At 36.8% G+C, this 72,089-nt stretch overlaps 1 protein-coding gene and 1 non-coding gene across 7 annotated transcripts; one reads left to right on the forward strand and one right to left on the reverse strand.

Moving 5' to 3' along the window:
- Positions 1-1,776: 1,776 nt before the first annotated feature.
- Positions 1,777-1,883, forward strand: LOC136228272 (small nucleolar RNA R71). The gene has a single exon (XR_010688600.1). It is a non-coding gene; the product is annotated as a small nucleolar RNA R71 (small nucleolar RNA).
- A 23,915-nt stretch (positions 1,884-25,798) lies between these two features.
- LOC136225748 (F-box/LRR-repeat protein At5g02910-like) lies at positions 25,799-35,712 on the reverse strand. Of its 6 annotated transcripts, XM_066013852.1 has the most exons (9): positions 35,470-35,712; positions 34,946-35,024; positions 34,375-34,588; positions 33,959-34,052; positions 33,079-33,399; positions 32,230-32,288; positions 26,931-29,166; positions 26,685-26,852; positions 25,800-26,520 (listed from the first exon to the last, which is right to left on the reverse strand). In XM_066013852.1, exons 7-9 carry the CDS (start codon positions 27,807-27,809, stop codon positions 26,143-26,145), a joined length of 1,425 nt encoding a protein of 474 aa, XP_065869924.1. In that variant the 5' UTR covers positions 27,810-29,166; positions 32,230-32,288; positions 33,079-33,399; positions 33,959-34,052; positions 34,375-34,588; positions 34,946-35,024; positions 35,470-35,712; the 3' UTR covers positions 25,800-26,142. The 6 variants fall into 6 exon arrangements, with proteins under 6 accessions (XP_065869925.1, XP_065869924.1, XP_065869923.1 ...); XM_066013853.1 differs by having other exon boundaries at positions 25,799-26,520; positions 26,931-27,816; positions 29,071-33,399; XM_066013851.1 differs by having other exon boundaries at positions 26,931-32,288.
- Positions 35,713-72,089: the final 36,377 nt, after the last annotated feature.

The following is a 72,089-nucleotide window of genomic DNA, read 5'->3' on the forward strand; positions in this document are numbered from 1 at the left end:
CTTTGTCTATCCACTTTAGGTGGCTTATCTTCTTCTAAGTGAATTTTGTGCATTACGATGCTCGGATTAATACCTTTTAAGTCTGAAATTTGCCAACCCATACTCCCTATCCTATTTCTAACAACTTCTTTCAATTTCTCTTCTTGGACTTGTGTTAATTTGTTAGAGATAATAATAGGTAGAGAATCGCCTTCGCCTAAGAAAGCGTACCTCAAATGACTTGGTAATTCTTTAAGTTCTAATTTAGGTGGAACTATAGTTGAAGGCGGAACTGGTCCATCTTCTCGAATCAAAGGTTCTGGGTCCTTATCTTCTAGTTCCTCAATCATTATATGTTCTATTATTTCTTCTTTTTGAACAATGTCATTTACACATTCTTCAATTAAATCAAGTTTCATACAAGCGAAATCCTGCATAGGATATTTCATCGCTTGATTCATATCAAACTCAATCTTATCATCGCCTATTCTTAAAACTACTTTCCCTTCCGACACATCAACTAGAGCACGTCCCGTGTTCATGAATGGTCTACCGAAGATTAGCGGACAATTTACGTCATAAGCAAAATCTAAAATAACGAAATCGGTAGGAAAAATAAATTTGTCAACTTTAACTAAAACATCCTCAATTATACCGTATGGTCTTTTAGTGGTTTGATCCGCTAATTGCAAAACCATATTGGTACGTTTGATGTCTTCTTCTAAGCCTAACTTATTAAAAATAGATAATGGCATCAAGTTAATGCTTGCTCCTAAATCACAGAGACAACTGGGAAATTCAATATCTCCCAATTTACACGGAATGGTAAAACATCCGGGATCCTTGAGTTTTGTGGGCAAATTACTTGACACAATCGAACTGCAATCTTTAGTTAGCGAAATGGATGAAATTCCTTCCCAACTGATTTTCTTTGAAATTAAATCTTTGAGGAATTTACCATAATTGGGAATTTGTGTAATCGCATCCATAAATGTTAAATTAATATGCAAATTCTTAAGTTTGTCTAAAAATGTTAAAAGTTGTTTGTCATAGTCCTTATTGCGGACTTTGTGTGGAAAAGGTGGTTTGGGTACAAAAGTTTTTGTACTAGAGTCAATTGGTGCATCTTTTTGTTTTAATGTATCTTCTTTGGGCTTTGATAAATCAGTTCCAGGCAAAGTTGAATTTCCGGGCATTTCCGGGCCTGAGTAATTTTTCCCTGAACGAAGAGTGATACCCTTAACATGCCCTTTCGGATTTTCTTCCGTATGGCTTGGAAGACTTCCCTCTTTGCGGGATGGAATTGATTTAGCGAGTTGTCCAATTTGAATCTCCAAATTATGGATGCTAGATGATTGGTTTTTAATAAGCTGATCGAATTTATTCTCGATCCGTTTAAAACCATCGTCGTGATTACTTATTTTTCCGCTCATAGCATCAATAAATTTGTCGATTTTAGAAGATAAAGTGCTAATCGTATCTCTGGATTGATTTTGATAATTAGTAGTACGATTTTGATTAGCATTAGCATTATTATTATCTCTCCAGTTAAAGTTAGGATGATTTCTCCATCCAGGATTATATGTATTGGAATAAGGGTTATTATTTTGGTTTTGCCCTTGGTACGTGTCCACGTTCCGCGGGCCACATACTGCTGTTGATTGCCATTTCCTCCAAAAGTTCTCTTGCTTGGGCAGATGTTTTCTTCATGAATAACCCTCCAGACATAGCGTCCAATGAACCTCTAGTTGTAGATTTAGTCCATTATAAAATGTTTGCATTAAAAGTTCAGCGGGCAATTGGTGGTGTGGGCATAAACGTTGAAGTTCTTTAAAACGTTCACAGACCTCATAAAGAGTTTCATTATCATTTTGAGAAAAAGATGTTAACTCTTTAATGACTCTTGCGGTTTTTGCTAAACGAAATTTTTTTTGATAAAAATGCTTGGGCTAATTGCTCCCAAGTTTCAATTGATGCGGCTGGCATAGAAGTTAACCATTCTTTGGCTCGATCTTTCAAAGTAAAAGGAAAAAGGCGAAGTTTGATTGCTTCTGCAGTTACATCAGTAATTTTAAAAGTGTCACAAATTTCTAAAAAATTTGTCAAATGGGTATTAGGATTTTCGTTAGGTAACCCGTAAAATGTTACATTATTTTGCAACATATTAAGCAACGCAGGCTTAATTTCAAAATGATGTGCATTAATTTGGGGTCTAACTATACTGTTTGTTACACCGGCCACTCCTGGCCTAGCGTAATCCATAAGTGTGGCCATAACTTCTGGCTCAGTAATTTTAGTTTTTATTGGGGTTTTGTTTTTCTTTTTCTTTTCTTTCTTGTTCTTTTTAAGAGTTCTTTCAATTTCTGGGTCAATAGGATCTGGTGACGTGCCCGAACTTCGAGAACTGCACATGAACTTGAAATTTCGCACGAACCGAAACTACCTACAAAAAAGAATTTGAAAAATAAATATGTTAGTAATTGAAAATAATTAAAAATATAAAAGTTTGAATAAGTAGGAATAAACCTAGATTCGTAATAAAACACGAAAAATTTAAAATTTTGTCAAAATTTTGGCGTTCCCCGACAACGGCGCCAAAAACTTGTTGAGCGATTTCTGCAAGTGCACGGTATACGCTTGTAGTAATAAAAGATATCGATCCCACAGGGAACGTTTTTCGAACAAAACTTATTTATAATCGGTTAAATTTACTTTAAGGTTTATAATATGGAAAAATCGTTTAATCGGTTTTGGTTTTGAAATTGCTAGAATGAGAATTAGGTTAGATTATGAAAATGTTAGAAAATATTCTGATTTAAGAATGAATTTGCAAGATAGGAACTTTTAGTACTTTTTAGAAAAGTAAACGAATGTATTCGTTTGCATTAAGCAAAGAAAACAACTTTAAACTTTGTACGAATTATAAAGATGAAATAAATGACGGAACCTCTAATTAATTGGCTTTGAACATGACAAAACCCTTTCGGGATAGTTGCCCTTAATCAAATTAAAACTCTTTCGAGATAATAATTTGCCTAAGTGTTCAACAAAGTTTCCTTGTAAAGATTTTGGATTAAATACGTTTTAATGAAAACACCAGCAGTCACTTTAGTGGATTGGTTACCATAAGCGCTGCATAAAAATCTATCGAATAGAACGGACTTTATTAGATGAAATATAAATTGATACAAGTTTACAGAGAACATGGAGCATGGAAACATTCGACGGCTTGCAAGTGAACGGGTTGATCAATCCTTTCCTTGGGTTTCGTTAGAGTTTGTCAGGCTCAGGGGCGGATCCTCTACTCAATCTTCTCGTTGAATCTTCGTAATAGAGACTGGGTCGGTCTACTACCAAAATGAAAACTAAACTGGAACAATGACTAAACGTTACTAAACTTGTTATTATTGAATAAACAATGTGTGTACATCATATTGCTTTTTACAGAATCGAAATCTAACTTCTGAATCACTTGATTCGGAATTTCTGCATAAATTCTATACTAATCTCTTTTTTCTACATATCTTCAACTCTCCATCAACTCTTTATTTATAGATGTTGATGAGTCTTGATTGAAGTGTCGTGTCCGTTGTGAAAGATCGTGTCCATTGCGAAAGGACGTCTTTATCCACCCGAACGATCGTGTTTCATCGAAAACGAAAGTGTGTAACTAGGCTTCTAAAATCTCCTGCTCGTACCGAGAATCTTAAATTCTCTACCGAGAATGGGGGAGCATCAATTGGTCTTCAAACGAAGGAAAGAGAAGCTGGGGAACGCGTGTCGCGACCGTGAATTTGGGGGTCGTGGTCGCGGCACGGAACGTTTTTTGGTTTTTCAGCTTTCGTTCGCGTCCTCGATTTGGCGTTATTAATTTCTGTCGTCTTCGACTCCTTTTGTAGGGTTTTTCTTCTGTTTTCGAGCTCTTTTCGTTCCTATTTGGATTTTACCAAATATTTATGTACCTTACAAGAAAGAAACATACGTGTTTGTACTTATTTTTGCATGTGTTTGTACTTACTTTTGCATGTACTTATTTTTGCATGTGTTTGTACTTACTTTTGCAAGAAAGAAACATATTTATGTACCTTTTCGTTCCTATTTGGACTTTGTATGTTTTGGTGTATATTGTTCAATTTGGGTCCTTACTAATATGTGTTTGTACTTATTTTTGCATGTGTTACAGCTTGTAAATGCATTTTTGTGGTTGTTGAACGGAAAAAACGTCCATCAGAGTCAGGATTGGACTGCCATCGACTCAAATTTCTTTGGATTTATGGAGCTTGCAAATATGACCAAGAATTATGACAAACCCGGAAAATGGGATCAAGCCAAGTTGTTTGTGCAACGAATCAATGGGATGGAAGAGTTTCAAACTCGGCCTTGGTATGAGGTTAAACATGTGCTAATATCCATGAACTATAAAGGAGAACACTGGTTACTCGGGGTGTTCTACGTGGAAGAAATGAGGATGGAGTTCTACGATAGTCTAGAGTCAAATGCATCCAACGAATCAATAGACAAATGGCTAGAACCCCGGTTTCGTATTATGACAAGAGCAATAGAAGAGGCCGATTATTGGAATAAAAGTGGGAGTCCTGATAACGGTAACCGATTAATAAAGTGGGAGAGGGCTCGCGGGTGCCCACAACAGCTGCGCAAATCCAATGATTGTGGTGTCTTCCTATGCTTGTTTGCTCAGCTTTATGTTGAAAAAGGGCCATTATGTACGGATTATGGATTCTCCGGGTCTGATGGATGTTTCTATCGGTTGCGGGTGTGCTTGGAACTCTTCAACCAACGATTGTTCAACCAGAATGATCCAATTACAAGGCCTAATTTGCTTGGATTGTAAACTTTTGTAAAATGTAAACGTATGTTGGTAAATTATTAATGTAAATTGTTATTGTGAGACGTTTGTTGGTAAATTATTAATGTAAATTGTTATTGTTGTACGTTTGTTGGTAATAGGACATATGGGACCATATCAGCGTCTATATAGTCAATATGGGACCATATCGGCGTGGATATAGGACATATGGGACCATATCGGCGTGTTAATAAGACATATGGGACCATATCGGCGTGGATGTAGGACATATGAGACCATATCGGCGTCTATATAGTCGATATGGGACCTTATCGGCGTGGATATAGGACATATGGGACCAAATCGCCGTGTTAATAGGACATATGGGACCATATCGGCATCTATATAGTCGATATGGGACCTTATCGACGTGGATATAAGACATATGGGACCATATCGGCGTGTTAATAGGACATATGGGACCATATCGGCGTCTACATATCATGCGTCTTCAACCCACCATCCCCCGAAGATTCTGTAGTTTTCATCAAAATGTCTCCATCCTCTGGTACTTATGGAACAAACCGAAATGGATCCGTTCTCCATCTCATTCCTGCTTCATCATCAATCTCATTCAAACTTGGTTGAACATTATCAATCGATGGTTCTGAAACGGATCTTTGGCGATCATCGTTATGATATACGTGATCATCATTGTCATATCCATTGTAGTCGTTATCATATCCATGGTCATCGTTATCACATCCATTACCATATCATTGATCATCCCCGTGCACTACATTATCATTCCTATAATTGTGATCCAATGTAATATCGTCTAGCCCAAGAGGAGATTGGGTATATGGATTCATGACATGTTTTGCCAGACCACGAGTCTCAATTGCTATGTTCGGTACACAAGAACTTATTCTGGTTGCCTCTACTTCAGCAACATTTTGTGGCCATAATTCAGCATCAATTGGTCGTCTTACTTCGGCAACAATTGGTCGTCTTACTTCGGTAACAATTGGTCGTCTTACTTCCGCAACACTTGGTCGCCGTACTTCAGCAACCATTGGTCGCCTTACTTCCACAACACTTGTTCGAGAAGTCATAGTCACATATAATGGCATCACATCGGGTTTATTCCATCTACAAAACTCAACGAAACCAGCAATATCACTGTCATCCACTATGTGTGCTAATCTTCCAAAAAGTTTATTTGGACCGTATGTTGTGTGCATTGCCATTTGTATGTCAAAACAGGTTGCATCAACATTCAAGGAAGCGTGAATTCTATCTCTCAAAGTTTGATAATCAGTTGGCGTTGAAAAATGGAGCACCTTCGATTGACCACCAACGTATATCATAGTGTCCATGGGCCCCTCTTTTTTCCATTCTCCATCCCACGAAAGCATACACAGCCAAGTATTCGGGGTGGACATATTTCTGCATTATCATAAACACCGAAGTAAATTATATATTATTTGTAACTTAACAAAGAAAGCTAACGAAAAATATATAATATTGGTATACACATTTCAAACTATAAAATATGTCGATATATGTCGACATATGTCGATACAACTTAAATATAGACACCTATCGGCACATATCTATACATAAGACTGGCTACTCCGCCGATATTTGACATATATGTACGATGCATTCTCGTGATAGATGTCGATAGTGATCATGTATCGACTACTTTCGATGAAAGATCAAACGACGTTTTTCTAGAATGATCTGTTAATGAGCGTTAAATGCATGTAATGATCACTTTGACTTTCACTCTAAGCATTAAATACGAGGCTTGTCTGTTGAGATTCTCCATGAACAATACAGTTCTTTCTCCTATAAATAGACGCTTTGTCTGTTCATAGTATACTCATTCTAGTAAACTCTCAAAAAACTCTCAAACACTCTAGTTTATCCAAAAATGGAAGCACCACCACGACCACCTCCTCTTCCTGAGTTCGAAGCTTTAATAGCTACGTTCGGCGAATCCTTCCGTGATGGTGACACGGACGAGATAGTCCGATTCATGAGGGGCATGGCGCGCACCATGTCTTTCGTTGCTGAGTCCATGGCTGACCATCTGGAGTCAGTTAGGGAAACAAACAGGCGGCTCAGGAAGACAATTAGGCGCCTCAAAAGGCAGTTGGAGAAGTCCAAGATGGACTACGCTGATCCCCTTTTGGGTCCTAGGTACCTGAATGTTTAGTTTATGTATTTTTTGTCTTTCATGTTTATGTACTTTTGTTGTTTTGTGTGTTTGTTTCTGTTTTCTGTATGTGTTTTGTGTTTTATTGTGTTTTTTTTCCGTTTTTCCCGTTTTGTGTATTTTTTCTTTATTTTAATATAAAAATATTGTTGTTGTCTATGTTTTATGTGTTTTGTGTTTGAATATTATAATTTAGAATGGAAAAAATACGTCGATATACGTCGATATTCATCATCTAACGACGCTGATATGTCTGTCGTTATGAATAAGATATCGACGGCTATCGACCTTTTTGGTAAAAAATCGCTGATGAGTGAAGTTCAAAACGAAATGCATCTTCCTACAACAATGTCTCTGTTTTTAGGGATTCGCACGAACAGGAATAACATGAAAATGCAACAGCAACAATATACATTGGGTTTTAGAGAAACAAAATGCTACATCTTAACCATGAATATGACGAAGCTTTAAATATTGTAAATAAATGAAAGACTTACATGATTGTGTATAAAATCTTGAAGCACAAACTGTGGGTTGGATTGATTGTTGTTCGTTGTCTGTAAATCGATTTGTTCTTTAGAGAGAGAGAGAGAGCGAGAGCGAGGGCGCGAGAAAAAAGAGGAAAATGGGGGGAAAGAAAACGTTATAAAAGATGAGGGCAATATTGGAATTTAGTTAATGAAATGTGTTAGTTTTGGTGAGTTTTTCAAAATGAGTTAGAAAAGAAAACTAGCCCTTTAAAAGGTGCTAGTTTTGTAATTATCCCTAAATTATATGGAAACAAATTTAATCACATTATAATTTGACTGATTAATATCAAATTTAAACTAATTGTTTTACTCTAATGGGAATCAAATTGGTTAATAAAAGTTAACCTAAAGGAAATGCATGACATTGACTAATGAAAATTATACCAAATAAAACAAATTAACATAACCTAAAACATCCTAATTAACCCAATTGATTGAAGAAATGGAGCAGAGCTTAGTTGGCCCATCCAGAGGAAGAAAAAAGTTGGGAAAATTACACAGAAATTCATGTTTTAACAACTATTTACAACTATGTCAAGTTATAATTTTGGGTTATGTCAAACTAGTAAAATTAGTATTTTTAATATATTTTAAGGATTAGAATTTATAAATTAGAAGTCTACAATATTTTTTTTTTGTTTATGATTTATGAATTGGAGTCTAGAATTTTTAAATTATAGTATAAAATCATAATATATAAAGAATAATGATATATTTTTGGTGATATGATATTTTTTACTTAATTATGATATTCATGTATTTGATCCGAAGAAGTTTGTGCCGTAGGCCTAGTGTGCATAACATGTTGAAAATGGTTATTCGAAAAGAAGAAACTGGTTCTCATTAAGGAACAAAAATGTTGATAGAAACTATTTATACTATGGAAGAAAATAAAACCACGTACTAACACCCTTTAAATGCCTAATAACACAAAAACTCCACAAACTATTTAATGTATTCTACATCCCCTCCTCAATATGAAATACATTGTAATTTCATCTTGATCTTTGAGACTTGGATGGACCCCAAACTTGAACTTGTAATGGTTGAATTTTTCGGAGATTAATATAAGATATATGATTGGGCCTTAACTAAAAGCTCGAACTTATAGTTAAGGCCCAATCATATATCTTATATTAATCTCCGACGCACCCCCACACGCAAATGCCCTTTGGGCTTGCAGCGTGCACAACACAGGCCCATCCTGCCATGTGTTTTTAATTCCACAAATTAATGAGGTTGACGGGAATCGAACCCTCGACCGTTTGGTCCAAAACGTCTCTGATATTATCACAGTATACAAGGGCAGATTTCTGAATAGGGCAGCCAAGTTCAAGTAGAAGATTCCGATGGATGATTTCTCGGTGTTGGTGCTCATGGTTTAGTGATTCGGGTTTTAGTGTTTCAGAAGAGGAGGAGGTGCGCCGGTAGTGGTGGCGGCAGCCGTAGGTCAGAAGCAAGGGGAAGGGGGAGGTGGTTCGAAGGATAGGAAGAGGGAGAGAAATTAGGTTTAGGTTTATGGCTCTAGATACCATGTAACAATTTGAATTGTTCAGTGATTGTTATTGATGTATCAAATGATATATATACTGTTTACAGTTTGTATTTGTGTGAATGACTAATGCTATACTGTATACTGGAAATAGGGAACTAACTATTTTACAAAGAGATAAAGGACTAAATAGTAATTATGTCTAATACACCCCCGTAGTTGAAAGGTTCGGAGGCCGAACATTGAGACTATGCCGGAAGTCTTCGAAAAGAGGTGTTGGTAGTCCTTTGGTGAAGATGTCACCGACTTGGTATCGAGAAGGAACGTGCAGGACGCGAACCTCTCCTTTCGCAACCCACGAACAAAGTGAATGTCCATCTCGACGTGCTTCGTACGATGATGGTGAACGGGATTACCAGTGAGGTAAATGGCGCTGATAATCTCCACATATGATGCTTCGAACTTATAGTTAAGGCCCAATCATATATCTTATATTAATCTCCGACAGAATTAGCATCTAGAACATTGTCTAAGCAAGCTACAATTTCATACGATGAAAATATGAGGTTCAAATAAGCAAGCTTCCATGTATTGCCTTATAAGATGACAATAAGTTTATATGTGTTTCATATTTTCATGCAAAACTGGGTTGGTTGCAATGTAAATGGCTGCTTTAATAAGAAAATCTGCAAACAAATAAGATAGCCACTTCAATTTACAAGTTGTGATGGACATTGCTCTGCATTCTGCTTCTGCAGAACTCTTACTAACTAGCCTTACTTTTTAGATATCCAAGATACCAAACATTCACAAATAAAAACAAAAAATCATGTCATGTATCTTCTAGTTACCTTACATCTCCCCCAATCCGAGCCACAAAATCCCTTGATCATCTTTAAGTAAGAATTTGCAGGATAGAATAAACACATGTTCATTATGTGATGATGCAAGAAGTGTTGCAGGAATACAAATTGTTCTAATGATAAATCGTAAATTATGGGAAGATTGTTGTTTGTTTTAGCAGAAATTGTAGGGCTGATAAAGGAAATTATGTTTATTTCATGTTAAGGGTTTTAGAGACTACGAATCAAGGTTGCTATTAGGGTATTCCTTTGTTGTTCCGTAGAAGTCGTAAAGTTGTTTGTCATTTAATTAAAGGTAGAGCATGAAAGCGTATTCAATCACTGCATTCCAAGTTTTTATCTCGGGAGTAAGGAGATATTTGTAATTTATATGTTTAAAAATATGTCAACACCAACATTTCAACAACAATATCATTGAAACAACTCCAAGAAATAAAATGTAATGTTCACAAGTAATAAAGTTCACTAAAGCTATGAAACAATGTCCTTAAGGTCTTAAACTGTATCATGAAAACAACTATAAAACATAATTAAACCAAATAATAAATAAAATTCACGAGTAACCATACGAAAACATTCAAAAGTGAATTATAATAAAGCAAAATATTAACGCCCTATTTGGCCTATATCATATGCAAAATATTTTCGTTTGCCCCTTGTTGTATTACTTGGTAAAATTTGCCCCATGAGATTTTTTAATAGATGAAATTTGACTGATTTATGATGTAAATTTGTCTGATTAGTTAAATTTTTCTCATGACATAATTTTTCGCATATACACGTGCCAATTGTTTTCATTTTTTCCCATATAGACTTAATATATCAATAAATAAGGAATTGATTTTTTTTCTTATTTATCCACATATGAAGTCCATATGGAAAAATAATTAAACTAATTGTCATGTGTATATGTCACGTATCAAAAATTGTGTCATATAAGAAGAATTAACAAATCACATAAATTTTTATTCAAATAGGTTAAATGTCGCATATGAGAATGGTATATAGAGCAAATATTACCAAATGATAACACAAGGGTGGGGGCAAGTGATAAGATTTTGGATACCACATAGATCCAATAAGCCTTTATGCTTAAAGAAAACAAAAATAATAAACAGTTTTATTCATTGTCGTTTATGCGGTGCCTACGCAGCGTCGAAACGGAGGTAAGGCGTGTAAAAAACACATGGGGAAAAAACGTTTAGAAGGACTAATCGGAAAAGAATCAAAACGAATCCTCGATTTCGAGCGCCTAGATAGTTAAAGCCGTGTTGTTTTTTTAACTGTCAATATAATATCTTTAAATGAACATTATATATATATATATATATATATATATATATATATATATATGTAAGATTAAGGGTTCATAAATTAGGGTTTATGACTATAAGATTTACTTTAAGATTTAGGGTTCTTGTTTCTCAAAAAAAAAAAAAAAATTAGGGTTCTTAACTTTTTAGGATATAAATATATGTTTAGGATTTAAAATATTATATAAATAATTAAGTAAAAAACATATAATTAATTAATTTGATATATACATAGATATAAAAAAATGAGTTAACTATTATAGTATGATTACGGGGATGACGCCCTAGTCGCTCGCCGCCACCGTCTTTTTTCCTCCACTCCCTTCTCTGTTTCATCATGTCTTCGTCTGTCCCCTTCGACACTCTGCCGCAATCGCGCACCTCTTGAGTCGTAGAGCCTTTGAACGTTTCATGGGCAAGCGCCCGCCGCAGATGATATTGCTCATTTATTTGGGCGGCCTCGAGAAACACCCTCATTGGTGCAAGGTAACACGGATGCTCCTCTGGGATCTTCGAAGCTCACTTTCGCCACAGCGGTGGCAAGCTCGATTCGTCTGATACCTGATTCTGCTCATGCCAAAGTCTCAAAGAATAGGGTTTCAATGCCGTTCAGATTCAGCAGTTTATCTATAATGAAAGACTTCAATCATGCAAACATTCAGTGATCGCCCGACTGCATATATCCAAAGGAGACTCGCAATGGAAGCATTCAGAACTCAAAATCAAGCTCAATCAGATCTGGCACAGAAATATAGACTGCAAATTAATCTCTTTTAGGTAAGGGATTTTATCATTTCATTATGCCCTCAGCAAGCTCACTTCAGGACATTTGGGGCACTGGAGCTCTATCCCTAAAGTCGGGAATTATGCGATTCATTCCATGGACGCCTGGGTTCAATCCGGAATCTTATAAGACCACAACAGCTTAGGTATGGCATCAGCTATATTCAATGGCATCTTTTAGTGTTTTAGGTTTAAATAGTCGGATGGCATCAGCTATTTCTGGCTTGAGACCTCCCATGAACGTTCCTACTAAGGCCTTTTGTGTCCATCCCGAACCTTGCCCATAGGTCTTCCACAAATGCTTCCCACGTCACCACCTTGCCCTCGTTTCTGTACACCCTCTTAAGCCATTGCCACCATTCATTGGCTTCACCCTCTCAATGATAAGAAGCCTGAGGTACTTTTTTTGATTCAGTCGTCATCTGGAAATCAAAATACTGCTCAGCTCTAGTGTACCATACAGTTGGATCATCTCCCATGAATTTGGGAAATTCTAATTTAACAAGTCTGGACTCGAACATTGGTTTGTTCTCCTCGTTTCCTTCTTCTCGCTTCATTCGATCTGATGTAGTCTCCATATCATCTTGTGGTCTCTTGTCTGCCAACATTACATTGGACAGCTTATGATACAGATTGAAAAGCGATAAATGAAGGTTTTAATCGCAAACCAACAAAGAGGTTCTTCTCTAGCTAAACTAGAAGGAGTGAATCTCAATAACAAGGTATAAACCTTAGGTTCTCAAAGAGAATAATATTTGTTTGATAAAAGTTGTTTCATCCTTACAAATGAGGGTTTAAATACATCCCCTAATGATAATAAAAGACAAGGACTACCCCTACTAGGATTTCAATAAGGCTATCCATAAAAGGGTAAAATAGGTGATACGCCCCGACAATCAGTACAATGGTACAGGTACGGATTGTCAGGGTTGTTGGTGAAATACTTCGGGAGGAAGTAAACCTAGAGATCCGCCCAGTGGTAGATGTTGATACGCCTCCTTGTGTACTCCTAGATCCGCCCCACTCGTAGGTCATGGGGACCCGCCCTCCTAGGTACAACCTCCATGGGTCTGATGTCTGAGGATCCGCCAGAGCGCGTGTGATCAGTGATCCCAGTTAGGATGTCCGCATCAGCTTAGTGATTATCGACTCAAGCCTTAACAATCTTTCCCCAAGGCTGCTTTCAATGGAATTGAACCCTTGTTGCAGGAGTTCAATTTTTGGCTCCGCTTGTTCGATTCTTTCTTTGTTTGTTGCCATAGTAGCGTGAGCTCTGATACCAATGATAGGTCCCAATCAGTAACTCAATAAAATCAATATTCTTTTAGGGTAAGAATACATCACAAAGTTTGTTTGATCATATCTTTTTTGCATTAACTTCAGCAAGTTTAAATACAAAAACAAATTTAACAACTTAGCCTACTTTCTAGAACACAGGATAACAAAAAAGATCATGGCCTGAACAACCATATCCCACAACATGCGCTAGAGCATTTTTAGGAAACACTACCTGCTTTAATAAAAAGAAATAACAAATATAAAATTATTCAGTAACACAAAAATCCATGTTGGCAAATCACATACTTCACTTATTCCATATGTTTACGATTCTTTTTATGCACCCTTTGTAATCTTGGAATCCTTACAAAATTGAAGAAAATTATTTTTATAAAGATAATATATCCCTATTTTGTTATTGTGCATGTCCTTTGCGGAGTAACCTATAATGACAGGCAGAAATCGCATTCCTAGTGAAGCCTATATTGACTGTCGTGGGTTCCCACCTAGGTGACCTTTCATGCATGGTCCTCCTTTTCCCCATCCACCTCTGCACCCTGCAATTTCGAGAGGATGAACTAGAAAAGCAGCGTATTGAAATCCTTAGGATCCTTGTTGATAATAGTGGGATAATGGAATATCAGATGGCTCTTCAGAAAGAACTTAGTGCTTCGTCGCATGAATCATGTCATAGACCTTTGTGTTTCAAAAATCATCATAATAAATCCCAAAATTAGACCTTTATGTTTCAGAAATGTTATTGATTATGAATAGAAAGCAAACATTGAATTGCTGGAGGAGTAGAGACCAGCAATGCAGAAGAACATGGTTTCCATGGGTGGTGGTTGAAAGCTACGTGCTAAACTGGCAAGTACTGATGCTCGACCCTCACTTGCAGGTATAACTGTCACACATTTGCTTTTCATGTTAATTGATTTATTCATATCCAGTCCTTTGTTAGTGCATGCCTTCATTTTCTTTTCTACAATTATTGATTAGTGTTCACGTTAAGAGTAGATTATTATTATTAGGTGCCGTGGCAATATCAAACCTCTATACAACTCTGATTTGAACTCATTCAAAAAAAAAAGGATAAATTTGTTAAACTTTACCTTTTGATACTCTGATTTTACCACTGTTGGAAATGGTTTGTGAACTTTTCTTGCTTGTAAATACTAATTCTATAAATGTGCCTCTCTACTCCAAAATGCCAAAAATTCATTAATCCCAAACCATTTTAATGAAACTCAAAAAATGAAGAAGTTAATGCTACCCAAAAGTCTATAGTCTTCAAAGGTAAATTATGCTCTGATGCATGGCAATAATTCTCCGTCCACAGAAAGAAATGGAACTGTTCATGCAGCTCGAGCTGCTAATCTAGTGCCGAGTAAAGCAAACAGGTGGTTAATTTATTGGGATGTCCAGAGCCAATTTGGTTGCTGTTGTACTCCAACTGGTTAATTTATCAAATGGGGCTGCTGGCCAAACATCCTCTAACACAACCATACGGGTCCACATAAATGTATCAACACTAACCAACCTGTATGGTCTGAAACACAGTTTATTAATTTCCAATCTCAACATAACCACCTGTATGGTCTGAAACAGTAAAGGCAAACAGGTGCCTTCGGTGGTAACTGAAAGTTCTATTGGGATCTAGAGAAGCAATTTGGTGGCGATTGTACTCCAACTGGTTAATTTATCAAATGGGGCTGATGGCGCAAATGGATCAACACCAACGAACCAAGTGCAGGTAGTTGAAACACAGTTATTCACTTCCAATCTCAGCATAACCACCAGGAAATGCCTTTTAGCATACAGCATAAAGTTGCTGTTCCCTAAAATCCAGTAGAGACGTTGCAAGAGTCTGAATGAAAGGGCATGCCTTTTTGAGAAACTGCTAACTAAAATTATCAAGAGAAACCAAGTTCCCCCCAGTCAACAGATGCTAATACCAGCTCTGCTGCAAAATTGTCTGCTGATGATTCTAGCATTGTCAACCAGGACGCAGATGATGATGATGCACTTTCTGTTGAAGCCAAAAGAGATATCCCATTTATTTGGATGATATTACTGGAGGAGAAGAAAGTGTAGAAATTTCTATAATGAATAAATATGGCCATCTAGAGTTGCAATTGAAACTTGCACATGTAATTCCAGCAATCTCATTCCCATAGGCTTCAATTGGTTTGAAAGGAATTACTTTATTTCATCAAGTTTGACCTAAAAAGCCAAAGCTTAAATTAATTCAATTCTACCACAAGCATTTATATAGTAATTAACAATTTAATCCAGTAACTTTAGATCTTTAACCAATTAAACTAATAGACAATTGTTAAAATTCCGAATTTTATTTCTTAAACAAGCAACCAGACCTCATCCACCATAGTGTTATCAAATCCTATTTTTTCATACTTATTCTCCTAGTCAATTTAACCCACTTATCACATAATTAAAATATCACTATCACATCTGACACTCAAATTCTAACAACGAAAATAACCATTAACCCAATTTAAACACACTTATTATATAAATAAAATATCATTATTACTTAATTATATAGCTCAGCCCTCAAATTGACAAATTTTGAGAAATTGACCGAAATACAATAAATATCAGGTTGAGATAGCATGAAGGAGTAGTATGAATTAAAAATGACTGATGACAAGTTATACAACCATAATCTAGTCAAGAGGATAAGGCCAAAACTAACTGAACTAATCATAACTGGTCATAAGAATATCTTACATCATGAGTTTCATCAAGTTTGAACAGTTTAAACAACATACAAAAATCAGCAAAACCAAAATGACAATATGAAACAAGGACCACACATGAACTTTTGAAAATAAATAACATTGGATAAAGGCATTTGTTGGTATGGTACAACATAATAACACAATGGACCAATCAATAAAAACAACTATTCAGAAACATAAACTACTTAAATAATGCAAATTAAAATGCAAGAGAGATAAACGATAAACTTACTTACTTGCAGCCTCTTATCATCCTCCTTGTTTTCAAAAGAGATTATTTTTGCCGGCCACTTCTGCAATCACTGTCTGAATAGCTTTTCTTTTTTCCTGTTTCTGAAGATCTGTTGAATCACTCCTATCTTGATATGGATTTTCTTCATATTTCTTAAATGTCATATTTCCTACACAAAATTAACTAAGTAAAAATCATTTGTCTTTTAGATGGATTCAAATTTTTCACTATCATTCTAGATATGTTCAATTTTTTTTAATTTCTTAAACATTACAAGATAGATCTATTAACATTTCTCCATTTGTTTTCATTTAAAAAAAAGAACTCAATATCCATATCCTTCATAAGCAATGATACAATTTATACATGTAGGTTCGGAAACTTAACAAGGAAAAATAACAAACTCCACAAAGCATTATATGTATAAATTTAAAGGTGCAGCTCAAAGTTTAAATTTGAAAGCCATACATATATATTAAAATTAGGAGCTTTGGCTAGATTAGAAGAACAAGCTAAAAATCAGTGCATGGAATTTGTAGACATATTTTTGAATCCCATCAAATGAAAATATATACAAGTAATGAGAGTGAGTATTTATACATTTCTTGGAAGAGCACGAGCAGAGCAACGACGCTTCTCCAAAGTGAAAGATACGGGTCATTTGATGGACAGCTGCTGCAAATATAGGAGATTTGGGAGGCTAGAGTTTCTGTCCATCAATCATTTTATTTATATGTGAGATTTAGGAGGGTATTTTTGTATTTAACTTTTATCACCTAGGGTTTCTTTACATGATCCATTTGTGTATATATTTTTTAAATTTAAGAATAACATTTTTATTTAATTTATTAGATTTTTATATATATTCCCTTCATCAACACTTAGGTTTAATCGTGATTTTTTGAGACAATGATGAAATTAACTTTTTTTAAGCCGAGATTTAGCTTTAACGTATGAAATAGTTCAATTTTAACCTAACGTTTCTAAATAAGATCAAATTTAGCCTTACGTTACTGAAAATTTAAAAAAGATGCTTTAACTGCTTTTAATTGTCATATTAAACCTTCTAAACAAGTTCGTTGATAAATTGAAGCATTTCCTACATTTGTTTGTTGATTATTTGAAATTATATTAGTACTACCATACAAAATTTAAACACATTGACAAAACATATTGTGATTAACATGTTTATTTCAGATTTAATTTCTTGCATTTTAACATATTTTAGTAACTATTTTATAACACATTGAATATTTTAGACGTAATTGATGTTTGGAAGGTCCGATGACAATTGAATAACAGTCAAATAAGTGCCAGGGTCATCCTATAATGTGTTTAAATAAGCGACCTTAGCTTAGCTTTGATCTAATTTTTTCATATGAATTTAAATTTAATTAGTTATTGACTTGATAAAAAATAACTAAATATTGATCACATCCTTTGTTAGGTGAGTCGGGTTGGACTTAAGAATTACTATTTTTAGCAATGTTATCAAACCCGGACCGGACCGGCCGGTCGGACCGGTTCGATCGAGAACCGAATGGGAGTCCGGTCCGAGCTTGACTGGTTCGATGGAGGCTCTGAAAACCGGTGTGAACCGGCAGCGGACCGGTTCGACCGGCGGTCAAACTGGGAACCGGCCAACCCGGTTCACACCGGTTTTGACTATTAAAAAAAAATTAATTTAAAAAAAACAGATTGAGGGGGTAAGTAAAAATAGCAAAAGGAGTCCGGGCTAAGAGAGCTCATTTCGGTGTGGCATTCGCGCCGCCAACGTCGTGCGGGTGCGCCCCTAACCCGATGGTGGAACGACTGCACCCCCCCTGCGCGTGAGAGAGCATTTCCCTTAGTAATTACTTAAAGGCTTGTGAAGACCATTTACTTATAAACTAGTTAACATTCTCATTTCTTTCCTATGTGGGATAAGAATGTTTAGTTTATTTTTATCTTCTTCTAAAGCATTTCAAGTGGTTCATTTTAAGCGTCAATTTCTCATTCACCGCTTGTCTGTTTTGAATTTATAATATACCGTTAAAAATATCGCATGACATAGAATACGTTTACATACTTCAAGTTATTCTAAATTTTATTTATCCGTTATGTATTTAAGTCTCAAGTTGACAAAAAATAACAAACCAAAAGTTGTTTATAATTTGTTTTGGATATATATAATTTATAAAAATAATTTTAGATTAATTATATATATTTAATATATATATATATATTATTTATTTATTTATTACGTCATCCGGTTCGACCGATCCGAGCCATCCGATCCGACCAAGTGACCCATGATCCAGTCACCAATCCGGTTCGATGTCCGGTCCGGTTCTGATAACATTGATTTTTAGTGTGTCCCAAACCGGTCTGAGCCTGATGTAATTATAGTACGGGCTCAGATGGTCCTGAACACAGCAACTAAGGGTCAAGCCCCATTAGGCCTGACCTGTACCTATCTGGCCAGCCCATAAACAAGTCTACCACTCCTTACTAATTTGAAATAATGGTTTTGTTGGCCCAAAATAAATAAATTTCATTTTATATATATATAATGTTTGTTTGTCAATTTTAGGATATAGTTTTCATTGTATCTAGAAAATAATAATGATAAAATAAAAATAATAAATACATTCGTAAATTCATCCCAAATACGCGAGGCGTACATCTTCATACGCGGGGCGTACTCCACACATCCAAAGGCGTTTCAGGATCAGGAGCACGTTTACGCGGGGCGTGCATTTCCATACGCAGGGCGTATACCGCGCATCCGAAGACGTTCCACTTCAGAGACTCGTTTACGCGGGACGTACCCTTCCATACGCCACGCGTAAACGTCATCGACAGAACGCGCAAGCCTTAGAAGCCCTAATACGCAGGGCGTAACCGACATTACGCGGGGCGTATCCTCTCTTCCGGCAGCAGTTGGAAGCAGTCAACAGCAGTTAGTGGGAGTTGAAGTAGTTAAGTTAGTTGGTGATGTGGCAAGTTAGTGGGAGAGAATTTCAAGGGGTAGGTGGTGAATAATTACCAAAATGCCACTGAATAATTACCAAAATGCCACTCCAAAATACTATAAATAGACCTCCTCCCCTTCATAAAAAATCACTCAATCCAACAGAACAAAACTCCTTCCTAAGGTCCCTTCCAATGCTCTCTAGTTCTTAGTTCTAGTTCTTAGTTCTTAGTTCTTAAGTCCCTTTGTTCTTAGTTCTTCAAGTTCTTTCTTTCGTTCTTCGTTTTTTCTTAGCTTCGATTCCTCTTTTAGCTCTTCTTTAGCTCCAATTAAAGTTCCAATAGCCTCTTTCCAAGTTGTTCTAATTCAATTTAGTATTCCAAGTCTTTAGTTTGCTCAATTCCTAGCTAGAGCTATGTTTTCAAATCGATTTTCCAGATTCGTCCAATTACCTTCAAAGCCCGATTGCGTCTATTTAAAGTCATTTTTTGCTTTCAATCCCTTCGACAAAGTTGTTCTTGACGTCTTGAAGTTCAATTTAGTATATTTATTTGCCCAATTCCGTGCCCAGAAACTCTATTTACAAACCGATCTGTCCAGCCCAAATCCTTTTAGACATTCTGTTTCCAGAATTTTCCAGATTCGTCCAGTTATTTTTAACTCCCAATTTCGTCTACTTAGCATTCGTTTTAGCCTTCGATCCCTTATAGAAGTTTTTCCCTGACCTCCTGAAGTTAAATTTAGCCTATTTACTCGTCCAATTCCGTGTTCTTAAGCATCCAAACGAGCCTCCCGAAGTTGAGGGTTAAATCTGCCCCATTTGCCTACCAACGTTTTGCCATTTTCAAGATCATATACCGTACGGGCCCGACCAGTTGCAGCTCTCCAAGGACCTCGCACCGACACCAAAATTCAACATCAATCCGAGATAGCTACTGTGGCTCCGAGTTTGTTGTTGAATTCTAATTTATTTTAATTGCATTTCAATTCCTTGTATTTGATTTGTTCTTCCCGTTCAATTGAATTAGCTATATGTTTAGTATAGAAGTTCTTCAATTGTAATTCATTTTCAATTTCATGCTTACCTCAAACACATGTATTCAAACCTTGATTTACATCAATAAAATACCGATTTTTCACCAAATCTCGTGTTAATTTCGCACCTTCAATTTCTTTACTTTTCCCATCTTCAATCTATACGCTTAGCTTAAATAAAAACAATTTATCTCGCAAAGTTTCTATAACGGCTTGGGACTTTTTCAATCCTTGCGTCCCTCGTCAATCGTTTCGTTTAGAATTCAAATTTTGGGGCGCAAATTCCATAAACTTAACCATTTTAATTGAGAAGTAATCTTCTCTGGCACGCCCTCACCCTAACCACACGTGACAAGGTTGAAAATTAGCATATTCGCAAAATATCGCTAACAGTTTTAAATTATGGTTCCACATTGACATGTTAATTTCAGGAACTAAGGAACTTTTGAAGTTGGAAATTTTAGCATTTATCTGTAAAAACTTTACATACTTTTAATTCATTCTATAATTGAGAATGTTTATCTTATTTTAGAAGGGAGTAAATTTCACTTAATTATTACAATATATTGAATTTCTATTTGTATAATAACTTTATTGCAAATCAATAGCAAAGAATACAAGAATAAATAATCCATTTAAACAATAAAGATTAAGACCTAAAACAGAAATTGTTCTAAACAAATTAAATGAGATAACAAGATGATAGTTAACGTCCAAGATGTAGCGTTTATTACTATCTCTAACACACCCATCATGTGATTGCCCGCTGGGCTTGAAGCTATACAACACAGGATCAACCTATAATGTGATTTAATTCTATTAATAAATGATTTCGAGCCCTCAAGGTTCTAATACCATTTCAATAAATCAATTGAAATAAAAATTTAAGCTGATAAGTAAGACCTAAGGTACAACTTTTATTATTATCTCCAACAAGTAGAAATTCCTTGCATCAACCATGGCTAGGATAACAAGGCAGATGGATAAGGAATAACACCATAATTTTGCTTGCTTTAATTGTTGTAGAAAATGGCATCAAAGTTTTTTTGAAAGTATCAACTTGGTTCAAAAGTATAAAATAACACCATTTTAGATTTAGCATTTGTGATATTGTACTAATTTAACCTTGGCTAGCAGAATTTGGGGCTAAATTACCTAATTAATTTAGGTGATTACGTAATAAATATGCGCATACAACTTGACTTTTAAAAGAAGCTACTGACGAGGGATACAAGGACTGAGAAAATCTCTCCATTTTGGGTTCTTAATGTCGCTATAGAAGCTTTAACTTTGACCAAACTTCATTTCCTTCCTTATGCCCAGTAATAAGGTCAAATCAATAATTACATAACAATTTTCTAATCTATCAAATTGAAAGTGCATTATAAATTAACCTTACATACAGGGGAGTAGCAGAAGGGTGTACAAGAAGCTCTCCCGCACAGACCCCAAATTTAAGAGGGCCCAATTTTTTATTTATTATAAAAAATCTAAATATATTATTGTTATTAATTATTATGTGAAAAATTAAGTGGATGTTAACTTATCCAGAAAATTAACTCTTTAAGAGTCTTAAGGGGTCCAATTTTTCTATTATTATTATACAATATCTAATTTAATTATTTTTATTATGTTAAAAATTAAGTTAAAAGTATTAATTTTTTTTAATGAATATGACCTAATTTTTCATTTAGCACAGGCCCCAAAAATGTTTAAGACGTCCCTGCTTACATACTATGTTTTGTTTCACATTGTTGAATTGAGCCAAACATGAAAACTCACTTTCTCTTTTGCTCTTCCTTCTTCAGAAAAATGTTGCAAATCTACCTACAGCTTTGGTGGGATTTGTTGTGAATCACTTCCTTAACAACAGAGGTCCAACAAAGAAATCTAGTACACTAAGTGTTGTTTGATAAAACTGAAAGTACGTGTTTAAAATATTGAATGATTTAATTTATATAAAAATATTAGTTGATAATGTTTAAGTTAAAATGTTAACTTAAATATTTTGACTTGTCAAAACAAGTGGTTTTTAACTTAATTAACTAATTTAAGTGGTGGAGAAACAACGGTTATCAAACACACTTAAATTAAATAAGTGCTTACCATTTTATTTTAAGCAATTAAGTGGTTTATCAAACAAAAATTTGAGAAACTTGAAGAAAAACTCACATCGACCGGATTCATAAAAGATGTCAAGGTAATAAAATCCAAGTCTGATATTGAGCTCATCTATGTAGCACATATAAATTTCTAATTACAAGCATTCTTGACATGAAAATCTATGTCAAATAGGCTATTTCTAATCATCGATGCAAAGTGGATCTGTGAGAGTGAAAAAGGAAATTGCATCATATTAAAAACAGCTAAAATCACACTTCATCATACCAAAAAAGAAAAGGAAAAAAAGAAAAATCTCAGACTCAATGTGGCTTATGAACAAAAAACTCTACACATTTCTTTAATTAAAGAAAAATCACGAGAAAACTGAAAAGTTCGTGGTTTATACTCATTCCAGCAATCTAAAGGAATTTCCTTTTCTGCAGACCCAGAACCGGAACCAGAAGCATTCTATTCAGAAAAGACAGTCTAAAGTTGTATCATTATCCCACCTCTTGCATTTCTTGAGCGTATCTGTTGGTCATCTCTGTGAATGATGCTAACACGAGAAGAAAAATCAAAATGATACTAGATAGACATAAAACAAAAGATCCAAAGCAAAATGTAATAATCATATAGAACTTATGTAAATACAAGAATTCAGTCAGCTGCTGCCGATTAGAGTAGAATGTAAATAAAAACAGAACTTCCTCATTCACTCATTTCTCAAAACAAACATTAAAATACCAAGACATCTATTGTGATTCTGCAAAAAAATTGCAAGATTTCAATGCAAAACAATTTCAAATTCAACTTAAAATTTTATTGATATGCCAAAACATCTCTATAGAAGACTAGCAAGGCCAGGTTAGAACCTCTACATTGGCCATATTTAAGTTGAGTGATAATAACATGCTCAAAACCTCTTAAAGTTGTCGCTCCATACAGTGTTCTTTGCCTGGCTGAACAAACTTGAACCTCTTAAATGTTTCCCACAAAACGTTATATATTAGTGGGGACCTAGTATGTTCGACATAAAAATATATCATATGGCGGTGAATATTTAGTTTTCCGTAAAATTAGATATATTTTTATGTCAAATTGGATATGTTCCCCACAAACTAATTATATGTTTTAGTGACGAATAAGTGAATTCCCTACATAAAGTCCGTATAGTGGCGAATTTTGAGTCGTCATAAAATTTTATATAATTTTGAGGTGAATTAGTTCATTTTTCCATAATACAAAGATATGTTTTAGTGGGGAAATTGATAATTTCCCACACAAACCCCAAAATTTAGGGACATTATAAATTTCCATATAGTGGCGAATTATAATTCTCCATAATTATATATATTTTGTGGGGAATTTTATTATAATCTCCACTAAATAATGATATGTTTTAGTGGAGAACTATTGTAATTCACCACTTAAGCTTTAAAAATTTAGGCGCCACATTTAGGCGCTAAAATGAATCTCTTTCCCTTTCTCTTCTCTTTCTCATTCTGTTTCTTCTTAATTTCTTTATTGTTAACTGATTTCAAAATGTACCAAATGTGTTGAACTTGTTTCTGTATAATGATTTGTTTCTTAATTTCTTTTCTTGTTTGGAACAGGTCTAGGTAAGCTTCTTAGAAAAGAGCACACAATCACTATTCACTCTTATCTCCCCTTTCCTAGCATATGCCTCTTTATGGCATCATCTGTGTTCTAAAAAAGGCAAATCCCTAGTTCAGGTGATTTCTTTAATAAATTTCATTATTTGTTTGTCCTTAGGCTTCAATTTGATAATGGTCAATTTTGTCTTTTAGTCCAAGCCTGATTTTGGATGAATCTGTGTTGGTCAAATTCCTAGTCTACTAAAGAAGAAATCTTTTGCTACTGTGTTATTTGGGTTCTTGCAGAAATTTCCATTCACAAAAACTACATAAGAATAATGGCATGTTGATTTTGTTGATTTCTTTGTGTCCAAAAAATTTGAATAATGTTGATTTTGTTGTTTTAAGTGTTAAAAAATTGAATGATGTTGATTTGCAGATCTTTGATAAATCTCAACCTACTGCTGAATTTTAACTAAAATACTTCCTACCAGCAGATACCTTAATTTGTTTCATATTTGAAATTATTACGTGTTGAAGTGTCAGGGTCTGATAATGTTAGTAGTGAGAGATCTAAATGAGAGAACCATGTCGGATGAATTTGAACCTTGGTTTGTGGATTCGCTTCCAAACTTCTTATGGGTCATTTTGTTTGATTTTACTCTTTAGTATGACAAGTAATTAAATGCCTCTCTAATCCTTTTAATATTTAGTTTCTGGTGATGGTGATTCTCATCAATCTCGCATTAACTTAAACCTACATGTCTATATTTATTTTTGCTTCTCTTTTTCCCTTTTTTGTTTGCCCTATACATTTTTATAGTAAAATGTGGTTGTACAGTCTTGGTTTAATTTTTGTGAGTTTGTTATGAATCTCGAATTGGGGTCATGTTGGGGGTATTCTTGCATCCACATAATTTGTAGGAAAAATATTTAGAACTCATTAGAGAGAGGCCTCACCTCGTATTTAGAAATTAGAATTCGATAGAGAGAGACATACCTGCTAACACAAAGTCTAGGATTTTCAGTTTATGTTGTTGCGATTGAGGCTATGTATGCGAATGAGCAGGCATTTGCGACTGAGATTGGGCCCATGGAACAACGCAAGTGTTGTTAATTTATAGAATAAATAAATATAAGGACCAAATTAATTCTTTTCTCTTTTACTTTTAACAGTTAGTCAATTTGGTATGTGTTTGTTAACGGAACCACAAGGCTACGATCGAAAATAGGTGTAACCACAAGGTTTATTTTTGTATTTTTCCCTAATTTTTTTCATCTAATTGTTTTCAACATGCATCATTTTAGGACTAGACAATGGCAAACTCAAACTTTTAACTACTTGGAGTGAAAAAAAAAACCCCAACACTTATCACTACGGGTGCTGGTAGTCGTTTAACCATTCCACTAAGAATAATTAGAAATGGGCAGAACATTGTTCCTTTGGAAATAATTTTATAGAAATATAAATAATATTAACGAAATATGTTTTTATAATTAGAAAGATAATTTTGTTAACATCAAAGGTAAATAAACAAGTTTTCATAAAAAGAAGAAGCTAAACTATGTTTTATCAATCTAACTAAAAACCACATGTCATGGGAATTGAAATAAAACCCTTCAAAAGCTGGAAAAACAATCTAAAATTGTATTTGGACACAATCACTCGGTTGACCAAAACATAAAATCCAAGATTGCATTAAAAACATCCATCATGATCTAATCAGAATATTTTTATTAAATGCTACTTAAAAGGATTTGAGATGCTACAATTTCACGCTCATATTTGATAATGATCGTCTAATGTAAAAGGATTTTTTCTGTTTTAACTATGGCCACATAAATATGATGAATTAAATAGAATGAAATTTGGGTAGCTCTACATATATTTGAGCATTCTTAGCTAGTGGCAACATAACAACTCTACCATAACATATTGAGAATATCTTCCAACAGATTAATAACTTTCACAGGAACCTTAATCACGAAATCCTTCCCCCAACTTTTTGAAGTTCAAATAAAAGCAAAATCCCCAAAAAATTTCTACCTGAATGTAGCAAGTTTTACATGGTCTAGTTCAAATTGAATGTGCCAACTGCACAACCTTACACAAAAAAAAACTGTTTATAAAGTTCTACATTTTTTAACAGAGGATGCACATCAATCACCTATCTCTCAAATGGATTCAGACAGTCAAATAACAAAGGGGTTACACATAGTAGTCAAATCAATCACCTCCTTCTGCCTCCCAAGCTCACTATAACATAGTAGTTCCACCACGGCATGTCCAGAACACTTTGGAGAGTTGAACAATTTTTGAGAAACTTTGATGGCAAAGTCTTTTCCACCATCTTTTAATATCACCACCAACTTCTCAAGCACAGTTGCATTCTTAAGAAGGAATTCAACAAAGCTAAGAACAAGCTTACAATTATCATCGTTCCTTGAGAGGCCAATGATCTCAATCCTCTTTAAATGTGACACCAAGCAATTCAAAACTCTTCTCTTGGAATTCCAATAGGTCTTAGTAGAAACATTCAAGTCTGGATCTTTGGTCCTTTCTAATTCTAACTGAAGACAAAGTGATTATAAGTCAGTCCCATGACTTAAGACCATATGTGTATATATATATACAAAATAATGATTTCTGATGGCATAATTCAAATTTAACAAATACAATAACTCTCAACTCAAATTTAAATTTATGATTTATGATTGGTTCTAAATAGTTTTACCTTGTAAATTGGCAGCTTTACAACTAATTTCTCAAGAACATATGAAATGCCTAGTGCTAATTCAATTTCAGCAGATTGTGTTGCAAAATTAGGACTATCCAGAGTCAAGGATTTGTTTTTCAAGCGCAGAGAAGATAGGTCAGCTTTCAACATTAAATCTGGTAGAATCTGCATACACAATATTGCAAATGGGAATTGAAAAACAAAAATTTAATTTCAAATTCAAATATTAAGCTTGTTCCTTACCTTGATAAACCGTCTCCCAAATTTCAGCTCGTTGACATGCTCAAGCTGCTGCAGGATCATAATCTCATGCAAACTTCGACATATACCATTAAACTCAAAATCAAGAGTAGCACAAACTAAAGATGGACAATTCATCAATTTAGGCTCAGTCAAAGCAAGAAAACGATCACAAAGAGTCAATTCTTCAACATTTGGACAAGAAATTTGAAGAACATAAATCCAAACATTGTTGAGCACCAATTTTTTCAAAGATTTGGAAGCAATAATATCCTCTTCATATGGAATATTGAAGGCTAATTCCAACGATTCAAGTGAGGGAGTCCCACCTAGAATATTTTCAATTGCTTTAGGAGGCAATCTGCAGTTTTCTATATTCAATGACTTAAGATGTTCCCAGCTTACCTTCCCATAAGGCATGAAAACAAAATTACAAGAATTGGTATGCAGTTTAACCAAGGAACCATAATTGAATAGGAACTCCGGCAAACTGAACTCTACGTAACCATAACGGAAATTCAAGATTAGCTCCTCCATCTCTTTTCTGATTGCAAAATCGAGATTCGAACTAATGTGAGAATCCCTCTTAGCATAATAACCTTCGGATTGGATGTGGAACTTCTTGATCTTGGAGCAGTTATGAAGAAGCAGTGTATCATCAATGAATTTACATAGTTTTTCAGCAGATATACCAGAGGAATGAAAATTAAGAATGAGAACATGAGTCCACTGATTATGCCATCTCTTTGATAAAACGGTAGTCTGAATAGCTTCTTTCGTTGAAGGCAAAAGGGAGAGGATATGTTGAAGGAGAGGGTCTGGCAAGCCACTGATGTGATCTTCTTTCTCCTGCAACTTCGGCCTTTCGCTTTCCTTTGCCATTATTCAGCTGTGAAGATTATAATCGAATTGAATCTATTGGGTGGAAGACCATATATAATGTGCGTGTCTTTTGGAATCCCTCACATGTGAAAATCCTTTGATATTGTGTCGCTTCGAGTTTTGTGTAGTTTTATTATTGAACCTTACCTATATTCTCATAATTATACTAATTATTTTTAACTTGGAATTTGTGGATAGGGAGGCGAAGGCCATACAGTGGGATTTGTTTTATTTATTTTTTGAATTTACAGTCACATTGTGTTTAGGCTTTGAGATTTTAATATATTTATTCCATGATATTCGTAAATATTACGGCCCTGTTTGGTAAAGAGCGTTTTGGGATAAAAAGAGCGGTTTTGACCAATTTTAGAGGTTTGACCACTGAAACCACTTATTGGAGTGTTTGGTGGAGAGAGGTTTGAGAGAGAGTTTTGGAATGAAAACGCTAATTTAGAAAAGCTCTTAAAACGAGTTTTTTCAATTAGCGTTTTGGAATATTAAAATTAATGGACTTCTTTAACCCTAATAGATAGACTCCCTAGTCAAATAAGTTAATGCAATCAGCTAACAGCTAATGTAATCAACTAACAGCTAATTTCCAAACAGGGCCTACAACATTCACTACAAGAAAAGGGGATTTAATGATAGGAAAAATCATCATTAGAACTCCACTGCCACTCATTAAAGGTTTTTAATGAGCGGAATTTTCCGCTTGAGGAAGCCCTTTTTTGTAAAAGTATTAATTAGTGGAATTATTCCACTCATTATTAACTTACAATTAGTGGACGTTTATGCTTATTAAAAATTATGTATAATGATTAATAATACGCTTATTAAAAGTATTTATAATGATAGAAAATACGCTCATTAAAAGTATTTATAATGATTAAAAACTTGTCTTATTAAAAATATTTATAATAATTTGGATTGAAGGGAGCTACTCTAAATTGTCTCATCAAACTGCATCAACAAAACCAAATTATCTAAGGCTTAAAAATTGGGAGTGTACAGGAATTTAAATAAAAGCAAATGAACAATACAACATCTTAAGACAATTCAAATGCTTAATTGGGGGAGGAATAGCCCTGTTAATTTTTGTTAATGTGATCCCTGTTATGTGCAAAAAAAAATTCCTTCACTGCAATATCATTATATCATCCTCACATCCCGTGTCCAATTCCCCAAATTATAGTGTACAATTAGAATTTTGAAGATATGATTCATCTAATAGCAAGAAAACAAAAGAGGCAATTCAATATACCTTATCGGGAGCATGCCCCAAGTAAACTTGTTTGATACCTTATCGACTTGTTTGATACCTTATCGAGAGTGGAAGTGAAACTGCACAAGCTCATTGCTGTAATGTTGAGCACAAATATAACAAAAGGCAGAGGTAAAAAAGTTGTGAAGGTGTTATTTATCTTAACTCTTAAGAAATAACATGTCCGACTTAAATAAATTATAGGCTTCCACACTTTTGAAATGCGAAGCATGAATAGTGCCTTTAAACAAAATGCTAGACAAAATTAACACACTTTAAAAAGCTAAATAGAATGTTATACAAATTAACACAGTTTGCAATTCAATCACCGCATAGAGATATCGCAAACAAGTAAACCAACAGCCAAATTGATTGTTGCCCATAGAATGACACACTAAATCAATAACAAGAGGCAAATATAAAGACAGAATTGCTAACTCGACCATGCAAGTCTATACAGAAAAAAATAAAAAATTAATCCTAGCATTGCAAAGCAATCTGTTTTCGATTTTGGGATACATATATTTTCATCAATGAACCAATAAAGACAAACCAAAAACAATATACTAGATAACATTTTTAATTGAGAAACATTTGTCCGGAACAAGAAAGGTGAAATGTTGGAGGTATTGTCATTAATTTAGCAGAAGCAATTAATTAATCTAATTGCATAAAATAATATTGCTAGAAATAATAGATTTTAGAAAGAAAGGAATCCAACTTAATTTCCATTCACTAAAGATTACATTACAAATTGAAACCAAATATCTATTTATAGAAATGAAAAACGTGTAACTATAGTGTGTGAAATGAACCTAATATTCAAAAACTACTATTACAATTTCAGCTATTGACTAACCATAATAAAAAATTAGTATGACATACATTCACTCATATGGACATTTGTGTTCATATCTGACCAATTTTTGTTTCTATAATCAGACACAATTTTCGTCCATCCATGTGAATGCATTCTTTATTATTTTTTTATTTATTCATTTAAGTTATCTTACATGATAGGGTCAAATGTCATTATTTTGTTTCTTATCCTTTTATCTCATTTAATTTAATTTTGTTTTTTTGTTTCTTTTTTCTAATTTTTTTTTTAATTTAAGATAACACATCATTTCATCACTCTTCTTTCATGTGTTATCTGTAGACACAAAGTTTGGTACGTAATAACTCAAACTTATTTTTCGGGAGTGCCTTTGTAAAAATATATGCAATCTGATTTTCACTATTGCAGTGAATCAGATTAATTTCGCCTTCGTTTTCAGCTTCACGGATAAAATGATATTTGATCTTGATGTGCTTCGTTTTTCGATGCTGGACTGGATTTTTCGCAATAGCAATTGCACACTTGCTATCGCAAGATATCTTTGTCGGCTGGTTCTGCACTGCATCCATATCGGATAAAATTCTTCTTAGCCATATCGCTTGATTGACCGCTGAACATGCTGTGATATATTCAGCTTCTACAGTTGATTGCGTGACTGTTTCTTGTTTTTGTGAGATCCATGAAAATACTCTGCTACCGAGACTGAAATTCTAACGGGACGTACTTTTCATGTCATCTTCTGAACTTGCCCAATCACTGTCTGAAAAACCAATTAATTAATAAAATTTCATTGGTTTGTACCAGATTCCAAAATCAACCATGCCTTTGATGTATCTTAGCACTCGGTTTGCTGATGTGAAATGAATTTGACTTGGATTCTGCATAAAACGTGATAATAGGCTTGTAGCGAATATGATATCTGGTCTGGTAGATGTAAGATACAATAAGCTACCGATCATACTTCTGTATTGCCTTTGATCTGCTGGAGGTGAACCATCTTCCTTAGTCAATTTTTCATTATTGACTAGAGGTGTAGTTGCTGCCTTGGAATTCTCCATCTTGAATTTTTTGAGAAGATTCCATGCCAAGGAAATAATTCATCAAGCCCAAATCCGTCATCTCGAAATTTTTCTTCATATCTTATTTATGAATTCGAAGATTAAGGATTGGTTGTTACCCGTCACAATCAAATCATCAACGTAAAGTGAAACAATGATGATATTTGAATTTTTATCAACCTTTGTGTAAAGAGTATACTCACTTGGATTTTTCTTGAAGCCTTGTTCACTGAAGTAGGCGTCGATTCTGCTATACCATGCTCTTGGTGCTTGTTTGAGACCGTACCGTACAATGTCTTTTTTAGCCTTAGTACCTTGTTTTCTTCATTCTCAACAATAAAACCCGGTGGTTGCTCGACATATATTTCTTCTTTGACAAACTCATTCAGAAAAGCTGACTTCACATCTACACTAGTCACTACAAGAAAAACGCGTATTACCAGCGGAATATTCCGTCGGTGATCCGCCAAATTCCGTCGGAAATCAACGTTACAGACGGATCAGCAGCGGATTGTATTCCGCTGGTAAAAGGCTCGCTGGTACCGCATACCGACCACAATTCTCTTTCCGTCGGAGATCTATGCCGACCAAAATTGGGCGGAAGATTCCGCTAGTAAATTTCAAACACCGACCAACTATTACCGACCCTAATTTGGCTGGTGAATATTTCCGACGGATATTTCCGACCATTTTCCGTCGGTGCTTAATATTAAAAATTGAAAAAAATTAGTCAATTTATTTGGATTGAAGGGAACTCGTATATGATGTACAAATTTGAGTCTTATGATTCAAACGATTACAACTCATAAATTGACTGAAGCTATCTGCTCTCTAGACTTGCACCTAATCTGCTCACGACTTATAAGTAGATATGATTGCCATAAATTTAAAGAAGCTAAACAATCCATGTCACAAAATTTTTCAGCAAATAAGTACATATTATAAGAAAAATAAGTTGGGAGTTAATAATCTCAACATGATAATGTCTACCTCAATCCATGAATTATCAAGACAAGGCGATTTTTGACAAAGGAAAACTCATTGGGATGAGAAAAACACTTGTTTGCTACAAAGGAACAGCTCCTAATGGACTAAAAAATGACGGCATTATGCATAAATATAGACTCTAATGTGACGACAAACACGTTTGAACCTTTGAACCTAAAATTATTGTGATGCCAAGCACTGCATGATGTGCATCAGCAATATCTAATCCTCCAAAAAGTTTGAACAGAAAATTATACAGGCTGTAATGTCCATTACCTTAGAGAAACTTTCCATAGAATAGGAGGCCGACCAGGGTATTGGAAAGCAGCTTCAACCTGCAAAAAATGCGTACAAAAGAAAGCACACACAAAATAACATTTAGCATTGTACACACCAAAAGAAAGTTCTATACTTATTTTCTCTCTTTTCAAGGTTTAATAAGGCAATGTTGATTATTTTGATAGCAAATGGTAACAGAGAAAGATCCAATTTTAATACAAGTGTAATAACTATATAACAAGCATAACATGGATGTCATTTTTAAGATTATTTGGGCACCCATCATCTTGGTTAGTCCTAGATTCGTCAATTTATTACAAGCCATAAATGGTAGGCATTATTTAATATTTCTAGTATGTGCAGAAGATGCTAATTATTTCATTATGTACATTTACAACTCAATTATTTTCTAGTAGCTTCAGAGTTTGGAAAGCTATTTGGTTTCTTATGAGGTGCAGATGCTGATTATCTACCTGCTTCAATAATCCTACTTATGGGTCTAATCTTAGGATCAATTGTTTATGAAGGATAATATCTTCTAATTGCAAACAAATTCAATTTCTTGTTAGCTTCAACTCCTATACCAAAAGGTGCATTAGACTTCATGATTATTTATTAATTATCCAAATATCCAAAAGGTGCATTAGACGTCATAATTATTTATCATATTATGTATTCCACAAGCAAAAAAAAGTACAACACAAAAACATAAGATATTGAATTATCCAGAGATTCATGGGCCAAAATTTAACATATTTATAACATAAGAAAAATGACAGTAAAATTATCCATTCTTGGGATTGAACAATCCAAACAAGACTGAAATGGAGAAAGGAAGACCCTTACCAATGGCTCCAAAACTAACAAATTCTTCAAACCTGTCAATATGTGTCTCCTATACATCAACATTCTATCTCTGCAAGCCAACTGATAAATTATAGAGACAATGAAATTTATGTTTAGATGGAATGAGTATTCCCAAATCATTACAAATAAAACAATTCCATAAGAATACAGCAAGCAATTAAAGCTGTGAAGAACATGGTGTGCTTGTCCACCAACACTAGAGGTCAAATACGGTAACAGCATTTACCGATATACCCGTTCGACACCATGAGAAAGGTTCTCCAAGTTTGACAGGTTTCCAAGATGCGAAGGAAGTGTTCTCTAAAAAGAAGCATGAGAAAGGTTAAGGTATTTCAACTCTCAAACAAATGAATTCAGGAATATGACTTCCCAAGAAATTGTTTTTGCTCAAATCCAAATACTGCAAGTGTTTAGTAGACTAACTTTTCAATTTGCACCAAGAAAAACAAAAACTACCAAAGATGACCATAAGAAATGAATTTTTTATCTTTATAATTGACTACATAACTTATGGAACCATATAAGAGTAACTAATGAGATGTAGTTATTTAGAACAAAAGGTTTCTTTGATAACTTAAGAGACTCGAGTCTAGCCAATGATATAAATTTTCCTGAAATCTAGAGGCCACAGCAACAAGTCATGGTAATTATTATTGTTTAGTAAGATTTAAATTCCAAACTCAAACATGTGAAAGCAAAGCAGTTAAAGTTTTTGTTTAACACATAGTAGCTAGCCAAATTCGGATAACAACCAATCATACACTCAAACAAGGAGTAAATTAACTTGAGAAGAGTAGAAGTTTGACAGCAAGTATAATCTATAACGTTAGAGCAATAACAAACCATCAAAGAACCTTACCTCCTGGAAAATCCAGTCCTTCTAGAAATAGACAGCAGCTTGAGAGCCATTTATTTATTAAGCTACAAATTCAGCAAGGAGACATAGAATTCCCCTGAAACAAATGATCCGATGCAAATTAAGCATGTCCATTGGAAATGAATTTGAAAAGCAATAATAAGGATCAATTAGCATTTTGAAGTACCAAACTCAAATGGTTCTCTTTAGAACGCAAGAAAATCAAACATTTATGACATCGCTTCCAAAATACCCAAATCTAAACAAGACCTAAATAAACTTCCAAAGTAGCCAAATCAGAACATACATGGATTTTAATCCAGCCCTGTGAAATTATTCAAATCAAAACACCTAACCAACATAATTTGAAAGTAAAAGACAAGTGGATAAACAAGACCTAGATTGGAGCGGAATTTTACCAAAAATATCATAAGAAGCAAGGTGGAAATCGGGAATGCCAGTGAGGAACAAGCCACTGGAGAATGAGATCGTAGAATCCACTGCCTTGTGTATTGGAGTCGTTCATGTTATAAAGCTGCTGAGCAAATGGAACTGAGTGTTATAAAGCAAACCCGCTCGATGAATTTGAGCAACTCGAATAGACTGCTGAGTGTTATAAACGTTTCTCCATCACTATTACAAAATACAGAGGAATTGTCAACCATATGTTAAGATGTTCACAAAAGAAATAAGCATGTAAAAATATTTTGACAGTAAATAAAAGGTTAACTGAGTAGCACATTATTTTTTACAATCAAATAGCATTGAATTAAACAAAAGGCAGTAAAACATAGCTCTATAACAGCATAACCTTTTTAGAAAATTTCTACACTTCCTATAAAATTATAAGTTATGAGAATTCACATCAACACATGTCAAGGAATACAAAGCCTAAGTGCAAACCACCTAAATTTGGAGGAGAGAAAAAAAACAAGCTAAACTATATGAAAATTTAATAAAATTAGCGTTTTAGTGCAGTTAGAAGAGTACCTGCAAAAGCTGGAAGATGTTTGAAAGAGCAAACTGAATTCATTAAAAATGTTGTAAATGGAGGGGGAAAGAACAAATTCTGTAAAAATCGTTAGTAACTATTAATATTAATAACTATGTGAAGAACAACATCACAACTACATAGTAACAAATCTGGAGAAGATCTTCATCAACGAACTAACAGGAAAAAGAAATTGAAACAAATCCTGTAGAAAATGCAATAACAAGTTCAAAACTAGTCAAGCAAATATGAAGCAAACTAAGTAAAGGTTCAGTACGATTTTAACCATTAAAATGCATCAGATTGGGCAACAAGGAAAGAATTGATCAATTAAAATTTGAAATTGATCAAGTAAGGTATCAAAATCAACACTTAATCAAAAGCAAAAGAAGCACAGATACAAAAGCCCTAAATCTACACCCTAGATCCCATATTAAGGGGGGAAATCCCCAAAACCATTCAAAATCAAAGCATAGCCATTTAAAATTAAACAAACCCGTTCAAAATTGAGAAGCTAACTCACCTTATGAAACAAAATCATGCGCTTGATGATTGAGAGAGGTCTGAACGATGCTATTAGAGTCCAAATACAAGCCTTTCGTTTAACTGGTTGAGAGAGAAAGACGAAGAGCTGGTACAGACCGAGAGAGGATGAGATCGAGAGGTGAAGCACTAGGATAGAGATTGGGAGAGAAAGAGAAAGAGAAAGGGATGAGGTACATCGATCGACATAGTTGATGGAGAAAGAGGACAAAGATTGGAGAGAGAAAAGGGTAAGAAAAAGGGGGGAGAACAAAAAAATTTCCCGCTTTCTATTTCATTTTGCCGGTTCAAAAACTTTTTGCTTATTATTTGATTTTTTATTTAATTTTTTTTAATTATTATTTTTTATCTCAAGAGAAATTCCATCGGTATATTATAATTTTCGCCTGGAATCAGCAGCGGAATAATTTGCGATGCTATTCTGCTGCAGATCGCCAGCGGAAATTGATTCCGCTGCTGTTCCGTTTGTGATCAGTAGCGGAACGGATTCCGCTACTGTTCCGCTGGTCATCAGCAGCGAAACAAATGCCGCTGTTGATTTCCGCTGCTGATTAGCTGTTTTCTTGTAGTGAGTGGAAAAATGACCATAGTCGCCCCATCGATTCTACGTCCATAATTTGCCAGGAGATCCGCCACTTGATTTCCCTCTCGATAGATATGCGTAACCGCAAACGTCATTGACGATAGTTGAGCTAGACATTTCATCCATATGTATATATATAACTTAGTTGAATATATATAACTTAGTTTTTAATTTACTTATTAGTTTGAAAACATGTGATATAGTTTAGCAATAAGTTTGAAAAATGTTGAATATAGAAGACTAATTTAAATAAAACACACTTTATTATTGTTATTATATGATATAATCATTCTTTGTTATAATATTATTTCACATATACGTCATAAACTCACTTTTTATTATTTGTAGACTTTTCATTCAGTTTGTGTGTTTGTTAATTTTTGTTTGGTTCATCCATAAAATATAATAACATATTTATACTAATCTTTATTGATTTTGAACTATAAATTAAATAGGTGAATCAACATAAAATCAGCTACACAAACACAAATCTCGATATTAAAATGGCTTTCAAATTTCTAGTTCTTTTTATGTAGGTGCATCGACCTTATTTGATCTCTCAATCATACGTACCGAGTTGCTTCGTTTTATGAAAATAATTACACCGGTAAAAGTGAAATCTTGTCAACCCCTTCTCATGCTACTCAACCCCTTAACCCCGCTTGGGTATGATCGGATCTAAGCCTAAAAATTAAGGACCTATATATACTTGAAAGGTTGTCGAGGCTATAATTTTTGGAGATTTTAGCGCCGGTATGGTACATTAATTTAATTAAAAAAATTTAGTCACTAAACCTTACAAAAGTACCAAGTTCCTGAATTTTATAATCACCAATTAGGATCCTAACGTATATTAAAACTGTTAATTAAAACTCACTAATAATTGAAATATATTTTAGTTCAACTATTGTATAATTTCAGTTCAAGCAGATCAATTCATTTCGTCGTCGCAGTCGATGTTATGTTGGAGACTAATTCATAACCGGGTTCCTACTCACGAGCAGTCTCAGCGCCGCGGATTATGTTGGCCTCCCGCTGCGCTCTTTGTCCGTCAGAAACTGAGACAACTCCTCACCTCTTCATGAGTTGTCAATTCGCCATTGCCTTATAGATGGAACTAAGCGGCATTTTCAACAGACAACTGGTTACAAATAACGGCCTCCACTTATTCTTAACTAACCTTTGTCTGTGCAGGTTTGGTTCGCAGGTAACGGGGCTTTGGCGCAGTGCTGTAACGAGCTGCCTTTGGCTCATCTGGCATACGGGGAACAAAGCAATTTTTGGTTCCGATCTCCCTTCAATCCAAAATGCTATCCTGCAGCTGAAAGACTATATTCATGAGTCTCATAGCCTGTCTGTTGGAAGCTGCAGCAACCACGCGGACTCAGACATTATCGCCCGTCTTCGGCTGCTTCCCAGACCCCCACCTGCCCCTAATATATTAGCGGTGTGTTGGACGGCTCCCCCGCGTAGCTGGCTGAAAGTAAACACAGACGGCTCGGCGCTTGGGGCTCCTGGTCCGGCAGGAGCCGGTGGCATCTTTCGGAACTCGCGTGGCTTTGCCCGTGGCTGCTTCGCCTTCCCGATCCCACATTCTTTCGCCTACTTAGCTGCATAATTGCGCTATATGGACGAGACTGTGGGTTTGACTAATGGCTCGATCATTTCGACCGTTACCAAAACTACAAGAAGTATGGCCCGATCTGCGTGTTTGCTCGACTCGTGCCTAAATGAAAAAAGGACGGTAAGACTTTATTAGATGAAATATAAATTGATACAAGTTTACAGAGAACATGGAGCATTGAATTCTTCGACGGCGTGCAAGTGAACGAGTTGTCAATCCTTTCCTTGGGTTTCGTTAGAGTTTGTCAGGCTCAGGGGCGAATCCTCTACTCAATCTTCTCGTTGAATCTTCGTAATAGAGACTGGGTCGGTCTACTACCAAAATGAAAACTAAACTGGAACAATGTCTAAACGCTACTGATTTTGTTATTAATTTGTAAACAATGTGTGTACATCATATTGCTTTTTACAGAATCTAAATCTAACTTCTGAATCACTTGATTCGGAATTTCTGCATAAATTCTACACTAATTTCTTTCTTCTACACATATCACTATATCATTCTTTTTTCATTCTTCAATTCTCCATCAACTCTTTATTTATAGATGTTGAAGAGTCTTGATTGAAGTGTCATGTCCATTGTGAAGGATTGTGTCCGCTGCGAAAGGACGTCTTTATCCACTCGAACGATCGTGTTTCGTCGAAAACGAAAGTGTGTAACTAGGCTTCCAAAATCTCCTGCTCGTACCGAGAATTATTAAATTCTCTACCGAGAATGGGGGAGCAACAATAGCACTTCAGACGAAGGGAAAAAAGGTTGAAGGACGCATGTCGCGACCGTGAAAAGGGGGGACCGTGGTCGCGGCACGGAGCTTTTTCGGTTTTTCAGGTAATTTTTAGTGTGGACATTGCCTATGAGAAGGGCTGGTCTTGTCTACGGATCGAATCGGACTCCACGTATGTCGTCAACCTCATCAGACACCGCTCAACAGAAGTTCCTTGGCAAGTTAGACAAATATGGTTAAAATGCTTAAACTAGTGCTCGGGCATGGAAGTGACGGCCACCCACATTTGCAGAGAAGGAAACCGTCCCGCGAATGCAGTGGTCCGTTTTGGTGTATCCTCACAGGACCTGACATGGTGGGACGCTGCCCCGTCATTTTGTTACTCGATGATTCTTGAAGACATTTTTAATGTTGGTCATTTTAGGGGCTCTTATCTTTCTTTTCTAGCTTTTATTCTTTCATTCTTTTCCCTCCTTGTACGGATTAATCGAGACACGAACCCACGCGAATAAAAGGGAACGAGTCATTGTCAATAACGAACGATTGAACCAGAAGAATAACTCGTACCACGTCTAAATCCGAGATACGCTCAAAAGGGGATCAAAACCCGAACTAATGCGTTTCGTGAAATAACGAAAGACGAGTTATTCGAAAGGACAATCCATTTGGTCGATATCTTAGTCACTGGATGTTGATACGTCAAAACGAACTGTATTGTCTGATGGATGATTTACTTTTTCCTCAATAATCGACGGCATCACGCGTCCTCTGGACCACGATGTGAGCCCATACCAAAATCCTAGGAAAGAGACTTGGACCAACGAGTGTGTGGAGGAATAAGGAGGGAAGAGAGATGATGTGATAATTGTGATTGATATCTAACATTTTCTTTCTCTTGTTACGATCTGATTACGCGTTATGTACGATTTTCGCTAACTAGTTTGTTTGTATAGATTTATATCTTGTTGTACATCAGTCGAGTCAGATTTAAGTTATAATGCATTCTATGCTTAACGAATCATTGCAGTCATACCATATAGAGCGCTGCATGCTAACCAAATTGCGTGCAGCCATTCTAGGTTTCGTAGACTTAGGACGTATTTATTAGGAATGTGAGAAAGAGTCCACCCCAGCGTCGCGTGTCATTCTGGATGCACTAGTTATGTCGTGACGTATCCCATACGTCTTTGCCTTGTCATACCTAGGTGTTGGGACGCATCCTATGCGTCCTTGGCACGTCTCGTGCATCTTCACCGTGTCTTTTGTATGCTAGCTAGGAGGCATGTCCATTATATTGTGACGTATCCTATCCGTCTTTGCCTTAGCATACTGTACATATGGTAGCTTATCTCGTACATTTCTCTCGTATCCTAGGCACTAGTCAGAAGGTACAACCTTTATGTCATGGCGTATCACATACGCCTTTGTTTTGGCATACCCCGTATGTCACGTCACCTCCAATATGTCCTTACCCTGTCAAGAGGCGTACTGTTCTCTCGTGACGTATCCCCTATGTCCTTGCTGTGTCGTGTCATCACGCGTCCACCCGTCAGGAGTCCCACCTGTCATGTGGTGATGTATTCCTTACATCTTTACTTTATCGTACCCCTGAGGACGTAACGCACCCCCATGCATTTTCCATTAATCATTCAGACACCGATCAAGGGGCGTACCCGTTATGCTATGACATATACCACATGTCTTTTCCCTGTTGTGCCTCGTATATTATGATCCATTCCTTGTGTCTCTACCACGTCATTACACACCGGTCAGAAGGGGTACCATGTGTGTCATAACGCATCATGTACATCTTCGCCTCATTCCTTGCGCCAAGCAAGGGGCATGAGTTGCATGCCCCATATGTCAGGGCATATCAGGTGCTTGTTCACCATGTTATATACGTTAAACGAAAGGCATACCATTTGGGCCGTGACGTATCCCATACGTAGTTGCCTCATCCCACCTTCCATATCGTGAAGTGTCCCGTGCGTCTCCATCGCGTCAGCTATACACTAGTCAGGACGTGTACTCGATGCACCACCACACATCGCGTACATCCGGGTATTGTCAAGGTCGTACATCGCGATAGGTCGCATAAGCGTCTTCCATATCAGGTACACTAGTCTAGAGCCATGCCCCGTATGTCACGACTTGAGTTCTCGCCTTGCTAGGTGCCTAACAGAAGACATACCCCGTATATCGCGATGTATCTTGTGCGTCTTTACCATGTCTCGCATACCCGTCAAGAGGTCTACCCCGCATGTTATAATGTGTCTCATATATTAGTCCGGGGGAGTACCTTTAGACCCTAAGGTATTCCCTACATCTTCGCCATGTTATACTTTGTGGGGGATACACCGCACATATCTTTATCGTCCTATTCATACCATTAGAGAGTGTACCTCATGCATCGTGACGTGTCACATGCGCCTTCACCATTGTGTTTACGTCATCCGGAGACATATCCCATATGTCGTGATGTATTGATGTTAAACAAGTGTTCGTCGGGAAATTCGTCTTTGAGCTCTCCATTGTCATTGTCCGATGAGAGGAGCCGGCTAAGATGATCTGCCACTAAGTTTTCGGACCCTTTTTTGTCACGTATTTCAAGGTCGAATTCCTGTAGCAGAAGTATCCACCGAATTAATCGAGGTTTCACGTCTTTCTTCTTCATTAGATACCGCAACGCTGCATGGTCAGAAAACACAATGACTTTAGTACCGAGTAAATAGGAGCGGAATTTTTCTAAGGCAAAGACAATAGCTAAAGGTTCTCTTTCGGTGGTCGAATAGTTGCTTTGTGCATTGTCAAGCGTTCTCGATGCATAATAGATAACGTGAGGTAGCTTATCCATCCGCTGTCCCAGAACAGCGCCTATTGCGTAGTTGCTAGCGTCACACATAATCTCGAAGGGGTAATTCCAATTTGGTGGTTGGATGACAGGCGCTGACACTAGCTTTTCTTTCAATTCATCAAATGCATCCTTACAAGTCTGATCGAACTCAAATACGACATCTTTTTGCAGCAATTTACACATGGGCTGTGTTATCTTGGAGAAGTCTTTAATGAAACGCCGGTAGAAACCTGCATGGCCAAGAAAAGAACGAACTTCCCGGCCACTTCCGGGGTAAGGTAAAGACTGAATTACATCTATCTTTGCTCTATCTACCTCAATTCCCCTAGCTGAAACCACATGTCCTAGAATTATACTCTGATTTACCATAAAATGACATTTTTCATAATTTAGGACCAGATTAAACTTTAAGCATCGTTTCAGTATTTTACCAAGGTTGATTAAGCATTCATCGAAGGAGTCACCGTAAACAGTGAAATCATCCATGAATACTTCGATAATTTGCTCGGCATAATCAGAAAAAATACTTACCATACACCTTTGAAATGTCGCCGGTGCGTTGCATAATCCAAACGGAATTCGTCGGTAGGCAAATGTACCGAAGGGACATGTGAACGTCGTCTTTTCCTGATCTTCGGGTGCCACTGGAATTTGGTAAAAACCTGAATAACCATCCATGTTGCAATAAAATTTCTTCCCGGCCAATCTTTCCAACATCTAATCAATAAAGGGGAGTGGGAAATGGTCTTTCCTCGTAGAGGCATTTAGCTTCCTGTAGTCTATACAGACGCGCCATCCATTTTGCACACGAGTCGGAACCATCTCACCCTTCTCATTTTGAACTACCGTAATCCCGGTTTTCTTGGGTACCACATGGACCGGGCTTACCCATTTGCTGTCCGAAATTGCAAATATTATGTTGGCGTCCAACATCTTTTGGACTTCTTTCTTTACTACTTCCATCATGGGCGGATTCAGTCGTCGTTGAGCCTCATGTTTTGGTGTCGCTCCTTCTTCAAGGTGAATTTTATGCATGCACGTTGATGGGCTCAGACCTTCCATATCAGCTATTGTCCATCCTATGGCTTTTTTGTGCTGCCGTAACACTTCGATTAACTGTCCCTCTTCCTCCGGGTTTAGCATGTTCGAAATTATTACCGGCAATGTCTCTTCAGCCCCCAAGTAAGCATATTTCAGATGTTTGGGCAGTTCCTTTAACTCCAATTGAGGTGCCTGCACAATGGATGGTAAATGGGGCTGATTAGCTTTAATTTTTGGAACATGTAGAACATTCCCTACCTGCTGGTCGGATTTTTTCAAGGCTTCGACAATTTCTTTTATGCTTTCCTCCATGTATTCGCTGTCCGCGGTCAGGCTCTCGCTTAGTGCCACCTGCAACTTATCTTTTCCACTCATATTAAACATATTTTGGGTCACGGGTTCAATTATGTCAATTCCACACACAGATGATACGTCAATCGGGTATTTCATGGCATCATACACATTGAATTGGACAACCTTACCGTCAAATTCCATGGTCAGTATGCCCTTATGGACGTCAATTTTAGTTCTCGCTGTGGTTAGGAAGGGTCTTCCAAGCAATATCTCGGAAGATTCCAAGGTATTGTCGTCATTTTGCATATCTAACACATAAAAATCGGCTGGGAAAACTAAATCATTGATCTGCACTAAAACATCCTCTAAAACTCCCTTTGGGTAAACCAAGGATCTGTTTGCTAGTTGTATTACTACGCCTGTTTCTGTTAGTGGACCAGCGTTCAAAGCAGAGTAAATAGACATAGGCATAACATTAATTGATGCACCTAAATCGCACATTGCTCTCTTGATACTAGTGTTTCCAATTAAGCACGAAATAGCAAACATACCCTTATCTTTGCATTTTTGGGGAATTTTTCTTTGTAATACGATAGAGACATTTTCTCCTACAACTACCTTCTCATGTCCGGCTAGCTTAGTCTTATTCACACATAATTCTTTCAGAAACTTTGCATATCGAGGTATTTGCTTAATTGCATCAAGTAAAGGGATGTTTACCTCTACCTTTCGAAAGGTTTCGAAGATGTCCCTTTCTTCCTTTTCCCTCTTTGATTTGGCTAGTCGGCTAGGGAACAGTGGTCTGATCACCAAAGGTGGGTCCTGGTCCTCAACTTCTTTTCCTGGAAGTTTGTCATTTGTTGAGCTATCAGTCTCTTTTCCAGTTACTTCGTTTTCTTTCGCAGTGGCCTGCTGCTGGACGCAGGGTGGCTTAGTCTTGGGTAAGACCAAGTCCTTTCCGCTGCGCAATGTGACTGCACTAGCGTTCTGTCTGGGGTTTGTTTCAGTTTGTGAAGGCATCTTGCCCTGTCTCTGAATTGCACTCAACGAGGTCGCAATCTGTCCCATCTGTTTTTCTAGGTTCTGTAAGTTTGCTTGAAGGCTGGCGTTCACCTTGCTTTGTTCTTCCTGAAACTTAACCAAGTTAGCAATGACAGAATGATCATTAGAACTAGATGCCATACCTGAGTTTGGGTCGAACTCGAGAGGTCTGTACTGTTGGGGCCTGTGGTACTGTTGTGGAGGATTTGGTTGCGGAACATTGTTTTGCTGTTTATAACTCAGGTTCGGGTGATCACGCAATCCGGGGTTGTATGTGTTCGAGTATGGATCATACCTCCGCTGGGATTGTCCTTGATACCCGAGAGCATTAAGCTGTTCTGGAGTGTCCTCCTGCAACGTAGGGCACTCATCCGTAGCATGTCCGGTCATCGTGCATATCCCGCATGCCTTTACCTGGACTGCTTTCCCTAAAACCAAATTCTGAACAAGAGAGGTTAGAGAATTAAGCTTTTCTTCAATTGCTGAAGTATTTACCTCATATGCCTTCCTTGAACTCTCTTGCTGTCTTCCGAATTGCTGCAATGTCGCTGCCATGCTCCGGATTAGCTCTTTAGCCGCTGCTGGAGTTTTATCTATGAGATTTCCCCCACTAGCGGCATCTACCATTCTTCTTTCCATGCTCAGCATCCCCTCATAAAAATATTGAATGAGAGAATGTTCAGTTATACCGTGTTGGGGACAGCTTGCGCAAAGCCTTTTAAACCTCTCCCAATAATCACGGAGCGTTTCTATGTCCTTCTGTTTGATGCCGCTGATTTCTCTACGGATCATTGCTGCTCTTGAGGCTGGGAAATATTTTTCCAGAAATGCTTGGGTCATTTCTACCCATGTTGTTATGGATCCCGAAGGTAGATTTAGGAACCAATCTTTGGCTGCATCCTGCAAATAAAAAGGAAAAGCTCTCAATTTAACTTGTTCCTCAGTAATTCCTTGTGGGCTCATACCTGGACAAACAGCATGGAATTCTTTCAGATGGTTGTGTGGATTTTCACTCTCCATCCCATGAAACTTCGGTAAATAATGAATCAGTCCTGATTTGAGCTCGAAGGCTGCGTCCAGGTTCGGATATGTTACGCACAGAGGCTGTTGGTCAGCTTGGGGGGCGTGTAATTGTCTGAGGGTTGCCATGGTTTCTTTTTCAACTTCAATGATTTCAACTTCTTCGTCTGAAATTTCTTTTTCTTCGCTGGAGCTATGAATTCCAAATGCTTGTGATTTTTGTAGCCTTATCTCTTTGCGAATTCTTCTTGTCAACAACTCTATTTCTGATTCGAAAAGGAGTTCTTTAGACGGTTCAGACCTGGTCATATACGAAACAAAATCAAGTTAGATTAATCCCCGGCAACGGCGCCAAAATTTGATGGGTGTCGAATCCACCAAATAAATATTTATTTACTGACCGACTACTGGTTTGCAGATATGGTAAGTAAAGATCGTACCCTAAGGATTAATACTGATCGTTTCGTATTATAACTAAATCTAAATGAAAGTAAATGGGGGGTGAATGACTGTTGGGTTGATTATTTTGAGATGAATTTTGTAAAGTTGAATTGCAATTAAATTGTGTTACTCTTATCTGACAAAAATTACCGATCAAGGGATAACCGCAGGCTCGACCATTATTTCCTTTTTTATCATTGAAAGTGTGAAGATATCATAATTAACATGAACCAAGTTGGTTATAGTCGTTCCTTATTCATTCCCGACCTAATCCTTCCTAAATTGTAAAGCAAATCCTAGAGCGCCTAAAGATAAGCTCCTATTCGAAAGACAGTTCTAGCTTAGCGCTTAGAATTTAATCTGTCGAAAGCATTACAAATTAGAAGGACCCAACCTAAGTTAACCGAATTCTTAGCGATTCCGATTCAAACCAAATTACATGTTCATACGCTTGATAATAGTTAGGATTTCAGATGATTACAAATCCTATGGCCTAACGTTGTTTCAATGAATGAGAAACCCGAAGCCCGGTCGAACTAAAGACTAACCTTTCATTAAAGATCTGATTTTATAGATTGATAAACATGTAAACGGATCATAAAATTAGATTAGTGTAATTAAGAATGACAATCTCACAATTGGAAATAGTACTAGCCTTTGATTAATCCCTTAATCGATAAAAGGAAATTAGCTACTCATAGCCATGAATCGACTATGATAGCTCACAAAGATAAAAATTGATCAAAGTAAAATGAGAATGAGAAATTGTGCCAAAAGCTTACAAAAACCCTAACAAGGAAAAATGAAACTATTGTTTATCAAAAAGTGTCTTCCAAAAGCAAATGTGGGTTTCTTTTATAGTGTTGATTTAAGAATCTTCGATTTCCTGAACTCCCTCCTTGATTTCAGGGATTTCCTTCGTTCAAAACATGTTGTTGAAACTGTGGAGATAAGTTAGTTTCTGATTCTGCTGACTTGGCGAACTGAATAAGTCGACCCTCTTAGTCTTGGGCAAGACTAAGCCAGTCACGTCCGCAAGGCTAAGCTTTGAGTGAAAAAGATCCAAAACGGCCTTCCAAGCCTTCTTTTCTCCAATTTGATCCCTGAAATCACTTATGCAACAAAACAAGTGAAAAGGTCCTAAAACGACATAATTAAGAATGGAATATTCATAAAATGACATAATAAACTTGTCGTTTTGGACACTTATCAGGCGTACTGTTCTCTCGTGACGTATCCCCTATGTCCTTGCTGTGTCGTGTCATCACGCGTCCACCCGTCAGGAGTCCCACCTGTCATGTGGTGATGTATTCCTTACATCTTTACTTTGTCGTACCCCTGAGGACGTAACGCACCCCCATGCATTTTCCATTAATCATTCAGACACCGATCAAGGGGCGTACCCGTTATGCTATGACGTATACCACATGTCTTTTCCCTGTTGTGCCTCGTATATTATGATCCATTCCTTGTGTCTCTACCACGTCATTACACACCGGTCAGAAGGGGTACCATGTGTGTTATAACGCATCATGTACATCTTCGCCTCATTCCTTGCGCCAAGCAAGGGGCATGAGTTGCATGCCCCATATGTCAGGGCATAGCAGGTGCTTGTTCACCATGTTATATACGTTAGACGAAAGGCATACCATTTGGGCCGTGACGTATCCCATACGTACTTGCCTCATCCCACCTTCCATATCATGAAGTGTCCCGTGCGTCTCCATTGCATCAGCTACACACTAGTCAGGACGTGTACTCGATGCACCACCACGCATCGCGTACGTCCGGGTATTGTCAAGGTCGTACATCGCGATAGGTCGCATAAGCGTCTTCCATATCGGGTACACTAGTCTAGAGCCATGCCCCGTATGTCACGACTTGAGTTCTCGCCTTTCTAGATGCCTAACAGAAGACATACCCCGTATATCGCGATGTATCTCGGGCGTCTTTACCATGTCTCGCATACCCGTCAAGAGGTCTACCCCGCATGTTATGATGTGTCTCATATATTAGTCCGGGGGAGTACCTTTAGACCCTAAGGTATTCCCTACATCTTCGCCATGTTATACTTTGTGGGGGATACACCGCACATATCTTTATCGTCCTATTCATACCATTAGAGAGTGTACCTCATGCATCGTGACGTGTCACATGCGCCTTCACCATTGTGTTTACGTCATCCGGAGACATATCCCATATGTCGTGATGTATCCCGTATCCCTCTATCATGGTTAGGCTTGTTTGGTGGTCATATCCCGCTTATCCTGACATTCACATCGTGGGACAGGTCCCGCAGACTATCCGCACGGTCAACTCAAGGCATACTAGGTGTGTCGCCACATCACCGACAACATATCGGTAGTTCAAAAAAAAAACATTGTCACATCATCGGTTCCCCCGAGACTCGAATTAACTATTCGTCACATGTCTCATAGACGTCCTACTTACGCCTCAAGATATACCATGTAGGTCGCTACGCCTTAGCCAACACATCTCAATATTATGACTGGTACCTTGATCTCAAATAGAACCATGATCTCATGGGTTGTCGTCACCTCCCTTTCGTATATCAAGACATACTCACGCATGTCGCCACGCTATACACAATGCCCATGTGATTCCAGATTACATCGTTATATTATCCGTGCCTCTCATCTCGTGGGTTGCCTTCATGACCTTCGTACGCTAAGACATGCCACGTGAGTCGGTGCGCCGTGCGCCTATACTCCAAAGTTACGTTGTTGTAAGATCGGAACCTTAGGGTCGAGTGAACTGTTTCACACGAATCTCGTTTACCTGTCGTCATTCGCATCTAGGGATGTGGTCCATACATAGCACCTCCGTATTTCAGAGTTGTGGGCAATACCCTCAGCTCTGAAACGAACCCTTAACTCGTGTGTTGTCCACACCTCCCATTTGCATCTTTAGGTGTGCCACGTGGGTCGTCATGGTACCCCCTCGTATTTACATCGTCCCACTATCCGGACCCCAGGTTCACATTGACCCTCTGACGCACGTTCTATATGAAGCCATCACGTCACATCCGCACTTTAACCGGTGCCTTATATGTCACCTCATCACATCTAAAATCCATGTGTCAGGGTACTAACCTCTTAGCTAGTAGGTCATCCTCATGCCACATTGGTACTCTCGGTCGTACCTTGTATATCGACATGTCATTGTACTAAGGTAACCCGCGCATCCTTGGCCTTCTTGAGACACCCCATCGCATCTTCAAAACGTCCAAATCGATATGAGACATACCAGGTGTGTTACCATATACCGTAACACGTCAGTATTCCAAACATGTGATACTGGTGCTTCGAGCACGTATCAGCTTTCGGTGCATATCACGTATGTCACCGCTTGCGCTTTAGTCACACGTTGGGCCTGGTCAAAAAGTGCCCCCGCATATCGCCTTGTCATCGGTAATATTCGTAGTCCACGAATAGGTCATTAGGCTATCCAATTCTAGACTGACCTTTGACACGCGTTCCGAATGCCATCCCTCACGCCTTACTCACATATCAAAGGCTGAGTCGTTTATGCCATCCAGCCAGGGTTAAGCTTGGGGCACATACCCCCATACGCGGTTTGGTACGTCCCATCCACATGTCAAATGTCGAGTCATTCATGTCATCGAGTTCAAGTCGAATCTGGGGCAAGTATCATATATGTCATCAGGTGCATCTCGCTTACATCTCCAATGTCGAGTCATTTTTATCGTCAAGTTCGAGTCGAACTTTTGTCACGTACTTGTTGTATAGAGTGATTCATATCGTCGAGTCCAAGTCATACCATTAGGCACATACCCTATGGGCCATCTCGGGCGTCCCGCTCACACCTTGACACACTAAGTCGTTCATGTCGTGAGGCTCCTGTCAAACTTTTGACGTACGCCCCATAAGTCGTCACTCATGTCTTGAGTACACCTCAAATAGCGGTTTGTTTATATTGTCAAATCCTTGACACGCTCCCCCTACATCATTGCTACCATCGTCCATGTGCCTCAAACTCCGAATTGCCTTATTTACGAGTCTGAGACATATGCCCTATGTGTCGCTATTTGGGTCTCGCTCGTATCAGTAGTATCGAGTTGTTCGTACCGCGTCTAAGTCCAACATTTGACACTTACCTCGAAGGTCTTGGTTTACGCGTTTGTTGCTCCTCGAATTGTTCATAGTGATAGGTTTCGGTCGAACTATCAACCTCTACCCTATGTGTCATTGTCGGTGATGGACCAAGTATGTCATAAGTATCCACGTAGGATCTTTAGGGGTTCTCATAAAACATATTATCGTCAGGATTTTCGCTATGAAACGAATTGACCTTTGACACATACCAGGTAAGTCGTCATTTCCGTCTCGTTGGTACCTCGATCGGATTAGGACACCCCTCATTCTACCAAACGCACCAATATTCGCGAATACATCGAGGTATTTGTGTCTCTAGCTTGAGTTAATCCTTAAACTGTAGCCTACGTGTCGATGTCGTGTCTAGCTGACACCTCCAATGTTGTTAGGAGGTACCTCTCGAGTCATCCCTATGCTTCATCTATGTCCAAAGTTGGTCAGATAATACGCGTGTCGTATGTGTATTCGTGCCTCGTACCCAATATGTCGGATTTCCCCCGTGATGGTCGAAATCCCAAAATCAAGCCATCACATCGTTCGTGAGTTGCGTATAAGTCAATCGTGGGGGCACATCAAGTGTGACTCCCATCATGCCGTTTGGCTACCTCTAAGGCATACCATGTACGTCACCGTATTTCCTAAATGCACCATGTTTCAAACCACTCTGCCCAGACACTAGTGAGCCAAGTAGGAGTTAATAATTGGCACATACCTCCTATTCGAACCTCGAGTATCAGGTATGCCGTGTGCATTGTCCCGTCAAATAATACTCATCATCGTAATAGTTGTTTTCTGAGAGAAGCTGGAAATTGGCGCACATCATGTATGTCACTCGCGTCTTCCTTATGCCTTAACCTATTTGGGGCACACCCCGTGTGTTACCACTTTCTGCATAGCACGCCAAGGTTCCGTTGGTACGTCTACGTATTTGTATCTTGGGTTTAAACTAACCATTGAACCACACCCCATGTGTGGTGGTCTCGTCCCGCTTGCTTCTAGTTTAGGGCACACCCTCTATGTCGGCCTGTTTCAGGAAACTTGTGTTTCCCAGAAAGACGGTTCCCTGCTATCAGTATCGATACCAAGTAAACTATGGACAAGTGCCCCGTATGTCTCCGTCATGGCCTGTTTAAGTCTCGAACATACCATGAGCATCACATCAGCCCGTGTAACGCTTTGTATCTTCAAAGTATGTCATCACAACCGATGATGATAATCCCTCACGTGCACCTCATGCATAGTTGCTTATGTTGTTTTTTTAGGTCGTGAGTCGTGTCGATGTATCAAGTATGTCTTTTCCCCCCACTCATGTCGCTACCCCTCTAATGTATCTACACGTCACGGATATCATCGGGGTACACTCTCATCTACCTAGCGTCCTAGGGAATTTTACTTATCATGAGGGTCGTCTCAATCTCACAAGTGTCAGTCGTGTCGAGCATCATTCAACATTGTACGTCTTGTAAAGCATTGTATAGTAAACTCGTAGGGTTCATACTAATGTGTGCATAACAGTTGAAATGATTTCGGGCATCCGCACTTCCAAACAGGTAAGTTAGCACAGACGATCGAAGCGCTGCCGACAGCTTAGGTAAAAAGGGGTATAGCCCCAGTCAAATCGTGTTTATGTTGTAAGAAATAAAGCGCACACCACGAATCATGCATAAATCATACATTCATCGATAGGAGGCACAAGTAGATAGCTCTGGCATTCGCATCACACGTGCATCGCATCATCAAAATTCATAATGCCTAAAAAGCTCCACTCACCGATCCTTTCTCTTTCCTTATTAGAAACCCAACTCATGGCCCAGTCCAACAATTCGAACCACAATCTCGCGAGCCGTGTGCAAGGGGCTTTAGCCAAGTACATCTTTTCTGACGAGTTCAAACGTGCCCTTAATGATCCGGAGGCTGCTAGGAATGATGGGGTTGAAAGTTCCCAGGAGACGATAGGAGATTTCAATCTTAGAGCAGAAATCGAGCGAGTTCTTCCTGATGTCCTTGCTTCAGATGAATTCAAGATAGAGCTGAAAGGTTGGTCCGGGAGGTCCTGAGTGAGTCACTGGTTGCGGAAATCCCGAAAGCTGCGGTAGAGAAACCTATGTTCCAGTTCGCATCACAATCTACCCCACAAACATTCACTCCATTAAGGGTAGCCTCACACCATGTTTCACGAACACAACAAGCTCCACACCATCGGGGACATGAGATTGCCAGGGTTGTTCGCCCTCCATCACCCACTCAGTATAGAGGGGAGGGAAGGGAGTTCTCCACTTTCACTCAACCCTTATTTGAAGTGTTGGAGGGTCTACGGATGCATGACATACTTCATCCTCTACCAGCCATGGGAGGTCCAACCACTGAGATAGCCAAACGCAGGGGCTACTGCCACTTCCACCAGAAATATGGTCACGAAACAAGTACTTGCATGAGGTTGAAGCATGAAATTCAAGATCTCATCGAAGCTGGAAATATAAGTGATCCAGATCCTTCTCATCAAATGAAGCCTTCGACTTGTTCCTTGAATGGTGAAGTCTACAACGGATCAGGATAAGCTAAAAAAGAAGTTCTCGAGATTGAGGACACTTATGAAGTGGAAGAATCTGAAGCTTCCTGAAGTAGCATGAGAGAGAGGATTGCACTTGTAGTCTTTATCCTTGTCTTTTATTTTATCTTGTATTCCACAAGATGTTGGTAACCTCCTTTTGAATTCAATGAAATTTCATTTCCACAAATTTTATCCTAATTATATGCATTTACATTTGACATTCACCCAATTGAGATATTCCCGCTTCTTATCATGGCATGGACGTAAGCTCTAAAATATACTTATTGCTCAGTACTTAACCACTGAAGAGAGAAAATTGAGAGAGTAAAAAAAAATAAAAAAAAATAAATCATGAGAAATGATTCCATGGCTCTACGATGATAAGTCGGGCGTAGACCCATCAAACGAAGGGTTCTCACCGGCTTGTGCCAAAAAGAAGACCGAGCGACAATCAACAAAGTCCAAAACAAGAAAAAAAAGAAAAGAGAAGGAGGAGCAAGCAACAGGCCCCAGAAACCGTGCTAGCATTAAGGCACCGACAAAAATTTCTCTAAAGGGGACACAAATACATCGGTGCACCACTCAGAACAAGACGGGGGCAATTGGCCTATCAGCGATAAAGAACCCTATTCCAGGATCAACGAAATGGTTTAGGTCTATGATGACTCAAAGTTAAAAAGGAAAAAAGAAAAAGGATGATGCTAAAAAGGCCCAAGGGCAAAGTCAGCCAATCGGAAGTAAAAGAAAATTATTCAAGTAAAAAGCAGACGTGACTAGCCGAGGAGTGTCAAGGTGACAAGAGCGGTTGACATTGCCCAACAAATGGGTGATCAAATGTACGAGAAAAGCTTACTTTGGCAAAGAAAAATCAAATACGTAGTCGAATGAAGGCAAAGACAGCGACGAAGTTTAGAACTACGATCAATCTCAAAGGAACCAAGGAATCTTTCTCATCAAATACGTAGTCGAATGAAGACAAAGACGGTGAGGAAGTTTAGAACTACGATCAATCTCAAAGGAACCAAGGAATCTTTCTCATCAAATACGCAGTCGAATGAAGACAAAGGCGGCGAAGAAGTTTAGAACTACGAAACCAAGGAATCTTTCTCATGAGAATTAAAAAAATCTTTATAGTTATCAAAATCTTTAATTTCATCTTTTTGATTTAATTTTTAATTTAATTAATTAGTGTTTTTTCACTCAACAATTGAGACGATGATATTCGATTGAGTCTCAAATTACTCTTAGTTTTATTTGTATTTTATATATTAATTAACTTTTATTTTTTTTATTTTTTATTCATTTATACTTATTTAATAACTTTCTATTTTATTTATTTCATTCCATAATTTAGAACTTTATATTTATTCATTTTAGTTTCTAATTGAATAATTTTCTATTTTATTCATTTTAGTCTCTAATTTCAAACTTTCTATTCATTTTAATCCCTATATTGGAACTTTTTTTTTCATTGGGTTTAATCCCAAATTTGATAAAAAAATTGTTTTATTCACTTTAGTCCTTAATTTTGAAGTATTTTTTTTTCAATTTCCCGAAATAAACTTTTCTGTTTATTTAATTTAGTCCTTTGTCCATTTTTTTAACCTTTTATTTCAATTGATAGAAGTATGAGAGAATATTATTTTGGTATGGATTGAAGACCGGTAAAAGTCCCAATGTAATTGTATTTAATTTGTATTCATTCTATTGCTTTTGTGGTTGTAATATTTTGTTCTTTATTTATTTTGTATATTAATGTGCAATATGACATAAACATTATTTTCCAAACAAAACAAGCATTCAAAATGAACTTTAAAAGCTTAGATGGATTCACTGAACGATTTTGGCATATTTTCATTTGGGGTGCTAATATCCCTCCTTCTAGATCTTTGTTGTGCTGGCGTCTGTTGTACAACCGATTGCCTACTCACGAGAATCTATAAACATGAGGCTTTCATATTGCTTCCTACTGTTGCTTGTGTCTGACCGCTCCTGAAACATCAGTGCATCTGTTCACCGCCTGTTCGTATACTTCTACGATTTGGCGACGTCTGAGCCACGTCTTTGGTGTAAAGTTGGACTTCACAGGTAACTTCTTTAGCTTTTTCAAGCGGCTAATGAAATTTAAATTTGGAAAACAGGTGCGGTTACTCTAGCAAGCAGCAGTCATCAGCTGCTTTTGGTTAGTTTGGCGAACTCTTCGAGTCAGAGCTACCTTCAATCCAAAAAACTATCACCAAGCTTATCAGACACATCCGTGAATCCAGTCTGAATAGTGTTGGTACCTACTCTAGCCTCTACGACCTCCGCTTCTTGAGGTCTCTTTATATTCAACCTCGGCCTCCTCCCACCGCCACCGAACTGGGTGAAAGTGAACACTGACGGGTCCGTCGGGGGCTCCCCTATTTCTGTTGGGTGCCAGCTGTCACGGGGCCTACCGTCCGGACCCGTGCGGCGCTTACTTGTCTCCCCCGAAGTAAGCCAGCCAAGGGAACTAGATCACTCTAGCTGCAAAGATCACATGCAAGGGTTAGATAAGAACCACATGTAGTGAATATGATAGCATACATACGATAGCAACATAAGGACAAGCATCTCAATCAGGCACACACAAGGATAACATGTAAGACACTCAAGAAGGAATAATACGCGGATGATGTTATTCATAGATAAGCAACAGTGTTACACCACGGGTCCCATCTCATAGTAGTAGGGGGGCAACTACTAGAGATGGTAGACTACCAACAACCGAGTGACTGTCCAGTATGACAGGTCACTCCCCCCTATAGTGTTTCTTATACCAACTTGAGTCCTACTGACAATGGCTATTACAAAGCTCCATATAACACAATAGAGTAAGTCTCTCCCCATTGTTACATAGTTTGATTACAAAGATAATCCCCCCTTACACTCTCCCCCACTCAGAGGTTCGACGTCCCTGTCGAACGGGTCTTGATGAAGTCTTCAATCTTGTTTTGGAAAGGTTGGAGGTCGGTTGCTTTCTCCCAGCTTGTTTCTTCTATTCCTTGGGCTTTCCACTTGACAAGGTATTCTGTGTGCGGGCGGCGGTGACATGCCGTTGCTGTGCGTTCTGCAAGGATTTCTTCCACTTCTTTGCTCGCAGGTGCTTTCTTTGTAATTGGAGGTCGCTTTGATTTGTTGCGCTGATCGTCTACTGTGTCTGGGTGGTACTCCTTCAAGTTGCTGACATGGAACACTGGGTGGAATGACATCCACTGTGGGAGATCCAGTTTGTAGGCTACGGGTCCCACTTTAGCTAGGACTGGGAGGGGTCCCTCGTACTTCCTGACAAGTCGTCTATCTCTGTTCCGTAGGCAGCGAAGTTGTTCAGGTCGAAGTTTGAGCAGGACCATGTCTCCCACTTGGAACTCTTGTGGACGTCGGCTTGTGTCCGCCCATTTCTTCATCCTCCTTGATGCCTTTGTCAAATGCGCCTTCGCGATCTCCTCGTTCTGTTTCCACTCTTTGGTGAATAGGTACGCCTTTGGATTTTTGCCTGTGTATGGAATGTCAACTGAATGAGGCACCAACGGCTGTTGACCTGTAACAATTTCAAAAGGTGATTTATTAGTAGCAGAACTTTTCTGGCTATTAAAGCAGAATTGCGCCACATCCAACAAGGAAGGCCAATTTCGTTGACTGGCATTGACAAAGTGCCGAAGGTACTCTTCCAACATGCTGTTAAATCGCTCTGTTTGACCATCAGTCTGAGGGTGATAACTAGTGGACATATCGAGGCTTGACCCCAAGAGTCGAAATAATTCGGCCCAAAAGGTTCCCACAAACCGACCATCTCTGTCGCTGACAATGCTCTTTGGGATTCCCCAATACTTGACTACCTGCTTGAAGAAAGCCTGTGCCGTCACTTCCACCGTTGAATATTTTGGCATCGGAATGAAAGTTCCATATTTGGAAAACCTGTCAACCACCACCAAGATGGAGTCGAAGTCGCCCACTCGGGGGAGGCTGGAGATGAAGTCGAGGGAGACACTTTCCCATGGTCGGTCTGGTACTGGCAGTGGCTGCAGCAGCCCTGCAGGTTTCTTTCTTTCGGCCTTGTCTTGTTGGCAGATTAGACACGTTTTTGTATATTCTCTCACATCATCTTGTATGGCCAGTAATAGTTTCGCTGGAGGAGAGCTAACATGCGGTGCCACCCCGGATGGCCTGCCCATAGTGTGTCGTGACATTCCTTCATCAGTGTCTTCCTCAGATTAGCGGCGGTTGGTACATACACTCTTTCTTTGATTGTTATTAACAAGTCATCGCTCATCCAGAACTGTCTGGTTTTCCCTTGCTTTGCCAGGTTGATGATAGCAGTTGCCTGAGGGTCTTTCTGTAGGTTGTCCCGGATCTGTTCTCGTAATGGGGATGATAGTTGACTGTTGGACAAAGAGGCTATTCTTGTCAACTCTGCTAATTCTGACTTCCGACTTAATGCATCTGCCACTTGATTAATTTTCCCTGAGTGATACTCTAGTACAAAGTCAAATTCTGCTAACAAGCTTTGCCATCGGGCCTGTTTGGATGTCAATCCCTGTTGAGTCAGGAAATGACTAACCGCTGTGTTGTCTGTCTTTACTATGAACCTGGATCCCAACAGATAGTGGCGCCATACCCGCAGGCAATGTACGACTGCTAGTAACTCTTTCTCATGTGTGGAATATCGTCGCTCTGCATTGTTGAGCTTCCTGCTTTCAAAAGCTATTGCTCGACCCTCTTGCATTATGACTCCTCCTAAGGCAAAATCGGATGCGTCTGTGTGAACTTCGAATGGCTTGCTCATATCCGGGATGGCTAACACAGGGTCTGCAATGATAGCTTGTTTTAAGTTTTTGAAGGATTTTTGACATTGGTCTGTCCACTCCCACTTGTTGTCTTTCTTCAGCAGATCCGTAAGGTCGACAACTCTCTCTGAGTAGCTTCTGATGAACTTCCGATAGTAGTTAGCCAATCCCAAGAAGGATCGTAGTTCTGTTGTATTCATAGGGACCTTCCAATCAACTATAGCCCGTACTTTACTCTTGTCCATGCTTATCCTCCCTTCCTCAATAATGTGGCCAAGGAATTTGATGCTCATCTGACCAAATGCACATTTGGATAACTTGAGGAAAAGTTGATTCTCCCGCAGTTTCTGAAAAACTAGACGTAAGTGCTCCTGATGTTCCTTGAGGGTGGAACTATATATGACGATGTCGTCTAGGTAGACCACCACAAATTTGTCAAGATAGTCCCTGAATACCTGGTTCATTAAAGTACAAAAAGTCGCCGGAGCGTTTGTTAGTCCAAAGGGCATAACAAGATATTCGAAGGACCCATACCGAGTTACGCAAGCAGTTTTTGGTACATCCTCCTCCCTTACTCTGACTTGGTAATACCCGGAGCGTAGGTCGAGCTTAGTGAAGTATTTGGCTCCACTGAGTTGATCAAACAAGTCAGATATCATAGGAATGGGGTATTTGTTGCGCACCGTAATCTTATTGAGTGCTCGATAATCAACACACAGCCGCAGACTTCCATCTGCTTTCTTCTGGAACAGTACCAGGGCGCCATATGGGGCCTTCGATGGCCGGATGAAACCTGCCTCCAGCAACTCATCTAGTTGTTTCCTCAACTCTGCCAACTCAGGGGGACCATTCGATATGGTGCCTTTGCTGGGGCCTTTGTGCCTGGCAGCAGATCAATAGCATGGTCAACATCTCATTGTGGAGGTAATGTCTGTGGTAATGTCTCTGGCATAACATCTTGGAACTCCCTCATCACCCTTTCCAATATCCGAGGGACGATGACACTACCTTCTGAGTCGTCACCTTTAGGGACAACTATATATGATTGTTCCCCCCTCTTTATACCTTTCTTGAACTGTATTGCTGAAATGCATTTCTTCCCTCGGACTGTGCTTAACGTTATCGGGACCATGCACGGATCCTGGTTCAAGAACAAAAGACAACCTGCTGACGCCATGGGTACTGTGAAACTCTGTTTCAGAAACTCCAACCCCAATACGACATCAAAGTCATCCATGGGTGCTATTGTGAACCCGATCGTCCCTGTCCAGGGTCCCAACTTGCAAGGTACATGTTGGGCTGTTCCGCTAATCGACTGAGCAGGTGAGTTCACAGCCTTAATCATTCCTGTCTCCCTCAACACATGGAGTCCTAAGCGGGAGGCTTCGGAGTTTGTTATGAAGTTGTCTGTCGCTCCGGTGTCGATCATGGCTCTCGTGTTCTTGCCATTGATTATCATCTCTACATACATGAGTCCCTTCTCTGAACTGTCTCCTGTCTCCTTTATTTGTTTTGCCAGAGCTCCCATGAATCGAAGGGATCCCATTACCGAGGGTTCAGAAGGTTCCCGTTGCCTTTCCCTTACGATGCTCCCTTCTTCCTGGATCGTAAGTAGTGAGGCCAGAGATGATCTCTTTGGGCAATCTGCTGCCTTGTGCGATCCTGTGCAGAGGAAGCATGACATCGGCCTCGGTGTATATGACTGGTTCCTTTGTGGAAGGCTTCCTTGGGTCTGTGAGTAGGGACTTGTTGTCCTAGGTGGAGGATTCCTCCTTTCTGAGTAGTTCCCCAGGTAGGGTCGACGTTCAGAGTTGTTGGCATTCCACGGCCGTCTTTCGCTTCCGGACGAGGAGTAATTTCGATCACCTCCGCCATTCCATGGCCTGCTCCATTTGTTAGTCCTGGAGTCTGAGTCTGCTCCGATCGGAAACTTTCTCTTCATGGTGCTACTAAAATCAGCTATGCTTTCAGCTGCTGCAATTGCTGAGAGATGATCTGTGGCTCCCCTTCTGATCACCTCACTATGAACCCAAGGTTTCAACCCCTTCAAAAAGCCAAAGAACTTTTCATCCTTTTGCATGTCCGGAATTTCTAAGGTAATGGCTTGGAAGCTTCGAACATATTCTCGGATATCGCCAGTCTGACGTAGTTCGCTTAGCCTGTTTCTGGCTGAGAACTGCGCATTTACAGGAGAGAATTGAGACTTCAGCTCTCGTTTGAAGTCTTCCCATGTGTTTACTGACCCTGAACTGGTCTGGTGTCTCCACCATAGCTTGGCATCCCCCTCTAAGTACATTGGTACGACTGCTAGTCGATCCGCATCGAGGCTTGTCTTTGTAGCTGTAAAATAACTCTCCACATCGAACAAGAAGTTGTCCACTTCCTTGGAGTCCCGAGTTCCTACAAAAGGTTTTGGATCTCGAATTTTGATTTTTACGGCTCCTTGATGACTTCCCCCATTTAGGGACAGAGATTCCACCTTCCTCTGTAGTTCATCCAGCTCCTGTTTGAGGGCATCAAACCCATCTCCTGTTTGATTTTGAGTTTTCTCTATACCCTCGAATAATCTTCTTTGATCTTCTTCGACATGGTTCATGGCTATTCTCAGCCTGTCTATCTCTTCTTCACCTGCAAAATGAGCATCCTCATTAATTCTGTTTGTCCCTTTTCCTCGAGCCACACCACTCCCAGGTGGTTGACCGGGAAGGGGATTGTTTTTCGCTATTACATCTCTAATAGCCTTTGCATTCGTCATCACGAACTCAAAAATTTCTGTTCGGGCAATCATTGCCCTAAAGATATCAGCATTAGCCACCACGGCTTGGAACAGTTCAATATTAGCCATCAAGGCCTCGGCCCCTGCCGGATTTATATTAGCCCTCCAGGCCTCGGCCCCTGCCGGATTTTCATTAGCCCTCAAGGCCTCGGCTCTTGCCGGATTTATATTAGCCATCACGGCCTCGGCCCCTGCCGGATTTTTATTTTCATCTCCGCCCTGGAGTTTCTACATTGCCTCTTCAAGGCTATCAATGCGTAGAAAAATTTCATTTGTATTGGCCCCCAGGCCTCCTCCATTTTCATCTTGGAGTCTTATGATGGCTTCTTCCATACGCTCGATCTGCCTGCAATTTTCTATCACTGCTATAGAAAGATTATCAAGATCGAGATCCTCAATTCGCTTTTCTATGGCATCCATGCGTTTGGCGTTTGCAATCGTCATGGTTCCTCCAAGTATCGTCAAACCTAGCGCTCTGATACCAAATGTCACGGGGCCTACCGTCCGGACCCGTGCGGCGCTTACTTGTCTCCCCCGAAGTAAGCCAGCCAAGGGAACTAGATCACTCTAGCTGCAAAGATCACATGCAAGGGTTAGATAGGAACCACATGTAGTGAATATGATAGCATACATACGATAGCAACATAAGGACAAGCATCTCAATCAGGCACACACAAGGATAACATGTAAGACACTCAAGAAGGAACAATACGCGGATGATGTTATTCATAGATAAGCAACAGTGTTACACCACGGGTCCCATCTCATAGTAGTAGGGGGGCAACTACTAGAGATGGTAGACTACCAACAACCGAGTGACTGTCCAGTATGACAGGTCACTCCCCCCTATAGTGTTTCTTATACCAACTTGAGTCCTACTGACAATGGCTATTACAAAGCTCCATATAACACAATAGAGTAAGTCTCTCCCCATTGTTACATAGTTTGATTACAAAGATAATCCCCCCTTACACCAGCCTAGCTAGGATGTCCGACGGTTTGGTGAAACTCGTCCCGACCCTTTAATAAATAAAATTATAAGTGTCTCTTTTCGCATTTAGTATTTATTTATTTATATTAAATAAATATATCATACATCTTCTTATTTCATCACTATAACATCTTATTTTTCCATATTTTTGTCAAATTTGGGAAAAAGAGTAGCAGAACAATTAACCGCTAGTAACTATAATAAACATTAAACTATGATAATTGAACTTAATGTTAAGTAACTAAGCTTGTTTTTAAAAAAATTATTTAATTATTCTAAAAAATTATGTTTTTTTAAATAAGAATTATGATTATTTATTATCTCTTTCACTCATTTTTATTATCTCTTTGGATCATTTTTAAATACTTTAGTAAAAAGAAATTAATTAATTAAAAACTTTAGTAAAAATGAAATTAATTGATTAAATGCAGCATTTGGTTTAAACAAATATGAGTAAGGAAATAAAATAAAAGAAAACATAATTGTAAAAATCGGATTAATTAACTATAAATTTGTCACTAATAAAATGTACAATGTATATTATATAATCAGTGTATTAAGTGTACCATCAGTATATTTGTAGTATAATTTTTATAGGATGCTTCACATGGAAAACAACAGAAAAGATGGTAAGTATTCATTGTGAATAAAAACAAAAAAGAAAAATTGCCAAGTCACAGAATTTGTTCAGCTGGCTTCCATTAATATTATTATTACTTGAATGAATGCCACCTGTTTACAGCATGGAAATTACAGAAATACAGTGGGAGTGAGGTTTGGTGAAGATCATGTATATGTATATATAGCTTATCAGTTTGCTGAAAGAGAAGACGTAATCATCTATATTGCTACTCTGGCTGAGATTGCACATGTCACAGATAATGACTAAATAGAAAGGAGGAGGTGTTTTCTGCCCTAGTTATGGTTGATCGTCACCAACGCTGTGCAATCTTAGCTACTAGAGTAGACTTTTTTTCTTTAGCACTCAAATATGGACAAGAAAATACAGTGGGAGTGGGGTTTGGTGAAGGTTGTGTATATGTGTATATAGCTTATCAGTTTGCTCAAAGAGAAAACAGAATGATCTACAGTTAAACCTCGATAAATGAATGCTCGATAAAGTAATAACCTCGTTTATATAATAAATTCTTTCGGTCGCGACTTGGGCCAATTGACTAAAGTAATAACCTCGCTAAATGCATTAAGTAATAAAAATATTTAAATCCTTAAGGGCCCAATGAAAATAATAATTAATAATTATTGAATTACATACAATATATATATAGACCAAAACCTTTCAATCAATCAACTAGAAGTCATTTCTTTTGCATTTTTTTATCTATAGTTTATTTATTTTTCTTTCCACGTAGTGCAAACACAACTTCTGATATATTTTGCTCATGTTGTAGCAAGTAGTTGTTTAAGATGATCATTTCTTGAAAGGTCTCATTTCCATCATCATTGTTCATTGACTGGATAATTTCTTTGTGTATATGCATTTTACAATGAAAAATTATCGGGTCATTTATTTATTTCCATCATCATTGTTCATTTATTCATCATCATCTCTGGATCATTTCCATCATCATTGTTCATTTATTCATTTATCGATAAATAAATAATCTCGCTTAATGAATATTTTTTTCCGGTCCCAAGGATATGCATTTATCGAGGTTTTACTGTATATGGCTACTCTCCTTAAGATTGCACATGTGGGCACCAATGACTAAACATAATTTTTTTATTTCTTTTCTTTTCCATAATTTTATTTTTTACAACTTTACTCTAAAGTTTTTCTTTTTGGTAGGAAAGGAAAGAAAAAAAACAAAAGACTTTACTTTAAAGTTAACTACATGCTTTTATTTAAATAAATAAATTTTATTTATTTATTTGGGCTAACACAAATATATATGTACATCAGTTCGTAAGGACATAATCTGTAATTTTTAGATTTTTCCCGACGTGGAGTTGAAAGCACCCTTTTCGACATTAGGACATATTTTTTTTTTTGGTAAGAACATTAGGACATATTTAATATCTATATGTTTTTTTTTATAGTTTTTCTTTTAATTTTATTTAAACCATAGATTTATCAATATTTGGTCAGAATTGAAAAATATCTATTATTGAGAAAAAAGAGTAACGAAAAAATTAACCGCTACTAACAATAATAAACATTGATAATTGAACTAAATGTTAAGTAACTAAGTTTGTTTTTTTAAAAATTATTTAATTATTCTAAAGAATTATGATTTAAAAAAAAAGAATTATGATTATTTATTATCTCTTTCACTCATTTTTATCATCTCTTTGGCTCACTTTTAAGTACTTTGGTATATATACATTTCTTAACATCAATTAAAAACTTGAGTAAAAATGAATTAATTAATTAAATGCAGCATTCGGTTTAAACAAATATCAGTAAGCAAATAAAATAAAAGAAAACAAAATTATAAAAATTGTATTAATTAACTATAAATTTGTTACTAATAAAATGTATAATGTATATTATACTATCAGTATATTAACTGTACCATCAGGATATTTGTGGTATAATTTTTTGTAGAATGCTTCACATGGAAAACAATAGAAAAGATGGTAAGTATTCCTTGATTCATTGAATAAAAACAAAAAATAAAAAGAAAAATTGGAAGTTACAGATTTTGTTGAGCTGGCTTCCACTAATATTCTTGTTACTGGAATGAATGCCACCTGTTTACAGCATCAAAATTACAGAAATACAGTGGGAGTGGGGTTTGGTGAAGGTCCTGTATATGTATATATAGCTTATCAGTTTGCTGAAAGAGAGGAAATAATTATCTATATGGCTACTCTGGCTGAGATTGCACATGTCGCCGGCCATGATGACTTAAACATAAGGGTGGAGGTGTTTTCTCCCCTTCTTATGGTTGATCGCCGGCGACGTTGTGCAATCTTAGCCACCAGAGTAGTCTTTCTTTCTTTTTTAGCACGCAAATCTGGACAAGAAAATACAGCCTGAGTGGGGTTTGGTGAAGGTCCTATATATGTATATATAGCTTATCAGTTTGGTGAAACAGAAGACAAAATGATCTATATGGCTACTCTGGCTAAGATTGCCCATGTGGTCGGCAATGACTAAACATAAGAGAGGAGGTTTTTCCTCCCCTAGTTACTGTTGATCGCTGGCCACATTGTGCAATCTTAGCCACCAGAGTAGTCTTTCTTTTGCCACGGGGTAACACCATTTTCAACACATGAAGTACTCAAATCTGGTTTGTTTTCAATTAATTTGTGAGTGCACTATGATATTATAAAAATTCAAAATAATGTTTTTTCATTTGAAAGTGTAGCCTGTAAAATTGGAGTCTTGCTTTTTTTTTTTCTTTCTTTTTTCTTTTATTTACTAGAGTCTGAAGTTGAATTTTTTTTTTTAATTGTCACTAGATGTTTTAATTGTAATATAGCTAATGAAACTGTTATTGGAATTGAGATCTCATTCGAAGAAAAATATATCTAATATCTTGTATTTCTTTTTGTATATTGTATGGACGATCCAATATGCAAGGATTAAAATTGGGAATTGTTGTTTTTTTTTTGTATATTGTATGGATGATCTGATGTGCAAGGACTAAGATTGAGAATTGTTTGATAGTCTTTCCTCGAGGATGGAGTTTGATTATGGTGACTTCTAGCTTTATCAATGCCAGTTAAATATTTTTCTTTTGTTACAATTAGAAATGAAATTTGTATGTCAGTTTAATGGAATTTCTTCTTGTAAGAATGGTTAATAGAAGAGAACATTGGTAGAGGAAATGGAATTGTCTGAATTTGGTGAAATTGATAGCTTCCCTTTGAGTACAGAAGCATACAATTTGATTTTGGTTTACCATTTCATTGTGTGAGTGCTTTGGATATTATGCTGCTGAGTATTAATATATAGGTTTCTTTTAATAGTCAATGTTGAATTTAAAATATTGCTGTGCATCTCCCTAGTTCTCCTCGTGTCATTTCAGTGTGTTGGCAGCGACCTCTGGTCGGGTGGATAAAATGCAATATCAACGGCTCAGCTTCTGGAGCCCCTGGGCAGGCATCTATAGAATTTCACTGGCCTTTCCTAGAGGAGCTTTTGCTTTCCCCATTGCTAACTCTTTTTAATTGGTTGGCTGAGTTGAAAAGTGCAATTTTCGCTGTCAAGAACGCGTCATCTCTAGTTATAAAGTGACTTGAGTTATGTTGTACATTTGTTTGAGAGTGGCTCTGTCAAGGTCTCATGGGTTGTTCGTCAAGACTGACTGACTGCTTTGTCTTTCTTACTTATCTTCCATGACATTCGTGGTACCACATGTATCTACTGGAAAGGTAACTGAGCTGCTAATTCACTAGCAAAGTTTGCTCAAAGCGCGACAGAGCCTTATTGGTGGGATTCCCACTTAGATTTTTGTAGTTCTTTTATTTTATATGATTTCTCTGGCATGGAAAAATTTAGATTCTCCTAAGACCGTATACTATTTTGATTATTTTTTTATCAGCATAATTGGCTTAAGGGGGTTTTGCGATTGGCTTGGGACGTGTCAGCCTAGTCGGGATGCCATGCCCCATGTTGTTCTCTTTCCCCTACTTTTTACTAAAAATAAAATGTTGAATTTTTCCATTAATATTTAATGTCATGTGGTTTAATATCTTTGTTAATTTACGTAGCTAATGTACAATATGAACTTTTATGTTTATTTTCACAACTATATATTATAAAAATTCAAACTATACCTCATGTATTATATAAAAGTGCATTGCATTCACAAATTTAGTAGTTTACTTTTAAACGTGGACTAAACAATAATACACGGACTTGACGGAAACAAAGAGAAACATAAGAAAATTTATTAAGTTACACAAATTGTTCACCTGACTTCCACTATTATTATTATGTAAATGAATCCCACTTGTCTTTACACCATCAAAATTACCGAAATGCTTTATACAGTCGAAGTGGGGGCTCGTGAATGTTATATATATGGTTACTCCGGCTATCCCGACGATGACTGAACATAAGAAATGAGGTGTTTTCTCCTCTAGTCATGGTTGATGGCTTGCGCATTGTGGAATCTTAGCCATCAAAGTAGTTTTTCTTTCGCCAATCTGAACCATAATTTAGGGAATACCATTTTGAACAGTTATCAATGTTTTCTTGCGTCATCCATTTGAATATATCTACTCTTAAAAAACGTAACTTTATGGTATTATGAAAATTCAAAACAAAGTCTTTTCATTTGAAAGTGTAGTCTGTAAAATTGGAACTGAAAAGACTACTAGATTCCTTTCCTTATCCAATACAAAGTTCCATTTGCCATGTATTCGAAAACCAAAAGCCTTTTAGTTCCTTGTCCAACCAAACGTTTGTGGTGAAGCCTTTAATGTTCTTTTGTTGACCTATATATTTCCTCTTGATTGCCACTTCACTTACGTCCCTTAACCATCCCCAAGCTTGCAGAATGCAGCGATCAGCTGAGAAGTCATAAATGGCAGCAGCAAGTTCAGCTAGAGTGAATTCCTTGTCTCTATATAGTTTCCTTAGATTCAAGGTGGACATTGTTTATAGATGATTTCCAGAAACTTTTGTATATAAAAGATCAAAGGCAAAGAATGTACGCCAAGTAAAGACTTCGACAAGATTATTTCAGTCTTTCAAGACAACTACACTAATGTTATTGATGCAAAAATCCATTGAAAGAAGGCACAAACTAGGGATGGCAACTGGTACCGTACCCGCGGGTACCCGACACTATCCGATCCTAATAGAACTACCCGTACCCTATATTTTGAATACTGAGCCTCACTATACTAAATTTTAAATACTGAGCCTTAATATACTAAATTTTGCAGCCCTTTTTGATCTCTTACAAAGCCTTATAGATTGGAACCATAAATCCTATGGACATTTCCAGTTTTTTTAAACTAATTTAACAATTTATACACTAAATGGAACTATAAATTTTTCTTGGTAGATTAAACTCGATGTAACTTTGGATGAAAATGAAAGTAGAAAGCATAATTTTTCAAAAAATTGGAGTTCAAGGGCTTATGTGAAAATTTCTTTAATAATATCCTTTTTCCATTACTAGTGTTTGTGAATGAAAATTTTCTTAGTCAAATTTTAAAGCAGTGTGGCATATGGTAAGAAACATATGCAACTTATGTGGAAAAAGTCATAGATTTTCAAAACCGAACAAATTAGCTTTGAAAACTGAACCTCAATGTACTAAATTTTGCATCCCTTTTGATCTCTTATAAAGCCTTACAGATTGGAACCATAAATCCTATGGACATTTCCAGTTTTTTTAAACTAATTTAACAGTTTATAAACTAAATCAAATTTAAGCTCATTTTACACTCTTAGGATTCCATTTGAGGGCGGTGTTTTATGGATTTGTAGCATCTTAATGAGATCGTAACTCTCAGTTATAGTTTTTTTAAACGAAAAATATACCCTTTGTTATTAAGGTATTAATTAGTTTTGTAGCATCTTAATGAGATGGTGACCCTCTTTTTCCATAAATTGATTACACTGCTAAGCTGCTACATAAAATTATGCAGATATGATTGGAGAATAGATAGAAGAAATCACAACTAACATAATTAAATACAAACATGAGGTATTTTTTGAGAATTCACAAACATGTATTAGTTATAAAGCATAATAATAGCAACCAAATCAGTCAATACTACAGCACGACAACATATTACTCCTCTACAGTCTAGCTTCTGACGTTATATAGTATATGATACTATGCTAAAAGTGCAGTTTAAGTTTCCTTTGTAAGTCAAATTCTTGATGGTTCTAGCATTTCAAAACAGAAGCACAATAAAAATGTATCTCAAAACTTCAGCTTCATTGTGATAGATTCTTTTAGGATTAAAGCATCTCACAACTATTTCGGAACCCGCTAAATACACAAATCATTTGTGCAGGTTGATTAAATGGAATATGAGCATCATTTGCTTTTAGTGTTTTCTCTACCAATGGTAGTTAAGTTTCAGAAAAAAAGGCAATTGAAAAATATAAGTTTATTCAATTGCATCTTCTAAATTGCTTTATAGACGGTACATGTTAAGACTCAAACAAAACTTAAAACTCTAAGTAATTAAAGAAAATATTTGTTCCTAAATAATTCTAATGCCATGACTAAACAGTTTTATGAAACCAAAACCCAAGGACTGTATAATTATTTGGAATAGCATAAGGACTGACTAGTACATTAGGTAAAAATACATGGACTAAATAATATTTTACCCAATTTATTATTATAATTCATGAAATTCAGGATGAAATTAAATACCAACCTTAGATAGAGTTGTTTTTAGCCATAGGACACAAAAACGTCTGACTCATCAAAACGAGTCCAAAAGAATAAAAATCATCAAAATTAGAGATCAAGAAGGGTATTTTCGAGCGGAAATGTAGCTCAGAAGGGATTGAAGAGGGAGGCCATGTGTCGACGCATGACAAACACATGGCAACGCGTTAGTGCTGACGTGTGCATCACCCTTCCTCTATTTGCTGTTACGTTTTTGAATTAAAAAGGTGAAAATCTCAATATGACCATTCCTTTTTTGCTTTTTCCCAATTCTAACTCTCAAACCCTAATTATCATTATAAATATCGGCTCTTAGACCAATTTTTGAGGGAGACCAAAATCAGACTAAATATTAGCGAAACTATATCGAAACAACCTGAATAAATTCTAATTTTCTAAAATATACGATTTGTGATCCTTACTCGTGATTTTCTAAAAATCCCATAACATAAGTAAAGGTTGTTGAGAGAAAATAGTATGTATATAATACTTTTTCTATTATTATTTATATTGAAAAATAGATATATCGTTCATCTTTTCTCCTATTTTATTACATTAATTTTAGCTTTAATTTGTATTAAAGGGACTGTCAAATATATTTCATGTGTATATTTGATTCCTTTAAATTGATTTAAATTAAGCTTGGATCGAAATACGAGATTTCATTTTTGAAAGGTCCAAAAGCAATGATTTACTAATTAAATCATCTGTTATAAGTTTTTAATTTATTCAAATTAATTTGATTTTTTGTACTTTTACACATGAATTTGATATTAATAATATTATTAGCTAATATTATTGATTTAGTTAATTCACTTCATTCATAAAAATAATTCAGAATAAATAAACTAATTTGAGATAAATTTTATTTTATGGTCATTTAGATACTGATAGTTATTAAAATCTTTAATTTTATCTTTTTGATTTATTTTTTAATTTAATTAATTAGTGTTTTTTTACTTAAAAATTGAGACGATGATATTCGATTAAGTCTCGGATTACTCTTAGTTTTATTTATATTTTATATATTAATTAACTTTTATTTTTTTATTTTTATTCATTTATACTTATTTAATAACTTTCTATTTTGTTCATTGTATTCCCTAATTGAATAATTTTCTATTTTATTCATTTTAGTCTCTGATTTGAAATTTTAAATTCTATTCATTTGAGTCCATAAATTGAAACTTTTTATTTCATTGGATTTAATTTTAATAAATTTTTTTGTTTTATTCACTTTTGTCCTTAATTTTGAAGTATTTTTTTTTTCAATTTGGTCCCTGAATAAACTTTTCAGTTTATTTAGTTTAGTCCTTTGTCCATTTGTTTTTAACCTTTTATTTTAGTTGATAGAAGTATGAGATAATATTATTTTGGTGTGGATTGAAGATCCGTAAAAGTCCCAATATAATTGTATTTAATTTATATTCATTCTGTTACTTTTGTGGTTGTAATATTTTGTTCTTTATTTATTTTGTATATTAATGTGTGATATGATATGAACATGATTTTTCCAAATAAAACAAGCCTTCAAAACAAACTTTAAAAGCTTAGATGGATTCACTGAACCATTTTGGGAGTGCTTAATATTTCTTTTTGAGGGAATATTAACATTCTACAAGCGTATATAACTTTCTGAATCCATTTGCTTCCCGTAGAAAATCGCAACACTAGACCTAAAATTCAGGTGACAACTCTTTCTCCAACACCGACCTTGCCGAGTTTATCATTTTCTCGATTGGACTCCGATTCTAAAAAGTACCGTAGAGTTAGGACGGTCCTCCAATAGGTGATACCCCATCGAGGTAGACTCCGTCTACAACTATCACATGCATTTTTTTATTTTTTTCAACTTTATGTCAAAGTGCGTGCATATTGTGTATCAATTAGTATTTTATGTTCAATTCACCCATTTTTAAGCCAACACATGTTTTAAGTAAAAAGGATATAGAATGTAGTGAATTCGACCCTAGTTTGTTTAATTCGCTTCAGTTAGGCCTTCCCCGTTTTGTAAAATCACCCATCATTGTTTCCTCATTTCAATTTCACCCCTAATGTTTAATTTCACCTTCAATTTAGCCCATTTAATCCTTTTCATTTTTATTTGCAAATCAAAAGTAAATAAAAATTGAGTAATTAATTGATTGACCGAACTAATTAGCTCGTTTATTTAATTGATTAAATTAATCGATTAAAAAAATTAGCTAAGTAATTGAAACAATTAAAATTGCTAAAAAACCATCAGTTAATTGAATTAATTAGTTAACCAATCAACAACTCAATTGCGTATTAATATTAATCTTAATATAATTTATAAATATCTCTTTTCCCATTTAGTATTTATTTATTTATATTAAATAAATATATCATACATCTTCTTATTTCATCACTATAGCATCTTATTTTTCCATATTTTTTTTGTCAAATTTGGGAAAAAGAGTAGTAGAACGATTAACGGCTAGTAACTATAATCAAGGTTGTAAAAAACGTTAGGCGCTAGTCGGGCGGACAGGGCCCTCGAGGATTAATCAGGGATTAATCAGTTTTGTAGTTTTGTATTTATTAGTCAACAAATTACTATATAAATTCAATTAAAATATGTATTATACTATCTAAAAATAATAATATAAAATTATTTAATATAGAAAAATACGTATATTTGTAAAATATGTCTTTCAAATTGTGCAAACATCAACATTTCAACAACAATATCAGTGAAACAACTTAAAAGTGAATTATAATAAAGCAAAAAAAATAAATTCATATGTAAAAATGTTTTTGTTCATTATCGCTTAGGCGGTACCTAGGCGGTCTAGGCGGTGTCGAGGCGGAGCCCAAGCGACTGAAACGCCTAGAGGGACTAATTATAGAAAATCGGGGCTAATCATAGAAAATCGGGGCGATTCTCGATTTCGAGCGCCTAGGCGGAACTTAGGCAGTCCAGACGGCCTTCGTCTCAAACAATGACTATAATAAAGATTAAACAATGATAATTGAACAAAATGTTAAGTAACTAAGATTGTTTTTAAAAAAAATTATTTAATTATTCTAAATGTTGGAAAATTTTGAATAAAATTATATATTAATTTAAATACCAACAATCACCTCTTTTTTGAACACCCGTGTCCATCGTGAACAGTTGTGTTTGTATGTGAACAGTCGTGTCTGTTCGTGTACAACATTGTTCTTCGTGAAAAGACATATCATTGAGTTCTATTTATCTAGAATGGATTGTCAAATTCATAAGTTGTTGAAGTTTTTGATAAAATAAATATTCTCTGAATGTTTATGTTTTCTATCTGTTCATAGTGTTCTTGTTTACCTATTCTGGTGATAATGAGCCTACACACAGTTTGAGTTGGCTTGCGATTATCTGTTGTATCTTGGGAGACGATTGTCAATAGCGACGACATCGTCTTAAGGAAACTGCTAATACAGACCTCAAATTTGTCTAACTCTTTCCTTTTAATTTTTAGTTTTATTATTAGTATGCTTTTTTTTTTGTGTTCTATTTGTTTTTTGGTTAATCACATCTAACATTCTTAAGACAGACGTAATTATTTGTCCAACATTCTTAAGACAGAGGTATTGTTTTCTTAAGAATCTAACATTCTTAAGACATATGTTGTCGCTTTTGACAATCATCTCCCAGGATACAACACATTAGGCAAGCGAACTCTTACGGAGTGTATAATAGTTATCACCAGAGAAGAACAAAACAACAACGTACGGAGAGCAGAAATATTTGAGGAGTAATTTTTCAAAAGTGTGTAAATCTGATAGCTCCATCATGTATGTATAGAACTTGAATGGACATGTCTGTTCTCGAATGAACACGACTATTCATGAACGAACACTACTTTCACGAACTGACACGACTAACCATGAAAGAACACAATTGTTCATCAACAAGGATGACTATTGGAATTTATCATAATTTTATTTATATATATAAATTTTCCAACACTAAAGAATTATGATTTTTTTTTTGAAATAAGAATTATGATTATTTATTATCTCTTTCACTCATTTTTATTATCTCTTTGGGTCATTTTTAAATACTTTAGTAAAAAAGAAATTAATTAATTAAAAACTTTAGTAAAAAAGAAATTAATTAATCAAATGCAGCATTCGGTTTAAACAAATATCAGTAAGCAAATAAAATAAAAGAAAACAAAATTGTAAAAATTGGATTAATTAACTATAAATTTGTCACTAATAAAATGAAAAATGTAAGGTTCAAACAAAAAAAAATGTAAAATATATTATGTATTATGTATATACCATCAGTATATTAAGTGTACCATCAGTGTATTTGTAGTATAATTATTCATTGGTTCATTGAATAAAAAAAAATAACAAAAACAAAAATTGGTAAGTTA

This window comes from Euphorbia lathyris, chromosome 4 (genome assembly GCF_963576675.1).
Source record: "Euphorbia lathyris chromosome 4, ddEupLath1.1, whole genome shotgun sequence".
Classification (NCBI taxonomy): domain Eukaryota; kingdom Viridiplantae; phylum Streptophyta; class Magnoliopsida; order Malpighiales; family Euphorbiaceae; genus Euphorbia; species Euphorbia lathyris.

What these genes read in the sequence shown, in the direction of transcription:
- LOC136225748 (XM_066013853.1), bottom strand. Translation starts at nt 27,809, where the DNA reads ATGGCAAAGGAAAGCGAAAGGCCGAAGTTGCAGGAGAAAGAAGATCAC. An exon ending in TTGGGAGACGGTTTATCAAG is followed by an intron (nt 26,853 to 26,930) that starts GTAAGGAACAAG and finishes TTGTGTATGCAG; the next exon opens with ATTCTACCAGATTTAATGTT. An exon ending in TAAAGCTGCCAATTTACAAG is followed by an intron (nt 26,521 to 26,684) that starts GTAAAACTATTT and finishes CTTTGTCTTCAG; the next exon opens with TTAGAATTAGAAAGGACCAA.